At 34.7% G+C, this 72,089-nt stretch overlaps 2 protein-coding genes across 3 annotated transcripts in view; both read right to left on the bottom strand.

Annotated features, from left to right (window-relative positions):
* Window positions 1–13,111: 13,111 nt before the first annotated feature.
* PPP1R3A (protein phosphatase 1 regulatory subunit 3A) lies at window positions 13,112–51,844 on the bottom strand. 2 transcript variants are annotated; one of them, XM_065939454.1, is made up of 5 exons: window positions 51,415–51,657; window positions 51,054–51,136; window positions 18,522–18,580; window positions 18,301–18,425; window positions 13,112–16,382 (listed from the first exon to the last, which is right to left on the bottom strand). In XM_065939454.1, the coding sequence occupies exons 1-5, from the start codon at window positions 51,523–51,525 to the stop codon at window positions 14,073–14,075; spliced, it is 2,688 nt and encodes an 895-aa protein (XP_065795526.1). In that variant the 5' UTR covers window positions 51,526–51,657; the 3' UTR covers window positions 13,112–14,072. The 2 variants fall into 2 exon arrangements, with proteins under 2 accessions (XP_065795526.1, XP_065795525.1); XM_065939453.1 differs by having other exon boundaries at window positions 51,054–51,844.
* A 20,044-nt stretch (window positions 51,845–71,888) lies between these two features.
* Window positions 71,889–72,089, bottom strand: part of LOC136170314 (MLV-related proviral Env polyprotein-like) — a 1,941-nt gene continuing 1,740 nt past the window's right edge. The window contains exon 1 of the mRNA XM_065938476.1: window positions 71,889–72,089. This exon is cut by the window's right edge and continues 1,740 nt beyond it. Coding sequence (XP_065794548.1) covers window positions 71,889–72,089 — 201 coding nt within the window.

The following is a 72,089-nucleotide window of genomic DNA, read 5'->3' as shown; positions in this document are numbered from 1 at the left end:
AGTCTGTTGTTCCATATCCAGTTCTAACTGTTGCTTCTTGACCTGCATACAGACTTCTCAGGAGGCAGGTAAGATGGTCTAGTATTCCCATCTCTTGAAGAATTTTCCACAGTTTGTTGTGATCTACACAGTCAAAGGCTTTGGTGTAATCAATAAAGCAGATTTTCTCTGGAACTCTGTTGCTTTTTCAATGATCCAGTGGACGTTGGCAATTTGATCTCTGGTTTCTCTGCCTTTTCTAAATCCAGCTTGAACATCTGGAAGTTCACAGTTCATGTATTGCTGAAGCCTGGCTTGGAGAATTTTGAGCATTACTTTGCTAGCATGTGAGATGAGTGCAGTTGTGTGGTAGTTTGAACTTTCTTTTACAATGTATTCTAATTTACAATTTTGAGTTAGTTTCAGGTATACAGAATTATTTTTTGAAGAAGAAAAAATGAAAATGGCTAAGTATGAAAAAGAACAAAGTCTATATATTTAAATAAAAATCATGGTTATTAAAATGAAAAATAACTCCTATTAGACAAAGTAGAAGACACGACTACTGGATTAGATGGGTAATTCAAGAAATTCATTAAGAATACAGAGCAGAGGGAAAAGAAAAACTTAAAACAGAAACTCAAAATAACGGTAAAGATAAGTCCAAATGTATTACCTAATCAAAATACCATGAATGGCTCAAACTCCTGTGTTAAAAGACAGATTATACGTTGTATTTTTTAAGTATAACTGTAAGAAATATAAAGTGATGAGGAAAACTGCACTAATCATAAGAAATCCAGTATATCAATATTAATATCTGATGGCATATAATTTAAGGCAATTATTAATAAGAATGTCATGTACAATAATACAGGAAAAAGTCACTAAGAGATGGTAAAATTTGCATTTTATTTGCAACTGAAAGCTAAGAGTCTTAAATATTTAAAGGAAAACTAGCACAATTACAAGAAGAAATGGATAATTTCATAGTATTAGGGAATTTTAAGTAATGATTGTCAAAGCAGGCTAAATATTAGAATTCAACTATGCTGTTATTGAAGTATAATTGATTTACAGTGTTGTGTTAGATTCTGCTGTACAACACGATGAAACAGACATAAACATGTGACCATTCGTTTTAGATTCTATTACCATATAGGTCATTATAGAGTCTTGAATAGAGTTACCTGTGTTGTATAACAGGTTCTCATTACTTCCTATTTTATATATAGGTGTGTATACCTCAATCCCAATTTCCCAATGTATTCCTCCCGCCTTACGCCTTGGTAACTGTAGGTTCGTTTTATACACGTGTGACTCTATTTTTGTTTTCTAAGTAGGCTTATTTGTACCATTTTTCTAGATTCCACATATAAGCTATATTGTATGATATTTATCTCTCTCTGTCTGACTTACTTCACTCGGTGTGACATTCTCTAGGTGCACCCATATCGTTGCAAATGACATCACTTTGTTCTTTAATGGCTATGTTCCATTGTGTATGTGTACCACACATTCTTTTTTTTTAAATAATTTCTATTTATTTATTTATTTTTGGCTGTGCTGGGTCTTTGTTGTTGCGTAGGCTTTTCTCTAGTTGCAGCAAGCAGGGACTACTCTCTACTTGCGGTGGTTGGGCTTCTTACTGGGATGGCTTCTCTCGTTGCAGAACATGAGCTCTGGGGCCCGTGGGCTTCAGTAGCTGCAGCTGGTGGCCTCAGTAGTTGTGGCTCCTGGACCCTAGACCACAGGCTCGATAGATGTGACTCATGAGCTTCGTTGCTCTGCAGCATGCGGGGTCTTCCCAGAGGGTTCAATCCCGTGTCTCCTGCATTGGCGGGTGGATTCTTTACTGCTGAGCCACTAGGGAAGCCTCCACATCTTCTTCATTCATTCCTCTGTCGATAGACATTTAGACAGCTTCCATGTCTTAGCTATGGTAAATAGAGTTGCTTGAGCATGTATCTTTTCGAATTATGGCTTTCTTCAGATATATGCCCAGGAGTCGAATTACTGGATCATGTGATAGCTCTGCTTTTAGTTTTTTAAGGAACCTCCATACTGTTCTCCATACTGACTGTACGGATTTATATTTCCACCAACAGTGTAGGAGGGTTCCCTTTTCTGCACTCCCTCTCCAGTATTTATTGTTTGTAGATATTTTGATGATGTTTCCTGACTGGTATGAGGTAGTATCTCATAGTTTTTCTGGCTTGCATTTTTCTAATAATTAGTGATGTTGAGCATCTTTCAATGCTCTCAGCCATCTGTATGTCTTTTTTGGAAGATGTCTATACATACATAGTGTAGTATTAGTCACTCAGTCACGACCAACTCTTTGTGACCCCAAGGACTGTTGCCCACAAGGTTCCTCTGTCCATGGAATTCTCCAGGCAAGAATACTGGACTGGGTTGCCATTTCCTACTCCAGGGGATCTTCTTGACCCAGGGATCGAACCCAGGCCTCCTGCACTGCAGACAGATTCTTTACTGTCCGAGCCACCAGGAAAGCTCAAATATAATGTAAGTGCTATGTAAATAGTTGAAGATGGGTGGCAAATACAAGTTTTGTTTTTTGGAATTTCATGGAATTTTTTTTCAATTATTTTCCATCCTTCGGTTGAATCCATGGATATGCAGATATGAAGGGCTGACTGTATTTTCTTCTTTCCAAATATCAAATTCCAAGCAAATAGAGAATACCATATACAGTTTTAAATTAAAGTAAGTCCCCAGGTTTTTTTAAATTTGATTTGTTTTAAATTACAAAGTGCAATTAACCATGGAACTAGAGTTTTATTTTTGTTAAAACTTGATCCAAAAGTAGACTGTCATATTACTGACACTGGAGGCCTTGGAGGGCGGCTGCCTGGGGCCAGTGGCTTCTATATTTTAAAAGAATATATAAAGGCAAATTTAATTTAGAGATTTTTGTTTAATATATATAAAAACTACACTCCTATGTAGGGACCAGGAGACTTCCAGTCATATCGCTTTTTGAGTTACAGTGGAATTTGATGAAAAGGTGAGCTGCACTAATTTTGTGTTGCAGGATGGGGGAGTCGAGGGGTACTGGGGAAATGAACACATTTTCAATAGATTTCCCATATTTTTCTACATTTGCTTCTTTTTGTCCCCCTTCTATACAAGGATGGTGTTTTAAAAAATTAATGCACATTTAATTTTCTTAAAGTCATGTACATATAGATATCTGTTTAGATCTTCTGCCCTTTTATTTTTTTTTGATTGGGTTGTTTGCATTTCTGATGTTGAGCTGCATGAGATGTTTGTATATATTGGAGATTAATCCCTTGTCAGCCACTTTCTTTGCAAATATTTTCTCTTTCTGTGGGTTGTCTTTTCATTTTGTTTATGGCTTTCTTTGCTATGCAAAAGCTTTTAATTTTAATTAAATCCCATTTGTTTATTTTTGTTTTTATTCTCATTACTCTAGGAGATGGGCCAAAAAAGATTTTGTTGCCATGTATGTCACAGTGTCCTGCTTACCTGTAAGAGTTTATAGTATCCCATCTTGCATTTAGGTCTTTAATCCATTTTGAATTTATTTTTCTGTATGGTGTCAGAGAATGTTCTGATTTCATTCTTTTGCATGTAGCTGTCCAATTTACCCAGCACCACTTATTGAAGAGACTGTCTTTTCTCTATTGTATCATAGGTGCATGAGATATTTTCTGGACTTTGAATATATTTTGAACAACAGATTTATGAAACATGACCTAATAAATACATAGAGAACTCTACCCAAAAAGGAATGTGTACATAGATTAATTACACTGACAGTGTAGTAGATCACAAAGGAAACATTATCACTTCAAACAATGGCTGTCAACCACATTCTATGACAGAGGTGTAATGTAATTTGTATCAATTATAAAAGATCATAAAAAATTAAATGTCTTGTTAAATAACTCAGGTGTTAAATTACAATGGAAATTATGGGAAAGAGGAAATAGAAGGGAATTAAAATGTTTAAATATTGTATATATGTATATACATATGTTTTAAACACACATATGTTTTTAAGATATAGGTAATTATCTCAAAATCAGCTGAACATGGTTAAAAATATTTGGTTTATATGAACTTTTTTTAAGAGAAAGAATTAAAAATAAATAGGATATACATTTATCTCAAGAAAACAAGAAAAAGAAAACAGAAGTAAGTGAGTTAAAAATAACACAAACTAATTGTACGAATGACAGAATTTGGCAAGATGCATAACATAAAAGGACATATAAAACTAAATAGTGTTTTATGCATTATTGACATAATGACCAAAATATTAAACTAATAGCTAGTAGAACTAGTGAGAAGGCAATGGCACCCCACTCCAGTACTCTTGCCTGGAAAATCCCATGGATGTAGGAGCCTGGTAGGCTGCAGTCCCTGGGGTCGCGAAGAGTCAGACATGATTGAGAGACTTCACTTTCACTTTTCACTTTTAATGCATTGGAGAAGGAAATGGCAACCCACTCCAGTGTTCTTGCCTGGAGAACCCCAGGGATGGGGTCACACAGAGTAGGACAGGACTGACGTGACTTAGCTGCGGAACTAGTGAGAAACTTTGGCAAGGTAGTTGAATAAGTGACAAATAAAAATCAAGAGTTACAAAATATCAGTGATTTCCCCAAGGAAGATATAAAAGGAAAAATGGTTCATTCAAAATAGTAAAAAAAAAATCCATAAGGTATTTATGGAGTGTGGTGGTTAGTCACTCAAGTCGTGGTCTGACTCTTTGTGACTCTATGGTCTGTAGCCCTCCGGACTTCTCGGTCCATGGAATTTTCTAGACAAGAATATTGGAATGGGTTGCCATTTCTTCCTCCAAGATTTAGGAGTATATTTAATAGTAAATGTGTAATGTATTTATGGAGAATATTTTGAAATCATAATTGAAGGAACAGAAATGAATAAGAAATATATTATTCTTTTGGATGGAAAAATAATATTTTCATTTAAAAAATATTTTAAAATATCAATTCTCCTCAAATTAATGTATGTGCTGTGCTTAGTCGCTCAGTCATGTCCAACTCTTTGTGACCACATGGGCTGTAGTCTACCAGGCTCCTCTGTCTCTGTGGATACTGGATTATACTGAATACTGCGAGAATACTGCAAGAATACTGGAGTGGGTTGCCATGCCCTCCTCCAGGGGATCTTCCCAACCCAGGGATCGAACCCAGGTCTCCCACATGGCAGGCAGATTCTTTACTATCTGAGTCATCAGGGAAGCCCAAAATAATGTGTGCATTCAGTAAAATTCCATTAAAAATTAAGTTTTTCATGATACTTTGATAAGTTGATACTATAATTTATGTGGAAGAACAGCAAAGGGCAAGAGTTACAGAGTTTTAAAGAACAATGTATAGGAACTTGCCTTACCCGGTATCAGTATCTACTATAAATCTATGAAATTTGGGTCATTTAAATCTATAAAATGGAGAAAGAGGCAGAAATATATCTATAAAATATAAAAATTGGCACTTTAGAGACACATATTACAAATTCCATATTCCCACCTACCCTTCAAGAACCTACAAACATTTCCTTTACAGTGAGTCCCTCTATCTCCCTCTGCCTCCAGTTACTGGGAAACAATGGATTGCATCTAGAACGAACATCTGAATAAATTGCTCTTATCTAGGAGTTAAGAACTGAGATCCAGGGAACTCTTTACAGCTAACTTTTGGATATATATATTGAGGATGCAAGACTACCATTGGAGAATTCTATTTTAGGGACCATACATCTTGCTAGCTGTCTTGGTGATAAAGAATCCATCTGCCAATGCAGGGGACACAGGAGATGTGGGTTCAATCCCTGGGTCAGGAAGATCCCCTACAGGAGAAAATGATAACCCACTTCAGTATTCTTGCCTGGGAAATCTCATGAAAAGAGAACCTGGCGGGCTCCAGTCCATGGGGTTGCAAAGCGTTGGACACAACTTAGTGACTAAATAGCAGCAAGGACAACTATGCTAGCGTTTTGCCATTCATTAATTATGAATTTATTTTGCAGTCTTAATTTATGATAGTTGTTCTTTGGATAAGGTTCCAATGCACACCCTCTAAGCAGAAGTGAAAGAAATACTGACCTAATATCATTCACAATGCTAGCACAGCACACCTGTGTGAAGTGAGGCTAAAAGTGAAGGCTATTGTAAAGGCCAAAACTAGACGGAGTGACACTCATTCTGCTTTAAAATGTCTTTGTCTCTTATTGGCTATTTGTGATTATTTGTTTATATTTTAATTATTTTGCTGTTAAAATACTACTGTCTTGCCTCATGATTATTAAATGTCAGTAATATGTAGTTTATGTACAAAAATTTTGTTCCTCTTACAAATTATGAGCAGCACATATACTCATAATACACTTTCGAGCAACATATGCCATTAGAATTTTGAGTAACATACAATGGCTTCCACAACTTTGGCATAAGTCTCTTCCGTCCTTTTTTACTTTTACTATACTGAATGATGGAATTATCATATCCTGAGCCATCTCAGTAGGCCTTAGGTTATAGTATCAGATTCCAAAATGTTATGATTATCCAATGTCAGTAATATAAATGACTTTATTTCTAATGGATTTTGACCAGCACATTCTTTACAAAACGTCCCTACATTTTTTTTTTAATTGCCCTCTGCAATACTGAATCTGCAGAAATGTTGTTCTTCTTTACCTAGGCAGACCAGGGAATAGTATATCTGAATTATATTATACAAACCTAAGGACAGGAATTCTGCCAGTAGGTTATAGATGACATTCATATGGGAAGTTCCCCCTTTATTCTTGTGACACACAGTGAAATACACCTATTAGTAGGATATTTTCTTGGACTTTTCGGCTGACCTCATTTTTCATCCAAATCACATTGCTTTTGAAAGTGAAAGGAATGCTGGTAATAATTACACTGAGACATCAATCATAAATAAGCACTATAGCAGTCACATCAATAGGTATCCTATTGTAGTTGTTATGTAATACACCAGTTACAATGGGACATTTGGAAGGTTTAATTGTGATTTCCTTGATACCAAAAATTATAGTGGTGAAAAGATAACACATTTATGAAATATTGAGTATAAGAAGCAAAGTCCTCACAGGACAAAATAGTCCTTCTGTTCAACTTCTGTTCCCAGATCTTACCTCTACTGTTGAACTGACAACAAGATATTGCAATTATTGAACTCTTTCTTCACTATACTCAAACTAGGCAAGATTTGGGACCAGCACAAAGCTGTGGCTTGGAAGGAGGTCAATGTGTATTTTTTTTTTAGGTCATATGAATAAATTAATGAGAAGAGAATATTTTTAGGAACTTTCTTTATAAGAGCATTACAAAGATATGATCATCTGTGGGAGAGACATGGTATACTCATATCTCGCAGCATGTAATATATACTATACTAGTATAACACCATGCAGCATGATAACACATAACTACAGCTTTTAAGATAACTTGGTATATCTAAATTGAAGGAAAAACATGGTGCAATGTTCAAGAAGATCAACTCTGGGGAAAGACTGTTGGAGTCTTAATCTATGCCAGGATATGACCTTGGGAAAACTAGCCTTTGTGCATCTATTTCTATCTATAACATGGAAAAGTAACAGTACTTCTCTCATGAAGTTGTAAAACATGAATGAGTTTTTCACATAAAGAACTTAAATCAGTGCCCAATTATATTTAACACTCAAGAGTCGGCTATTATAGTGTAATAAAAATAGTCATTATAACTATTACTATCTATTATTGTTAAAAGTCAAACGTCACATGCATAGGTCAATAAAGTTACAGATATAGATGTTATACTCAAAGATTCAGGCTACAACTGATTTCTTTACTTATTCATGTAATAAAACATTAACATGCTGCACTTAAATACTAATTTAAACATGGGAGTAAGATCATGTAGGCCAAAGAATTCAAATAAGTGGAAAAAAGGCTTAAAATATGCCTGATCTCAAATACAAAGACTATGAAATAAATATGAATGACATTTATAATCTCTTATCTTATTTTTCTTTCCAATTTTCAAAGAGTAAAGATGTATTTAAAATATACCTGCTCATATCTGTGAAGATAGGAAATAAATTATCTTTTCTTTAGCTTTTATTCTTTTTCTTAGGTAGGGCTTAGAATTGTTTCATTAAACACAGAAAGTTCAGGTGCATAATGAAGAATGACAACTGAATTTTCCCAAAGATTTATGGATTAACTGTAAAGAATTACTTAATATGTAGTAGCAAATATCATTTGTAGACTGTATGTATAAAAATGGTTTAGATGTAAGATATATTCATAAATACCCTACACTAAAAATTTTTATTAACTGTACATAAAAGCTACCTACATAGAATTATTAAAAGTGGGTTATGGGTTAAGTGTTTACAAAGAGAATTTCTAACCTTGTATAGTGATTTTTTAAAACCCACTGTCTCTGTTGTTTGATATTATGTTTTATAGAGTGTATCTTTAGGGAATTTTAAATCTGCTTCCACTCAGAACCAAGCCAACTGATACATATATTGATGAATTCTACAATAGACTAGACATGTATTTGGCTTTTTAAAAAAATCTTGAGTTTAAAAAATCATCTAATGGTCTTAAGCTGCTAAATGCCTTACTACTACATTTCTAGGCCTTATACTGCTTTCCTTTAGACTCTACCTGCTAAATGGGCATAGCTTTGTGTTATTTTAATTTCATATTTAGGAACTTCTCTGATGGTCTAGTAGTTAAGACTCCACACTTCAATACAAGGAGTACAGGTTCAATCCCTGGTTGGGAAACTAAGATTTTATATACTGTGTACTATGGCCAAAAATAAATAAATAAATAAAATTAATTTCATATCTAATTATAATAGAATGAATCTGTTCAAAGAAAAGATAAACCTTTTACATATTATATTCACTACTATATCACTCTATATGATATTAGTAGACTGCTTACTAGTTTACTATCATTACTGTCATTTATTAGATCTTAGAATACGTGCATTTATGTGTGTGTATGTGTGCATGCATATGTGTGTGTGTTTGAGGTATATATAGATAATCTCATGTGCTAATCAGGCAAATGTTTCCATTTAAAAAATCCACTTACTATCTTTGCTAGTTGCTCTGTGTATCCTAAAAGTTGACATGCAGAACAGGTGTGAAATTGAGCGATCAGCCATTTTTGAAGGGCATGGCAGCAGTTGGGAGGATTGAGTTTCTTACACTTTATACCTTGTGATGTCTGTTGGTTTTTAATCTACTAAGCTTCTTTATTTGAAGACATGTCTTGTTCTATTAGTTTTCACATTAGCCAGTGAATTAGGTATTCATTACTATTCTTTTAACAAATAATCTATATAATATTTCCCATGATATAGAATGAAGGGACTGTTTCCTGCGCCAGGAAGAATTAATATAAAAAACAATTTAATTGCTAAGAGGTATGCGAGTAAAGATTTTTTTTTCCCCTTTCCCACATCCCAAATCCACTGCACGACTCTGTCTTGTAGATACATTTTCTTTGCCTTTTTCTACATTGTATTTGATGGCTTATTAATACAAAAACATTTTAGCTTTGCTAATCAGATCTCAGAATATCCTGTCCACATTTCAAGGATAGGATAGGAAAAAGACATTGCTATAATTCTATTCTATTCACAAGTATTGACTATGGATTTCTACAAGCTAGACTTTGTGAAGTGATAGGATGGAAGAAGTCACGTTCCTGTCCTAAATAATCAGGCAGTCCAGTTAGGATAATTAGTCAAATTCCTAGTGCATGCACAACAGTTAGTGTCATAAGAGGCCTGAAAATGAAGAGATACCACCAATTGAAATAGTAGACGACTTCAAAAGGATTAAAGTAGTAAGATAGAAAAATGTACAGAGTTGGGAAGGAGAAGAGGAGGAAAGATAACTGAAATCTTCTAGACAAAGAGGTGTACATGAGCAGACACAGAGGAACAGATGAACATGGCATGTTCTTGGGACAGTGTGAGTTGCTTGACTGACAGAAGACTTGAAGAAAAGACCGATGGGAATTAGGGCTGCATGGTTCAGATGAGGTAATAAGGACGATGCACTGATTCCAACCAAGACCAGTAACTTAATTAGACATTGAAGTATGCTGCAAAATCGGGTCTTGGCATCATCTCAGCCAAACAAAAATGATTTCTCTGTAATCCATTTTTTACTTACCCATGCTACTCTTTATTATCTTGAATAAAAGAATTGAATATATTAGGAAAAGACTTAGCTGATTTTTTCTTAAATTTTCATATAAAACATTGTTTCATATCTGACAAATGAAGGTAGTATGTAGGTATCTAACAAATATAGAATTGACACAAAATAAAAATACTGAACTTTTTAAAGAGTTGTTTGCTTAATAAAGTTTTAGCATAGTATAGTAATGACATTACTTATAAAACATGTTCAAAGTTAGTGAAAATTTGATTAGCTCTTGAAAGATGTTTGGGTAAAATTATGGAAATATATTTTATTAGTGACTGAATCCATTTTTAAAAGATGAAAAGTAACTTACATTTCTGTGAGTTTTATTGTGAATTATTTCTGAAATAGAAAAAAATTAGGCAAATTAAATAAATAAATAAAAGTAACTTTTTAAGCTGTTCTCTTCATGTAGGAGTACAACTGCGTAGATGTTGGAAGAGCATGTCCTGCCCTATTCTTTTCTTACCTTGTTGCAGAATCACAGTAGATCCTATTCCTCAGTTCCATGGAATCAGCTAAGACAGAACTTAATTAGCAAACCACAATCTTTATTGCCTAGATCAATTTCTGTATTCACTCTGAAAATTTTAAAGGTTTCAGAGTTCAGTAGATGAATTGATTCTGGGGGTGGCTGTTCTCCTGCCTGCATCTTCACTAGTTCTCCTGCTAGTTTTTTGTTTTGCTTTGTTTGCTTTTTTGCCAAAATTTATATGCAAAAATTGAGCCTAATAAAGAAGACAGCAGGCCTGGTAATATAAAATAATATTCCATGACTAAAAAATTACCAAGAAAGTATCATGAATGCTATCTGGAAAAAAATTTACTTATTTCCCTGTATCTACACTGGATATTTTTAAGTTTTCCACTTAACCAGAAGGTTGGTTTATGATGACATATAAAAGATGATCCTATCTCTCTTACAAAATGATGATTTTATATATATATATACACATATATATATACACACATGATATGTGTGTATATATATATATATATATATATAGCATTAAGCCAATATTCTTGAAGGTTGAGAGATGAATGTCATCTCATTGACTCATTTATTCTTACATTGAAAAGTTTGTTGAGATGTTGGTGGCTTATGTGATGTGATTTTTTAAAGATATTTGATTGTACTACCTACACCTGCTTGACTCATCAATTAATTTTTTAGAAGTTTGTTTCTAATAGTCAGAAGTCCAGCAAGATAAAAGGTGATGGTCATTACATCACATTTCTTACCCACTATAGAAACAGATATGCAATAATACACTTCTTTTTGTTTATTCTCATGACACATCCTCTTTTGGCTCTTAACCAATACTTGAGGGGACATGATGAAAGCAGCTAAGCTTATAAAGGTGATCCTTGTTATGATGGTCAGAGTCAAATCTTTATTAATCAGGAGCTGCCAGTTCTTCCTGAGATCCACTTTTCTTGTCCAACATAGTGATGTGACCAAAATGGGTTGCAAAAATCTACCTCCCCTCCACCTAGCAATAGTTTCATAGTTCTTATGATTTTATTTCCAATTCTTCACAAGTGGTCATTGGAAAATCAGTTAAACCACCGATTATTTCTTTTTTGCCTGCAGAGAAGTACACATGATGTATTTTAAGTCCTTTGAAACTTCTTTGTAGTATTGCAAGTATGCATGAGAAGGTTTAGTAAGTTAATGTTAAAGTCAAATAAAAGAGATTAAAGACGTTACATTCTTTTATGTATAAGAGAATAATTACAGTTCAGACACCTGTGTTCATAAAGTAATATAGTGTTCTTTGCATTAATAAGATATTGCATATTGACTGAAACTCTTAAAGGTAGAATGCAAAAGCCAAGTCATTCAGAACTGAAGAAATGCTAACCTTAACTTTGTTGTAATATAGACCTGTCAACAAAATTATCAAGATGGCAGTTTTAGAGATAATATTCCAAGTACGGCCTACAGTATCCCACTTGTATTTAATGAAAATATGCTTTCTCAAACAATCAAATATTTGCCCTCAGTTCTACTTCAGGATGTTGTATTTGTTCCACTAAAAAGTTAAAGTCAAGCATTCAATTTCAATGGGACTTGAGTCAATCATGCAATTAGGGGATTTGGAAACAGTTGTGTGCCTAATTAAGAAATTAAGAAAGTTATCTTAAACCTAAGAAAATTAAGGAAACTATCTCCTACCACATGAAAGTCAGTTTAAATGCTTCCTTCTCGTGTATCCTCCCACACATGCCTGTTTCTTAGGAGTGTGGGATGCTGTGTACAAGTGTTAGTCATTGAATTCACCTTTATAGGTCCATAAACAGATTACCTTTTCTCTCTGAAGATCAGTGTTACATTCTCTACGAAAGAAGTTCCTGTTAAAAAGAAATCACCCAAATGTGCTCCCTGAGTGTGACTCTCTCCCATATTTCTGACCAAGGCAAAAGCATCAGATTACTTATTGATGCCTCCTCCCTGAGGATTAGCTGTTTGGGGTATCAAAGGAAGTGCTCTATTGTGGAACAAAGCACAAGATTTTGCACATTTTAGTCATTTAGTAAATAGTTGCTGAAAATTGATTGTATAGTAATAATTTCATTATACCTATGTGACTAAAATGATTAGTTCCATTATTTCACATACTTAGCCATAGCTAATAGCAGCAACCAGTCACTGGTATATTGGATATTCATTTCTCTATCAGAAGATCTTGCCTGCCTATTTGACTTTTTAAAATTTGAGTTATCATTTAACAACTTGGTAACTATATAATGACTATCACCAATGATTAGTTTATTCTCTTAAAGCACCTTGAGGAATAATTTATTGTTTTATAGTGAGAAAAGTTAAAAATTTGCTTGAAGACAAAAAAAAATACCGAGTAGTTCATTTGTAAATCTTTTTTTAATTATTATCACTTAATGCCTTATGCTTTATAGGTACAAATTCATTCTAAAGCAATGCTTGTAGAACTTTTAATTTAAATTTCCAACTCTGAATAATAGTTGATGTCAAAGTTGTTCAACTGTGTTATACAATCTTCCTTTAAAAGAGAAAAAAATATTGCTTAAAGAAAGGCCATCCCCCAAATTTTGTAAAACTGAAAGATCATCTTTTAATTGTTTCGGTCTTTGGCAAATTTGGCTTACAAATGCCCTGACTTTGTAGGTATGCAGGAGATAAAACGTATATATGTGTATTGTTGTTCAGGTACACAATGTGTTTCTTCAACTTAAATCTACGCTTGGATGTTGTTCTTAAAAATATGAACTTAAAGTTGAAAGATTTGATTTATCAAAATGTGTTGATAAATGATACAGTGGTAAATGCAAATTTCATGGTCAATATTCAAAGACCAAAAAAAGTCCTCTGTCATTGTCCGTGTTTTATCTATTTTTAAAAACCACAGAGGGAAAAATACGCTCAGGGAAAAAAATGAAGCTTTACTGCAAAAGAAATGAATGCAAGAAATGGCACTTTAAGTAGTGAAGAGACATGAAGCATTGAAACTTCATAGCCTGCTAAGGAGCAACAGCTGTACCTAATTTCAACTTGACGTGCTTCAGATCTCATATTCATATAGGTATTTAATGATCCAAATATAATGGTCCTATATAGAATAATTACTTATATGAAGGAGCAAACTTCATACGCATTCCTTTTTAAATGATCCTTCAAGAGAAAAACTGCACTGGCTCTTTGAACAATGAATAGTCTCTTTCACCAATCCAAATGTTTGGGGCTAAATAGCTTATCTTTTAAGAGAGTAGTAATAGTGCTGAGGTTACTTCTTTTTGACAGACTCTTTTTGTCTTCCCCCTTCCCAGCATAGCCAGTACAGTGAAAAAAGTTAGAATGCCAAGCCAATCATTAAGTCATACTGATAGATGGTTACAAGAAATATCAGAAACAAAAGGAAGTAAGGTACTTTAGAGTTGATGTATTTTGAAAGCAGAGATTCACTTTGAGATTGACTTTCCTGGCCAGGGAGACTATCAGAAGCAGGGCTGTCAGATTCCTTGTCGCCTGAAGAGTACAGTGATTGACCAGAGTTTATTAATCCTTCATTTTCATGCCTTACCCCTTCTATGTTCTCAGAAGCTTCATTGATCAAAATTGTTGGCCCTAGCGGTTTCTCCACACTGCATTCTCCTTGTTTGACAATCTGGCCTATACATCTTTCCTTTGTACTATCTAATGTCACTATTCCTGAACTTTTAGAAACTTCTTCCAGTGGAGATGCAGGTTGAGAGTGCTTTTTAGTACCCTGGATTTCACTTGTTGGATTACAATTATATTCTGACTTAGAAGTAGATTGGAGCATCATGGTAGTAGTTGCACGCTCTATAGTAGTGGTCTGTTCGTGAGATGACACTGAACTTTTAGCATGGTGATTGGAAACCTGAGAGCCATTCTGAGAAGTTCTATTAGTGTCTGAGTTTAAAGAAGAATGAATGATGACATCTATATTTGTTCTCTTTGATAATTCTTGGACCTGCTCATGATCTCTATTTTCTGGAAGTATTTTTTTGTCTGTTGGTAACATTCCCAAATGTATATCTAATTTTGAGGCTGCTTTTTGATTGTCTGTAATGACCTGTGAGGATTCTTCTACAGATGTTGTATTCCCAATGACACATTTCTTCTTGTCATGTGTCTTCCCAGGATTGTATATAGCTATGGTTTCTTCCTTTTGCTTTTCATCTACATGCACATTACAAATACCTGAACATGACTCCTTTTCAAAATCATTGTCATAGATTACACCTACTGTATCTCGTTGACAAAGGGTATCATGTGAATCATCATTTCTCCCTTCATGTGGATCAAACGCTGTTTCCTTTACCTCGATGGGCCTGTCACTTCGTGCTGTCTCTTGAGGTAGCTTAGCAATTATTGCTTTTTCTCTAGCAGACATGCATTCTTGAGTACTTTCTGATGTTGTCTTAATTATATAAGCTGTACCTGCTTCTGCTTTCTCAGTAATACCATGATCAGCTAGAGAAGACAGTTCACAGCTTGCTGTTTCTTGGCAGGTAAACAATTCTTGTGTAGGATTAACTTTCAAGCTCCTTGTATCATCTCTTTTTCCCCACATGTCTTCATAATCTGCTTGTTCTTTGGACTGCTCTGTTATAGTTGTCTTACTCCCTCTTGCTCTTTCCTGACTTTCCAGAACATTCCAACTTTGTTTATGCTGTGTGTTCTTATTCTGATCTTCAGGATTAATCCAAACTGATTTTTCTTCTTCAGCTTGGATAAGGTACTTATTCCTCAAAACATTTCCATTTCTTGGTGAACCAGCTTGACCAGGCATCCCTCCTAGACTAGTGCCTTTGCTAGCCGAGAGATCACAGTCTGAGGTCGCTGACACAGTTTCTTCCAGGCTTAGATTTGTCCTTGGTGAATGAAACCTATCTGCTCTGATTGACTGGTCATGAATTGTGGTGTCTTTACTCGGCAGAGCAGTTAGGTCTCTGTTGCTGGCTCCCATCCCTTCCACACTTATTTCAGAGTGGCTCATCTTTCTTTCTTGGTCATGTAAGACTGATTGAAAACTTTTGCTTTGTTTTTCATTAACACCTAAATATATTCTTTGCTCCTCCTCACTCTTACTATTGCCATAATCTTTCTTGGAAGATCCTTTTTCTATCGATTTTCCTGAATGGAAATCCAAGCGAAAGTCATCTCTTAAACATTCCCAATCTTTTACTTCAATTTCTTTACCTTCTCTTTCAAGTTTTTTGTTAAGGTTGTCTGCCATTAGTTGGTCTGCAGAGGGACAAGACATTTGCCCTCTGCCTCTCCCTTTGGCTGGATTAGCATTATCGTCCAGTACTTCTTTGCTGCTAGCATGTAATTGTACTACTTCATCACTACTAGTATTTCCCAATGATGGCTTGATTTCTCCTGTATCTGAAGTAAATTCCTCTGAAGGTTGATAAGTATGCTCATTTCCTGAGAAATATTTTTCCTTGTGGTAAAAATCTCCCTTTAAGGATCTTTCTGCTGATGAACTTGAAGACAAAGGCCTTTTAAACAAGTCAGTGTATACATCACCATGGATTTGCTTCTTCTCTAACCTGTCAGCTTTATTTGGAAAATTGACTGTATTCTTTTCATCTCCAGAAGCAGTACTTCTTAGCAAGTGTTGGTTTATCTTAAGGGATAAAAACAACAAAAATAATGCTTTTTATTGTGTTTAAATATACAAAGCAAGTTAGATAGTTTTCATTAATTTGGCTAATGATTATCCGATAGATTTCCTTGATTCATTTCATTTGTAGATTTTGCACAAATTCTGAAAGATGAATGTTTGGGGGAGATTCTTGTAAGCTATGACTTAGGAATGAGTTTAATAAGAAAAGGGGCCAAAATTAATAACTCTCCTTCCCAGCTTCCAAATATCACATTGTATTATTCAACTATTCTTGCTTGTCATTGCACTTTCTCCTCACTTAGGATATACACATTGATAGCTCCATGCTAATCAATTAGAGAGCAGCTTCCTGGATGCCCCTTGCTGCATTTACACTTGCTGTAGGTGCCCCTATTATAGTATCTCTTATTAATATGTTTTCTGCAAAGCCTCTGCAAACTATTAATAGCAAAACGTCACTCAAAGAAAAGTGAGGGAGTTAATGTCTCTGCAAATTCTGTTTTAATGACCCTCTGCCAACTGGTACTCAAATGTATTTGAGCTCTTCAGTGATGCCAACTGTCAGGATTTAACAGTGAGATGCCTGTGTTTTTTTTTCTCCTCATAACTGACATTTGCATGATCTCAATAATTATATGCAAATCTTACGTTTTCCCCTTCTTCTCACATAAGGCTCATGTTACTTGTCAACTGCACAGCTGTCTTGTAAGCCAACGCCTGTGGGTTCCACAGATTTGGTTGTATTTCCATCTATTATAGAGCTTCATTGTTTTATGCATTAACGTCAGCATGGAGCAAATTAGCATCTAAATTACAGTTCCCTGTTCATTTATTGGACGTACAATCTCAGTAACTTCTAAACAAACTTTATATTTGCGCCTGCTCATTGTAATGAGGTGTATTGGTGATGTATGTGATTTTTCAGAGTCCTTTCATTATATTCTGTGGTTTGAAAAAAATGGCTGTGTTAACTTTCAGCTGGTGAGAATTCTCACAGTGGGTGACAACTTTGTAGTTTCTTAAAGTTGGAGCAAAGTAAATTGCATACTTTAGTGATGCAGCTTCCATATCACTACAGAAAGGGTGGAATGTGTGGGGAAAGAGATGAGCTCTATTTCTTTTCTGTTTCAGCACTGACACTTGAAGAGGCAAATGTCATTTTAATCTTCGATGATTATGAATCCATGTATCCTAATGATATGAGCTCCAACCAAATACAGTAAAGGATAAATTGCATTATGTGACTCGTTTACTCCTATTTCTTCCTTTGTGATAAAAATGCTATCTAAACCATACCCTAAAAATCCCAAATAGATTGAATGTTCATGAAGTGTGAAATTTATGATAACAAATTTAATACTAAATTGTACAGCTCTGAATTTGTTTCCTGTTTAAAAATTATGGCACAAGCTATTTTATCCTCATTTGGTAATTTAACACTTTCCAATGATATGGAACTTAAAGATTCTCACAAAGATGGAAGTAAGTTAAAGAAAAAAAAAAGCTGCTAAATGCAAGAATCAGACTTGTAGAGCTGGACAGAACCGTAACAATCATGCAGTCCAGCCCTCTCATTTTACAGACGAGTTTATGATAACTGTACAGTTGTCACAAAGATTAGAAATGCACATCAGGATAGCGCTACCTCTTCTGTAATTCCTACAAACTGTTACTCAGAGCCGCTGGTAAAGAGATAAGAAATGAATGTCATTAATTTGCCACTGCAGAGACCTGAAGTAACACACTGAAATCAAATCACCAGCCTTGTTGATGAAGCCAGAGACGCAAGGATAGAATGGGCTATGCTTTCGCATTTGCAAATTATATTAGTTGAAGCTGTTGAAAAGCAGACATTGCAGCATCTTTGAAGCATAAATGGATTCATCTTCTCTAACACCTTAGCAACCAGAATACTCACCGTCGGCTCTAATTCTTTTTCATTACGTTCATCCTGTTCCCTGTTTACATCTTTTACATTTTGATTACTGGTTTCCAAATCTTCCTTGTCCTCATGAGAACAAACAATTGTTGGGATATAGGTATCTGAAAAGTTAAGATAATTGTACCTATGTAAGATTGTTCTAGTTGTAGGCTTCAACAAAAGAAATATATTCTGTTTAAAAATTAAAGAAGTATTACCTGTAACCTTTGAATTCTCAAAGTTATTCTCATCTGATGTTACCGATGATTCTTCTTTACTGTTAAATTTACAACAAAATGTTATGCTTTTTCAGGGACTATAAATGTATAGCATTTTAATTATAGGAAATTCAAACCAGTTACAAGCTAAACAAATATTATATAACTTTTCACATTTTCTTGCATTACTTTGTATGTTTTTTCATTAAAATGATCTCTTAGAATGATGCAATAATGTATATTAGTTGTAAAAAATGTAAAAATTATTTACACAATACCATAATTCTAAATAAAATTATTTTATTCATATTAAAACACACAGCCAAAGGAAAAATATATATAAATGTAGATTATCCCATAACTGTCACTTTGAAAGTCCAAATATTTCTCTCTTGTTTTAAATGATGAAGTTTTATGAACTGACAGTCCATTGTGGTCATTAAAATTACTTTCTAATGTTCCAATTATTAATTTTTTTGTTTTCCATTTTACTCAAAACTCTTCCAGTTGAACTGACATAATGTTAACTCTCTCTCTCCAGAAAAGGAGAAAACAAACAAGCTAGATAGAAATTAAAAGGCAGCTAAATTTATACCCAGTTTAAAGACTTCATGTGTGTATTGCCAAAGGTCAGTTTCACAGCCAAGATTTTGGTCATTCATATGAAAACATATATTTTTTTTCTTTAAGATAATTCAGATTATACTTGCTTTTCTCTCATATTCTGCATACTTATTGAGAAAGACAAATACTTTTTTCTTTCAAGTGTAATCTGTTTATAGGTGTATTTGTGGAATTATAAGAATTTAGATTTGTCCACAATAGCAAGAAAATAGTTAGTGAAAAGCTCACTTTGTGTATAGTTATGTCACAAGTCAATCTGTCAGAAATGATTGAACCAATATTCACATTTTCTTGTACTGTCTCAGCTGAATTTTCTCCTACTGGCTTTTCTCAATGATTTTTCTGCAGTAAAAGAAATCTAGAGAGTTCACAATGACTGATGAATTTGAGTAATAGAACCTAGTTTCATTGCATGAACAGTGTTGATCCAGATCCCCAGAGGGCTAATTTGTGTTGACAAGTCACAAGAAAATTACAAATTCTTCCATCTTGACCATGTAAGAAGTAATTCAGCTTTGTATACATTTATGATGCTCAATTTTAGCTTTGCCAAAACTATTTGCTACCTTGCAGTGGGCCCAGAAATGAAAATAGTGTTTTTACATAGACAATTTCATTAGAAAATATTATATTACCATAAGTGATACTGTTTTAATCTATAATATATATTGTTTAATCAGGCCTATAATTATACAAAGATTCATTTTTGTGAAATCCAACTGCAAGTTGACACATTTTTTTTCTCCATGTCCAGAAAATCTATGTACTCTTAAAAATATATAAACCATTAAACAGCATTTAAGTATTCTTACTTTATCTTTCATCTGATAACAATATTGAAAATCTCCTTTGTAGAGGAAAATATCATTAAAGCTTTATGTTTTTGCCTAAACAAAATGTTATTAATCATTTTTCTTATTAAATTCTTTAGAATGCTTAAATTTTTAAAATAATTTCATCAAAAGGAAAGGAACTTGCTTTTAACTCACTGTGAGGATAAATATTTAGGTATCAAAATGGGTATTACTATTTTGATATCTTACAAAAACATGTAAAGACAGAAATATAGGAGGGAAATCTTAGATTTAAGGGTAAATACAAGAAAAAGAATCCAAAATAGATGAAACTTAAGTATTATATCAAATATTTGTTTAAAAAACTAATAGAAAATGTGTAAAACTCCTACAAGGAAAAGAATAGAATTGCATCAATAAGTATTAAAGACCTAAAAAATATTGAGAGATATACCATGTTCATAGATAGGAAAATTACAAAGACAGTATCTCCAAATTTGATCTACAAATTTACTTCTAATCAACATTTCAAAACATGTTTTCACAAAATTTGAATATATGATTCTAAAGAGAAGAATAAAGGACTAAAAATAGCTGGTCTACTTCTGAGAGATAGTAGAGGAAGCACCTCTATGTAGTTTCAATACTTCTTATGAGGATATAGGTATTAAGACAATTATATTGGCGCTGAGACAGGAAAGTGTTGAGAGCTTAGAAACAGATCCGTACATATCTAGAACTTTGGTATTTGATAAAAGTAGCATGTCAGACATCAGTGAAATAAGGGACTTCTCAGTAAATGGAGATAGGGAAAATGCCTACCCTCATGGGAAAAAAGTGAAATTAGCACAACAAATATTCAATAATCAATTCCAGGTGCATTAGGATTTTACATGTCAAAAACCTTGAGATTCTTAGTAGAATATATGAATATTTTTCAGACCTCAGAGTAGAAAATGTTTTCTTAAAGAAGGAAAAAAAAAACTATTAAAAAAAAGATTATCAGTTTAGCTCTATTAAAATTTAAAACTTCTGTTCATTGAAAGACCTCTTTATAACAGAAAAATATAACTAAACTGGGAGAAGATGCTTACATTATACAACATCAACACAAAATAAATGTCAAGAAATATAAAGAACTTCTACAATTCAATAAGAAAGCACAAACATTTCAATAGAATCAGGAGAGAGGGGCAGACATTTCACAGGAGAGAAAATGCACATAGTCAATAAACACATAAAGGATGGTCAGCATTGTTAAAAAACAGAGAAATGCAAATCAAGACCACAAGGGGATGCTATTTTATACTTACTTAATTTTTTACTTATTCAATTGATAAAATTGACCGTCAATTTTATCAGTTGATAGTTGATTGCCATCAACTACATAAAATTGAACCAATCCAAATGTTTATCAATGGAAGAGTAGACGTAAAACTTGATATTACAACAGAGAAATATATATAGCACTCAAAATTGATTTAAAATCCACAGAGACATACAGTAATATGGATAAATCTTAGCAACATATAATATTAAATGAACAGTGCTAAAACATTGCATAAGAGTAGTTTCTTTTTTATTGTGCTAAAAGCTATTGAAATAATCTAAATACATTTATCAAGGAATACATAGGATATAATTCTTATACAAGAAAGCTTGATTTTCAAGATTATGATTACATAAAAGTGAGGTGAGTCAGAGGAAAAGAATGAGGAAATGATAAGCTGTTTTGGTTTACAGATGTTTATTGTATCATTTAAAATATCTAAATTGTTAAATTCTAGTTTCAGGTAATATATTCAGACAAATGGTTTGCTCTCTGGTCTAAATTACAGGGTATGTATAGATAAAATCCCACTCCAAAACCCAAAGTATCTGTTTTATGACCAATTACATTTAAAGTTGTTTCTAAAACAACTTTAGAAAATTTGAAAATAAAGGCAAAGCACTTTATGGTTGATGATGATGATAGGCCCCAGAACTATATACATTCATGGTAGAAATGAAATATGTTAGAGAAAATTTTTAGTCTCCCCTTTATATTCTGAGTACTTTTTAAGTAATTTATTTATTTTACTTGGAGGATAATTACTTTACAGTATTGTGGTGGTTTTTGCCATACGTCGCCTTGAATCAGTCACGGATGCACATATGTCCCCCCATCCTGGACACTCCTTCCACTTCCCTCCCCACCCCATCCCTCTGGGTTGTCCCAGAGCACCAGCTTTGAGTGACCTACTTCATGCATTGAACTTACACTGGTTATCTATTTTACATGTGGTGACATACATGTTTTAATTCTATTCTCTCAAATCATCTCACTCTCACCTTCTCCCACAGACTCCAAAAGTCTGTTCTTTACATCTGTGTCTCTTTTGCTGCCTTGCATATAGGATCGTCATTACTATTTTTCTAAATTCCATATATATGTATTAATATACTGTATTGCTGTTTCTCTTTCTGACTTACTTCATTCTGTTTAATAGACTCCAGTTTCATCCCCCTCATTAGAATGGACTCAAAAGCGTTCCTTTTTATAGCTGACTAATATTCCATTATGTATATGTACCACAACTTCCTTATCCATTTGTCTGCCAATGGACGTCTAGATTGCTTCCATGTCCTAGCTATTGTAAACAGTGGTGCAGTGAACACTGGGGTACATGTGTCTCTTTCAATTCTAGTTTCCTTGGTGTGTATGCCCAGCAGTGGGATTGCTGAATCATATGGCAGTTCTATTTCATTTTTTAAGGAATCTCTGCACTGTTCTCCAAGTGGCTGTACCAGTTTGCATTCCAACAAACAGTGTAAGAGGGTTCCCTTTTCTCCACACCTTCTCCAGCATCTATTGTTTGTAGACTTTTTGAAGGCGGCCATTCTGACCAGCATGAGATGATACCTCATTGTGGTTTTGATTTGCACTTCTCTAATAATGAAAGATGATGAGCATCTTTTCATGTGTTTATTAGCCATCTGTATGTCTTCTTTGGAGAAATGTCTTTTAGTTCTTTGACCCACTTTTGATTGGATTGTTCATGTTTCTGGTATTGAACTGCATGAGCTGCTTGTATATTTTGGAGATTAATTCTTCATCAGTAGTTTCATTTGCTATTATTTTTTTTCTGTTCTGAAGGCTGCCTTTTCACCTTGCTTATAGTTTCCTTCATTGTGCAAGAGATTTTAAGTTTAATTAGGTCCCATTTGTTTATTGTTGTTTTTATTTTCATTACTTTGGGAAATGAGTCATAGAGGATCTTGCTGTGATTTATGTCAGAGAGTGTTCTGCCTATGTTTTCCTATAAGAGTTTTATAGTTTCTGGTCTTACATTTAGATTTTTAATACATTTGAGTTTATTTTTGTGTACAGTGCTAGAAAATGTTATAGTTTCAATCTTTTACACATGGTTGACCAGTTTTCCCAGCACCACTTGTTATAGAGATTTTCTTTTCCCTGAGTCCTTTTTGAGCAGGGGAGTTTCTTACGGCTCTTCCGAGTGGTTAACAGTGTATGACATTGTGCTCAATAAATGCACAGTGTCCTTTCTACTCTTCCTTTCTGTGTACCTCTTACCAGCATTATCATAACATTGTTCTTCTTTTCTTCCCTCATTAAAAGTTAGTGTCATAAAAATTCTACTAAAGCATGTGTATTTTTGTGTCTTTTAATGTTTGAAGTACCTCCCCCCTCCAAAGTTAAAAGGCAAAGTTTTTAACTATGGGCTTAAATAATTAAACAAAAAAAAATTAAATCTAGTATAAATTTAGAAATTAAAAAGTCAAAAAGATATGTCATTTGTGGAGGGATACTTCATTACTAGCATACCTTAAGTATATACTATAGTCAGTCATTAGTATTATTTAATCATAAGACAGGTCATTGTTGAGCACCCACTCTATGCCATAAGTTCTAATTAGTCAGCTGGCTGATTTTTGATGTCTTCCAGGCTGGGTAATCAGCTTCTCGGGTGCTCAAGTAGACACTTTTCAGCCTTCCTTTCTACTCTCGGGTATGTGTGCCTGAACAGTGCATCAGTAGGTTATGCCTAGTTTCCTGGCTTTTATTTAAGTCAGTTCATAGTGAAAAAGAGCAGAAATTCAAATTCAAACTGGATTCAAATCTGTCTTTCCTGTTACTTACCAATTACTAAGTCACTTACTAGCCATGCAACCTCCAGAAGCCTTAACCTCAACACAACACTAAACCTCTCTGTGTCTCATTTTGCTCCAGTTGTTGCCTAGTCCTTATACACAGGGCAATTATTTAACATAATTCTCAATATGTGGAAATGTCTAATAAATCTATTATTATTATTATCGCTATTGCTATTATCATTATTAGTGACATGTAGTAAATACCATGCTAATCATTAGTTCTCCACTGCTGCAGTAACCAATTCCCATGCTTCTCCTTTTACTTGCAATTATCTATATATATATTTTTAAGGTTTACTCCATTCTCTCATGTCTTTAATCCACAAGTTACCTTTTCTCCCACAAGTTACTTTCAAGTGTAAAACTGGCAGCCCATGATAACATACTTGATTAGTTTTTTAAAAAATATACCTTTACTATCAGAGGGCCACCCTCCAAAGAAAGATCACTAGATCATCAATGAAAGTACCTTTCTATTTAAAAATGTCTTCACCAAATACAGTTTGCATGGGAATGCTAATTCACACTTTCTGCTATTACCGAATTGATTTATTCAGTGTCAGAATCTGTGCACCCTGTTAATATTCCTGCAGTTTCTAGGTTTGTGGCACTTAGGCTTTTAGAGTTATGGTTAATTTTAACACTGCCAAAATGTAGTAGTTTTAGTATAAGTAGTAATATCATTTTTCCTGAGTTTCTGTAATGCTATTGTGCTAAAAGCTCATATATCTCTTAAAATATGAGTGAAACCTGTTCCACACAATCTGTCTAATGTGATGGAATTACCCAACCAGTCAAGGTAAATATCAGGATTAGGTTGTAGGTAGTAGAAGTGTAACTCTGTTCCAAGAGGAATCAAAAAGTTGGCATAAAAAAAGGATCATTTCCAAAATGAGTCATGAATGTTGCATTTGTGTCTCTTTAACAACTCTTCTTGAAAGTACTCAGCACTGACTAAAGATAACCAACTTGGAATTCTTAGGCATCACCTCTTGTTCTGATAAGCAGCTAAAAAGTCAATATTGAACTCCTCAAAAAGTATGTTAAGTCTGCCCTCTTTGTTCAAAGCTGCTGCTCTCATTTGATTTCCTTTACCTTCCTTCCCTAAAGGAAGAAAGGAAAATAAATGGACAGAGAGCTTTTAAGTTAGAAATAATATGTGCCTCATTTAAGAGTTTTTAAAATACACTTAAGAAGAAATGTTTTAGTATTAGAATTGGCATTGCTAAGTGGATACTTAAATTGAAAAGGTTTTCCTGAAATAAATAATTATGCATTATATGTTGTTTATTTTCATAATCTTATTGTGATAGTTCTCTAAAAATGAACTTTCTTGTGTTCTGACATTTACAGCCATTTATGATTTGGAGGAGGGAGGAGAGCAGAAACTTGTACTTAATGAGAGGTGAAGTTAATAATACGTTAATCAACTACAGTATCTAATCCTTTGGTGTTACAACACCAATAGTCTTCTTTAGATCAGGAATAAAACTGAAAACAGAAAAGAAATATTTGATCAAAGGAAAGACAATTAGAGCAATAAATGTCTAATTGTGAACAAAAGTGTCTAAGGAAAAAAAGGTTAAAGGCACAATGCCAGAAGGAGTTCAGGATGAAAACATGCATTAAATTCAGTTCCTTGACGATGATGCTGGAAAGGAAAACAAAGTGAAGACAGTTCTGCATCAATAAAGGATTGAATGAAGCAAAAATAATCTCAAAGAGAAAACATAAACATTTTTAAGTGACTTTGTATTTCCTTAAGATGCTGAACTTGGGGACTAATAATTAATATGCTGGAGAACATGGTTTTTGTGGGCGTCACATTCCTTATCTTCAAAGTGAAAGCTCCGGATTAGATTAGGGATATCAAATACAATACTCTCATGCTGGCCTCCCTCTCTAGCATCCATGGCAAACACTGATAACAGATCAAGGGGTTTCCTTGCTGAGTCCAGGTTGAGCCTAGTGACCGTTCTCTATGCAGCCTGGCAGCCACTACCTATCAACTCCTTTATTGTTCAAAATAGAGAAAATTTGCCTTTCTCAGTTTTGATATTAAATAGGATACTTTCTGCTTTAAGATTACATATTTATATAACTAATAGTATCCCATAAATATGATTTTGAAATATGATTTGGAAGTTTTTTAAATTTGTTGTCAAAAGACATATAAATGCTAGAAGGAGCAATAGAAATAACCATTGACACTGCAATACAAAGATAAATTCTCAATTAAATCTTATAGTGAGCATTTCAAATTTAATACCTACAGAAATCCTACCACTACAACTTGTCAACTAGTCTTGTATTATTTATAATGAAGATTATACAATAATTTGTTCCCCCATTATTTTACTATGTCCAGATAAAACTTCTCAAATAATGAAAAAACATTACCAATATCTACAAGTGATTGGGATGAGCAAATATATTGGATAACACATATGATATAAGTTAATTTATTACTTTTAAAATGTAAGCATAAACCATGACAAACCATAAGACCTTTGAGTAAACTCTCGTGAATTGCTTAAGTATTCAGGTAACTAAGTATATACTACCACATTAGTGACCAGATGGTTTTATTGAGTCACTTTCCTGTTTTCTATAAAGCTGAATTGATATGTTCCCAAAAATCTTCTTTATTTCTTTTACTAAATTTAGCACATTGCCTATTGCCTCAGTCCTTGATCTTGAAAACATACTGACAATGATGGTGCCATGCCTTCTTGATGCAAGAAATTTCAATAGCAGAGAAAGAGCAACTGAAAAACATAACCTGAAAAAAAAAAAAAAAAAAAAACAAAAAACATAACCTGTTGAAGAATTCTTTGGTAAGTTTCTTTTCCAAAGTTGCTTCATTTCCTAATTCTGTCTTCTGCCAAGGATTGCTATTTTCAAATCTGCTTTGTCATGTCAAAGTGGTGGGTACTATTTTTTCTTGCTCACCCCATCCCACAGGGATTAGAGAGAAAAAAATTATTTGGATTTAATTCTGTGATCAAATCTGGGCATCATGTGCAATTTTGTAGAGATGAGATCTCCTTAGAGTATCTTCAAAAGGAATACCAAAATGTGAGAATCTAGTCTGTATTTAAGTCAAATCTTGAAAGTTCACATGTGAACAACAAAAACATTGTAGGTTGCTTTGGGAGCAATGCAATTACAACCAGAATCCATGAATTTTAAATGGAAAAAAATAATTATAGGTAAACCTGGCCCAAGGGACTATTCTGCCACAGTCTGCCAATTGTATTCTAGCAAGAGAGAAATATAAATGTTTTTAAGTGATGGAGGAAAAATTAAAGAATGTACATCAGAGAGATATCAGAAAAAAATTTTAACTTTATTGGGTCTAAAGTCCTTATTTTCCTCAGCTCTTAATGGAAGTAATTGTCACCCATGGAATGACAAAAAATTAGTGATTGTCCAGTTGAGACTCTTCCTACTTTAGAATTCTGACATTCTGATTCCCCATGTTCCCCTACAAAGTGATTTCTAAGAACTTTATACTTCATCCACCTTTCAAATATTATCAGAGAATTATTACTATCTGCTTTTTCCTAAGGATACTAATTCTCAGGCTTTATTTATTACTGATTTGTTTGTGGTTGTGTAAAAAGTCATTATCACAGAGTCATGACTGTGAGCCAACTAATTGCAATTAAGGAAATCCTGATTAAACCTGTTTTCTCTGTGAAATCTACATATAAGTATCACGAAGATACTTGGTTTGTTCAGTACTGAGCTTTGACATCCAAGCTCTACAGAACTTGTGTTACATATTGTTTTGAAAACTGTTTTAAGAAAAAGACAATTTAAAATGTAAATTGATATTCCCAGTGTGTATGTGGAAGGATTGTATTTGGAAGGGCTGTGAGCAGGAAGGCAAACAAAGGAACATGTGACTTCCAGACTATGAAATCAAATCTTTCGGAAGTGACACCTCACCTCCAAGGATCTGTTGCTGAAGTTAGGGTGGCAGCCACTCCCCTGAGCATCTGTGCCCTGTATTGTTTCCCAAGATAGTATTGTTTGCATGTGGTTGCTCTTTTCTTTTTAATGGGGGGCAAAGTGCCAAGCTTCTACAACTCTCCCCCAGCCTTTGTCCCAGTCCTGTCTCTTGAGAGTTTCAAGCATATATCAATACCTTTCCCTTTATCTATAGAGTAAATCAGGTGAAATGATGTGTAATTCAATATAAGTACTAGGAGAGCAGTTCTACAGTATTTCATATAGGAGATTATACCTTTTGTGTTTGTAAAAAATTCACCAGATATCTTAAATATAATAATTCAGTTCAGTTCAGTCACTCAGTCATGTATGACTCTTTGCAACTCCATAGACTGCAGCACTCTAGGCTTCTCTGTCCATCACCAACTTCCAGAGCATGCTGAAACTCATGTCCATTAAGTCACTGATGCCGATCAACCATCTCATCCTCTGCCGTTCCCTTCTCCTCCTACCTTCAATCTTTCCCAGCATGAAGGTCTTTTCCAATGAGTCACTTCTTCGCATCAGGTGGCCAAAGTATTGGAGCTTCAGCTTCCGTATCAATCCTTCCAATGAATATTCAGGACTGATTTCCTTTAGGATTGACTAGTTGGATCTCCTTGCAGTCCAAGGGACTCTCGAGAGTCTTCTCTAACACCACAGTTCAAAAGCATCAATTCTTCAGCATTCAGCTTTATTTATGGTCCAACTCGCGCATCCATACATGACCACTGGAAAACCATAGCTTTCACTAGACAGACTTTTGTCAGCAAAGTAATGTCTCTGCTTTTTAATATACTGTCGAGGTTGGTCATAGCTTTTCTTCCAAGAAGCAAGTGTCTTTTAATTTCATGGCTGCAATCACCATCTGCGGTGATTTTGGAGCCCAAGAAAGTAAATTCTGTCACTGTTTCCATTGTTTCTCCATCTGTTTGCCGTGAAGTGATGGGACCGAATGCCATGATCTTAGTGTTCTGAATGTTGAGCTTTAGGCCAACTTTTTCACTCTCCTCTTTCACTTTCATCAAGAGGCTCTTTAGTTCTTCTTCACTTTCTGCCATAAGAGTGGTGTTATCTGCATATCTGAGGTTATTGATATTTCTCCTGGCAGTCTTGATTCCAGCTTGTGCTTCATCCGGCCCGGCATTTCACATATAATAATATAATAATTAGGACCAACAAAAGCCAGGGCAAGCCAAATCAAGTTAGAAATATTAAAGTACTGCCTTCCCATGATTGCTTTCAGCTAAATGTTAAATTTAAAAGTTATGAAATCATTTTTTTTAAATCCTAGGACCATTTATTTATTGTCCTGCTTTTTCTCTTAGTTTAAAATTCATTTATATTTTTAAATTCTATATCTTAGCAGTTTCTGTTTTTAGTTTTATGGTTTTAGTAAGTGTTTAGTAATCTTTATAATATGAAATCCATTGAAATTCATTTCCATTTTCAAGAAATTCAGTTTCACAAACATTTTTAAACTAGCTATTCTACTTATGCTAATCATAGCATAAATTGATATATCAGGGAAAAGAGAAATATGATAAATTAGATTGGATGGTTTGTGTTAAAATCCAAATAATAATGCTATTATCAAGCTGGATTTGTATGTAACTGTTTTTGAAAAGTTTTATAGGCAGACTCAGAAAGTCTTAACGTATTATTTCTAAATTTAATGCTTTTGTGAACTTACATCACATTAAAATCATCTTAATGCACCTTTTTGTCAATTCTTCACAATAGTATTTATTACAAAAGGAAGGGAGGAGAAGGTACATTTAAAATCAAATGAAAAAGAACTCAATGGAAGCCTATGAGGCTACCTGTTGATGAGCCTGTAAGGGAGTCATTAATATGCGGATCATTGACATGATGGGCCGTAATGACTCCTCCAGGGACGCTCAGTCTATTGTGTCAGAGACTAGTTAGGGATTCATTAACATGAAGACTCGTGACTTCTTAATACGCAAATTATTAATGCAATGCACTGAGGCATGCTCACAAATGTCCACATCTTCTGTTATAGGTTTGCTTTGCCAGTCCTTCACCCACACCTTTTGTGAACTAGTTTTTTCTTTCTTTTGTCCTCTGTTGCAGATTTTTTCACAAAAGATTCTACTCTCCTGTGGAATCTACCACTTCACTTTTAAAGACTCCCTCCCCTTCAACCCACATTTCTTTGATTTAAGGCAGGTTTATATAAACAAACCAGTTGAACATTTTGACCAAATCAATCAAAATTCAACACAAAATCTGATTTGATATTTTTCTGTAATATCAAATTGGTCTTTGGCCAAAGGCAGAACAATGTGAACAAAACACTTGCTTTTAAAAAGTAAAACTCTGAAACAAATAGTGTAGCCAACAGTTGAATAATTTACTCTAAAGGTGGGTGGGGAAAGAGTAGTGGAGTAGAAAAAAGAAAAAGAGAGCAGACAAAGGCCATGAAAGAGGACACAAGAAAGAAGAGTGCAATTAAGTAAGCCGAGTAAGTGTTTGTGCCAGTGTAACACATGAGTGAGGAAATAGATTTGAACTGCTCAGTGTCTGGCATACGGCAAGCAATCAGTAAGTATTAGCTATTATTATATCAACACTTTACACTTTGCAAAAAGACAAAATTAATGTCTGCATTCCCTGTTGAAACAATAAGAAAAATGTTATAGAGTGAAAGCTGTTCAGTTCTTGAATTAACATACTATGAAGAAGGGAATTAAACTTATATTCCTTATTCCCACAACAGAATTAGCTATAGAAGTCATGGAAAGGTATTCGAGTATCTTTTAAAGCTTATACACATACCATGTATGGGAAATACAGTTTTTCTTCTGGGACTTTATATGCTAACCTATATTCATTTTCTTCTCATTTTATTCTGCTGCTGCTGCTGCTAAGTCGCTTCAGTCGTGTCCGACTCTGCGCGACCCCATAGACAGAAGCCTACCAGACTCCCCCATCCCTGGTATTCTCCAGGCAAGAACACTGGAGTGGGTTGCCATTTCCTTCTCTATTTTATTCTAGACTTATCTAAAAAACAAAACAAGCTTTTAGTATTATTTCTCTACTAAATTTTAGGAAAAATAGACCCTTATTTCTAAACTTATAAACTCTAAATTCTGCAGTGCAGCTCAGAAATCAAGATCTGTTTATCATAAAATATTTCTATCTCTACACAAAATTAGTAATATATTTTTTAAGGTGACAGCTTTATTGAAATAAAATTTACCTACCACAAAATCCACCCATTTTGAATGTTTAATTCAGATCTGTTCAATTTACAGAATTGTGCAGTTACCACCCTAATCTAATTTTAGAACATTTCCAGAACCCCCCAAAAGGATGTGACTGTTAGAATCACTCTTCCCTAGTCCTAGGCAACCACTAATCTTATTTCTGTCTTAATATATTTGCCTGTTCTGCACTTTTCATACTAAAGAGAATCATGCAGTATGTGTTTTTTGCATATTCCCTGTTTTATGGAGGAAAATGTTTTTGAGGTTCATCAGTGTTACAGGATGTATCAATACTTCATTTTTACTGGTGAATAGTATTCCATTGTATAGATACACTGACTTTATTTATGCATTCACCAGGTGATGGGTATTTGAGTTGTTTCCACCTTTTGGCTCTTGTAGACAGTGCTTCTGTGAATATTTACGTAATGTTTGGATGGACATGTGTCTTCATTTCCCCTGGTTAGATACCTAGAAGTGAAATGGCTGGGTTTATGATAATCCTATAATTTCAGTTTCTCCACATTCTCACCAACACTTACTATTATCTCTCTTATTGATTGTTGTCACTATAGTGGGTGTAAAGTGGCATCTCATTGTGGTTTTGATTTGCATTTTCATAGTAACTGGGTTTCCCCTGTGGCTCAGCTGGTAAAGAATCCACCTACAATATGGGAGACCTGGGTTTGATCCCTGGGTTGAGAAGATTCCCTGGAGAAGAGAAAGGTTACCCACTCCAGTGTTCTGGCCTGGAGAATTCCGTGGACTACAGTCCATAGGGTCGCAAAGAGCAGGACACGACTGAGTGACTTTCACTTCACTTACTTCATAGTAGCTAATGATATTGAGTTCTTTTTCATGCTCTTTGTTGTTGTTGTTCAATTGCTAAGTTGTGTTCAACTCTTTTGTTACGCCATAGACTGCAGCTTATTGATCATTAATATATCTTCTCCAGATAAATACCTATTTAAATCCTTTGCTAATTTTCAGATTAGACTGTCTTTTTAGTATTGATCTATGAGTTCTTTTGAGTAAGACACTTATTAGATACATGATTTGTAAGTGTTTTCTCCTGTTTTCACTGTCCTGACTGTGTCCTTTGGAGTGCAGAGTGCTTAACTTAGATAATGTCCAAGCAGTAGAACTTTTAAATTAGCTTTAAGATCTTAACTTGCCAATATGCTACATAGAATCTATTTGATTAAAATTCTTTAAATAGGAAGCAATATGATTTTTAAAATAAACAATTTCTATAAGTGTAGTTATCACATGCAATTATCTACATCTCATATTCTTGTTCATGTTAATTTCAATACTGTGATGCTAGAAAACATACACCAGTTATTGGTCCTAGCTAATTTCTATACTGGAGTAGATGTAAGCAGATTCAGAGATGATGCAAACAAACCTACAGATTCAAGAAAAGAAATCCAACTGATTTAAGAGGCTTAGAGTACAAACACTGTATTATTTCTCTGGTACCTTTCACTGGAGGAGATGGAGTAGGCAGGAGGAGCTCATCTGTGCCAAGATGGCTCTCCCAGTTGAAAGCTTTTGGATCCCTGATTAAGTAAAGTGATATACATTACCAGCGAGTCCTGAGAAGATGAAGTGTGAAGGGCTCACTGAGATAGTCTGCAATTAGAAGGGCGGTATGATGTTTGGGAAGGACAAGATGAGAGCCAATATGAACTAAAGGACAAGGAACAGATGACTGGAGAAGTTGGGACACAGGCTGGGGTTGATGAAGGTGTCAGACACAAGAGCTAAATCCTGCAGCGATGCAGTTATGCTGCCAAAGATGGGGATCTCTGCCACACTTTTAACATGACAGCATAAGACTTTACACTTAACATTCTGAAGAATACAGCTATCGAGTGGCTTTAAAAGAATTCTGTCCTTCTACGCTATTATAACTTAGATTGGAAATCAGGCTAAGTTAGATTAATGTTGGACAAAATTTAATGTTTATTCATTCAACAAATAGTTAACTTGTGCTAGGCATCATGCCAGATCATGCTAGAAATTAACCCACTAGCACAAACAGATTGAATCAACTCTGCCTTCACAGAGCTTACTGTCTGAAGAATGATAAATGAAAACTGGCCATTTAAAATCACAGCTGTACCTTTCAGGATTGGGGAAGTATGGAATCCTATAGAAGAAAATACAGTTAACCATTGAACAACACAGGTTTGAACTGCATGAGTCCATTTATATGCCAACTTTTTTTTCAATAGTAAATACTATAGTACTGCCTGAACTGCAGTTAGTTAACTCTGATGATGCAGAACTATGGATACAGAGGAACTGAGTGTATGTAAGGCCAACTATAAGTTATACTCAGATTTTCAACTACAAAGAGGGTCAGCACCCCTGATATCGTCATTGTATTAAGATCCATAACAGGGTTCATACAGGATCCATACAGGGTCAACTGTAATAAGATCCATAACTCAAGCTCAGGGAAGACAATAGCAACTGTGCATGTGCATGGGCTTGCAAAGAGATCAGACTGAAAGAAGATCATATCCTTTAATAAGATCATATCCTCTAATTACATACCATATTTAGAAGTTTGATTTTTACAAATTGTAAAATATACACTTTTCAAAAAGTAAATACTTTCTGAAAGCTTATTTCATTCTAAATGGAAATTAACTTTACCATGCTATTTAATGAGTCTTTTTTCTCTTTCCCAAGTCCTCACGAATGATAGGACAAAATTTCTTTAATAAACGCCCTATTTGTAAATCTTACCCTTTGGTATCTTAATTCCCATAGTCCTTAATGTTGCTGTTAATGCTTAAAAATTCCCCCATGCCATATGTGCAACAGAATTATTTTATTTGCTAATTTTTTCTTTGTTTAATAGTGTTACTCTTTTGGTGGATATTGAGACTAAGTGATTTTCCATAAATTTTTAAAAGTTACAACTCAAAATACCTGTGTTTCATCTTTTGTTTATACTGTTCACAACTCATTGCAAATCAGAATCAGCTGAGGAGCTTTTTAAAAATCTGTGACTGCAACCCAACCCCAACCAATGAAATTGTGGTCATATAGGAGAATCTGGGTGGGAGTGCCTTAGTTTTCCCCTTCCAATGTGCACCCAAGCTTAAGAAACACTGTTTTACACTACTGTTCTACACTGGTTTTTACTATCAAAGTATGGATAGTGAGAAAATATATCCTTCAGTAACAATACTCTGCTATTAAGATGGACAGGGAGACCTGGCATGCTGCAGCACATGGGGTCGCAAAGAGTCAGATACGATTGAGCAACTGATCTGAACTGAAGATTTTCTGTGGGGTGGGAGGAGGAGAAGGTATACATAACCAAGCAGGTTAGCATTAATGTAAATTTTAGAGATTTTACTTCTACTCCTGTTAGGTCTATAAAACAATTTATATTCATCACGGGGATTATCAATTTATACATCAATCAATTTAAATTTACTGATTTTTTTTAACTGAAAGGGAATCTAGATGCTATTTAGGGTAAGAAACATTAATCTTCTCTACCCTAACAACTGTATTGTTGATTATAAAATTGATGGTGTTTATTGAGACTTAAACCTGGGATGGTAAAATGTCTTCCAATTGCACTATGTGGCAATTGCCCCAACAACTATTGTAAATGCAAGGACAATAAACTGCATTGCTAAGGACACTAGTTGGTTAGATCCCATAAAAGAGACAATTAGTCTTGAGATGAAAATGGTAGTGATGAGGTGACAGTTATGAAAAAAAAAACAAAACAGAATATGCAATGTAATGACTTAAATATATCTGTAGATAATACTGATAGTTTAATGTGCTTGGAGTTTATAATATGTAAAATAATGTTTTATATAAAAAGATCAAAACTGCATACATTCAGGTCTTCTTTTTTCCTCATTTGCTACAAAAGTGAAGTGACCTGCAAGATTACATTTACTGTCTTTCCAAATCATCAATGTAAAATGGTTTGCTTAATTTATATGTATATGGCATTGATTTTATGAAGAATATGTTCTTCTTACAGATAACAATTTACATAAACTTATTCAATATTACAATACTCATAATCTATTGTTGGGGCTTCCCTGGTAGCTCAGCTGGTAAAGAATCTACCTGCAATGCAGGAGACCCTGGTTCAATTCCTGGGTCAGGAAGTTTCCCTGGAGAAGGGATAGCCTACCCACTGCAGTATTCTTGGGCTTCTCTGGCAGCTCAGGAGGTAAAAAATCTGCCTGTAATGTGGAAGACCTGGGGTTCAATCCCTAGGTTGGGAAGATCCCCTGGAGGAGGGCATGGCAACCCACTCCACTATTCTTGCCTAGAGAAACCTGGCGGGCTACAGTCCCTGGGGTTGCAAAGAGTTGGACATGACTGAGTGATTAAATACAGCACAGCACAGTCAATTGTTAGGATAATTGGAACATTTTGAAAATAAAATCATGATAGGTACAATAACACAACTGCACCTTCACCAAGACAAAATTGCAACTCAGTCCTTCAGTAGCAAAGATGGATCTAAAAGATAGGATACAGAGATTTGGACAGCTAGAGAAAGCAGAAAGGGACCCTAAAAGAGTTGATGCCAAAGATAAACTGCCAATGATGTGTTTTCATCTGTACCTATGCTGTACTCCCTCCTTCCCTCAGAGTCCTTGTGAGTAGTGATGGATCCTGTGGGAAATAAGCCCAAGAATGTATCGGGGACCTGAGGAGCATGAAAACCTAATGCAAACAGAAGGGGAGATCTTGAACTTCCTTAGAATATTTGCAGTGGCTGCTTTGTTCAGCATGGAACTCTCGCTCCCCAGATTTCTTCATGACTGACCCTCTTCAACTCTCTGATCGCTTGTCATCTTCTCAATGAAGTAGTCTTTATTTCTTATTCTTCTTGTTCTCCTCTGCTCTTTATATTCTCAATTGCATATATCATCTTTCAAGATTATTAATATTTATGTTTATTACCTATTAGTTTTCCTTCCATTAGAATGTAAGCTACATGAGGACAGGGATTGTCATTTTTTTTCCATTGATGTATCTCTAGTACTCAGAACAGTCCCTGGCACATAGTAGGTATTCAATAAATATTTGTTGAATGTATGAAGATCATTTATTCTAGTTACTAATCTTTTTTTACTCCCTCTTAATATACAAGCTGAAAAGCGTAATACTTTGATCATTTTTTTTCATCTGAACCAAGATCAATACCCTCTCAACCTTGGTATTATAGAAAAACTATGTTGGTGTAATTTCCACATATTCATCCAAGAGGATAAAGACTGAAATACATGGAATAACCTTTTTCATGAAATTAAAACATAAACGTTAGATTTTGAAGGAAGAATTTGGGTTAAAAAACAATTATAGCAGTAAATTTCCCCTATAGCAGTAATTTTCCCCTAAGTATCACCAGAATAGTAAAATCAGCCATGAAATAGTGTAGAAATGTCTAATAATTAGTAGCATAATACATATATGTTTATTTACATTAAAGATGATCTATAGCAGAATTCAATTATTGATATTAAAAATGAGAAAGGATAAAACCTATGTTTTAAACATTCCATACATATAAAACAGTAATAAACAGTTATGAATGTAGAAAGTCTATGTCCCTTCTTATGGACAGTGACCTAGTTCATGCTTTTCTCTCCACTTTTCTCTGATTTATTCTGCATGCGCTTTCCGAATTGATATAGCTAAAATAATACTTTGTCCCTGAGCCTCTAAATTCAAAATCGTTGGTCTAACAAGACTGTGCAATTCTTTCTCAACCTTGTTCTTCAAGTTTGACTCACAATTCTTTCCATTCCAGGCAGTCAAATTGACTAACAAAACCACCTACTTATCTATTTGCTGCTGTGTCCACAAGTGTTTTTTATTCTGTGTAAACAGTCTCCTAACTCTTCTCTACCTACCCACGTCTTACCATTCAAGATCAAGTTCAATTCCTCTGTGATACGGTTTCTAATCAGTGCAGCCAACAGGGTATCATTCCTCTAGTGCTTATGTTCATATCTCCTATGATCTCCTCTGTGTCATTCCATTTGGCACATACAGTGTTGATAGCTAACTTCTAATGTTCATAAATATTATCTGTTAGCCAAATTAATGCTTGAAAATAGAAGCTAACTAGAAGAAAACAAGGGCTCCATAATTTCTTTGTGATTAATTGGCTTATTGGAGCACAGGGATTTAGAGACCTTAATTTGTTTTGTGCAACCTTAAGTTGTTTTGTGAAACAACTTAAATCACAAAACTTAAATCACAAGACAACTTTTCATCTTATGTATTTCCTGAACTTGATCAAACAAATCCCTTGTTGCCTAAATTTCTTATGTAAATGGAGTGGGCCTTATTGATTACAATATATGTATAAAAGTGATGTATATCACTTTTATATCACTTTGTATAAAAATAATGTATAAAAGTGATCTAGTGGGAAATAATTTTATATCACTTAAGAAATGAAAGACATTTAAAACATGCATTCCTTAAGTTTATATAATTAGGTATTTCTAAACAAAAGAACAAGCTAACATGTTAAAGTAGTAAAATATCATAAATTTAAAGCTGTTGATGGGCTACAGTCCATGAATAAGATGAGAGTCCCACTTGGTTTTGTAGACAAGTTCTAATAAATGTTATAGATGCTCAGATAAAAACTGAAAGAATGAAAGCAAATTGGTCCAGAATTACCGTAAGTGGTCAAGAGATTCTCCAGAAATTGAAGAATAACACGGGAAAAAAAAAGACTCTTATAATCACACCAACATAATTTTGAGGGTTTTTGAAAAATTAATTTCCTCAGAGGTTACAATTAGTCACAGACAAGTATATTCTGTTGTACTGAGAAAGAATACCCCTCCAGACTGCTCAATCAATAGCTAAGCTATCCCCCAGAATTGTTCAATTCGGTCTCACAAATGTCATTTTCAGTAGGAACCCATCCACACTTGCATACTGAAAGTTAATTGGACAACAAATGTAAATAATAAAACTTTAATTTTCAGCATTTCATTAAAACACTTCTTATGAGAAAATGAAATATAACTACTTACAAATACCATGCATTACCTACTTCAATAATACATTTATACTTTGGATGGAAACTTCAGGTTTAATACAGTAAAGCTCTTTAGAATATTAGGAAAATTATAGTAAAACTCTTAGGAAAACTATGAGATGACAGTTGAGGATAGTGATGTCAGAGATCATTAATATATTATTATACATGGGGCTTATTATTATTTTGCCATATAAAATATGTAATTATTTATGCTAATTTCCTAAAAATATGCTAATTCTTATATCATAAAGAGAAAAATACTATAATTAAAAATTGAAAGCATTATAATATAGTGATAACTACTATTTCCATATGAGCTTGTTATTTTCACAAAAAATTTTAAATGTACTTTATATTGTGCAAAAATCAGTAATTAGCTACACATCAGAAAGCTCCCATTGCTTATGGTTTTCAATGATAGATCCTTTTGCCTACAAGAATCAATGCAACTGGACTATTATATAATTTACAAAAATATGGGAAATCTTCATATTATTCCTATAACTTTTCTTTAAGTGTAAAATATATAAAGTAATTTTTTAAAGTACTCAACAGAATGTAGCAGATTCATTATTCTACCTTTAGGTAGGTTTTAAGGTTAACCATTTACATACACTGAATTATTTCTCTTTAATTGCTTTTGTTTTTGTGGTTTTGTATAAACAAAGACGAAGAATCTGCAGTCTCAGGACAGGGAGGACATGGTTTAGGTGTTTAGGTTTAGGTACACAGGAGGAATCTGGTAGAGTCAAAAGGCCCAGTCAAAGAAAGTCATTCAGGTAAAGAAAAGGAGACAGAACAACAGCCAGATCGGAATCCACAGTTGTCAGAATCAGTGAGTGCAGCAAGCAGCAGCGGTAGAACTAACATGAATAATCAGTATTGGCCATGGTCCTGGCAAAAAGAAAGAATGAATGACTCAGTTCTGATCAGTGGACATACAGTATCTGTTTTTGGTCTTTTGTTACTCAACCAGTTGAATTTTTCTATTTTCCCACTGGTCTGGATTGTGGCATGTGTGTCTGTGTTTTAAGTTGCTTCAGTCATGTCTGAGTTTTTGCAACCCTATGGTATGAAGGAAGCCAAAAGCTGACCAATGGATATTTATTTGGGATATTAAGATTACTTGACATTACAGAATAGTAACACTGTAGTGACTCAGTGGGCTTCCCTGATGACTCTGTGGGTAAAGAATCTGCCTGCATTGCAGGAGGCACAGGAGACAGCTTTGATCCCTGTGTCAGGAAGATCCCTTAGAGGAGGGCATGGCAACCCACTTCAGCGTTCTTGCCTAGAGAATCCCATGGACTGAGGGTCCAGGCAGACTACAGTCCAAAGGGTCCCAAAGAAAATGAGTCAGCTCTTTAGAAGACAAGAAAGAAGGGAAGACTGAATGATCCTTTAGTATCCTATAGTAGACTATATTAACTTATTTTTCAATTTGATCTTTCTTGGATATCCTGGTACCTGAAAGTAAATTTAGACTGGCTACAAGATGTTAATATGGGTGATATGTTCAATTCTAAATTAAATTTTGAGTCAATTTAGGCAACAAATATGCAAGTATTCAGAGATAAAGTTCCCTCTTATCTGTTGTTTTTATAATAGGTAAATATGGTTTTTGTATACTTTATTCTTTATTTTAAAAATAATGTTTATTTTTAATCAAATGCACAATCATTACTTATGTGGCAATGGGATAGAATATGAGTGCAGAATTAATAGAAGTTGGCAAAAGAGAAATCACTTCATCACTTCTTATGTTGGCAATTCTTATTTGCATGACTAGAATGATGTCTATGATTTTAAACAAAATATAGAATAAAAGAAGAGGGGTTAGAATTGAAGGAGAAATGTAACTTTGATTTTGGACATAGGGGAATTATTTTGCCACCTGGGTATCCAGATGGAGATGACCAGAAGGCCCCGGAGTTTTAAAGATTGTGAAACCAATAAAACCACTCATCATTAATGTTATAATAAGCATAATTCATTCCTTAATTATTCCTTCATTACTCAGAATGAACACTTTAGGATTTTGCCAGACTTTATGGTTATCAGGCTTAATCAATATTTTTCTTAGAGCTTTTCCACATGAAACCCTTTGTTAGTCACAGTGGGGAGTAATGCTTAAGCTAATATATCATCACTGACCTTAAGGACCTTGCAGTCCGATCGGGAAGATGGTACACACATAAACGTGTCTGAAACTTGTGAAAGTGCAGGGAGAGCCCACTGCTGTCAGGTAGTCTTGACAACACTGTGGCTAAACATATAGAAAGGGGTATATGACAGAAGTCCTCTTCCTTAAAATAAAAATGTTGATAAACAGTAAAGTTTCACTGAATGTTAATTTCTTTGCCTATAAATTGCCTCAGATGCAAACATGGCAACATCAACCCATTTATTTAAGGAGTTGTTTTATTATGCATCATGGGAGTAGCTACTCTATGGGAAAATATTGCCAGAAATGCCGGTAGTTTTAAGGAAGCTTGTCAAAGCCATGAAAGAGCAAAAGGAAGTTACCTGGCTTGAATAAGTCACCATAGGAGTAGTCCTGAACTACATGAGTTTTACGATACTTGTAAATAAATGCCTTGAATATCTGTATAACTGGCATGATCTCAAACTTAACTTGGTTTGCCAAAGTTAGCTTTGAATGAGGTATTATTACTAATACAAACAGCATAAAATACTGGAAAATTACTATCTTTGTGAAAAGTGAAAAGCTCATGTGTACATATATATGTACTTTCCACCATAAAAGCAATGCATCAAGGATGACTTGAACGCAGGTGGGCAAAATTGCTTAATCTTTCTCCCATGTTAGAAGTTCAGCACAGATATTGAAGACAAATATGAAGGAAGCTCAAGAATTTCATGCTGAAGTGATTATTTTATTTATTCATTTTATGTATATATTGACTTGTTTAGAATTTTTGAAACCCAGGTGGTGCTAGTGGTAAAGAATCCTCCTGCCAATGCAGGAGACATAAGAGATGCAGGTTCGATCCTTGGGTTGGGAAGATTCCGTGGAGGAAGGCATGACAACCTACTCCAGTATTCTTGCCTGGAGAATTCTATGGACAGAGGAACCTGAGGGGTTACAGTCCATAGGATCACAAAGAGTCTGACATGACTGAAACGACTTAGCACACACATGTTTAATTTAATAAATACATTATCAACTAGATTGACTATATCAATACTCTGTACATATTAATTCCTTCAAACAATACCTTTTAGTTAAAATTGTAACACACTCTTGGAGAGAGTAGCGTGGAAACATATATACTACCATATGTAAAATATATAACCAGTGGGAATTTGCTATATTACTCAGGGAACTCAAACTGGAGCTCTGTGACAACTAGAGGGGTGGGATGTGGTGGGAGGTGAGAGCGAGGTTCAAGACAGTGGGGACATATGTAAACCTATAGCTGACTCATGGTGATGTATGGCAGAAACCAACACAACATTGCAGAGCAGTTACCCTTCAATTAAAAATCATATATGGGGAAAAACTGTACACACATGCAGACACAGAATCAACAACTTTAACATATATTCAAATGACTTCTGTTTGTAGACACAGTACCAGCCTTTCTACAAAATGATACTTAAATTGAATCATTTACATTTTATCACTGATACTTAAGATAGCTTAAATTTCAGTTGATCAGTATTACATTTGATTTTTATAAATCTATTCGAACTTTCTTTTCAATGTACTCATAAAATTATATTATTGGATGAAATTGTATTAAAAATTGGATTTCTAGAAAATAGTAACGATTATTCAAAATTGTTCACTATTTGTCTAAGAGAGCTTCAACAAATCTAATACAGCTAACTTTATATGCAGGATTGAGGAATAAATGGAGTGATCTTCTAAAGTACTTTTAATTTTGTAATTTAGTAAAATAAAGTCTATTTCCTTCTCTGAATTCAACAAGAGTTCAATAATCAGGACTCAAAGGTAAAGAGGGTAGGATTGAGAGTGCTTTTTAGCTATCCTACTAATCCATTCAGCTTCCCCTGATAGCCGTGGTTCTGGCAGTTCATAGTCCTTATAATAGTCCAATCATTCACTGCTTGGTGATGATCTTTTTCTTCTCTGACTTTTGCATTGAAACACTACAAACTAGCTTATTAGTTTAATAATTAGGAACTCGAGGGGAGATCTAAATTTATTGAGCTTATTTGACATAGCAAATAGAAGTCAGTCACATAAACAGTGTAATTCTAACTTTAAGTATAAGGATAGGAATTCCAACATTTAGTTGAATTGAGAATTTCAATTTCAATTGAGAATCAGCATTAAAAATGACAAGATTAAAGACATAGAACAACAGGAATGACTACATGAAAGATATAGGATTTCCTGATAGAATACTTTACTAAAGAATACAATCTCTCGGGAGATGTTTAAGAAGAGAATATTATAAGCATTATGCTTGGGTAGTTTTCAGAATAATTTTACCTGAAAGCAAAGGATAGAATTAGATGGCCTCTCCTACAATACAATTCAAGGAAGACTGTTCAGATCAAGTGTTGTATTAGCATTGGGAAAAATGATTATAATTTCATTTATACTAAAACACAATAGTCTTATATACATACTCAAGATTATATCTGAGGATCATATTTTTTTTTTTCTGCTTGTGCCTGAATGTAATTTTAAAATCTGGTGAGAATTTTCTATTGGTAAAATACTCAAGATATTTAAGTAGTAACAATATATTATTTTAAGATTAATCACCTGGAGGAGATCTTATTAAAAAGCAAAAATACTGTTTTATTTCCTATATGGCTTATGAATCTGAAAGTTACCCAAGCAGTTCTATGTAATTTGTAATTGTGTGAAGATGTCTGTCATAATTTTTAAAAGTGAAAATCAGTTTGGAGTTTTTCTTATAACTTCATCATTAGTAGGTTAGCTTTGTATCATGCTTTAATTCTGTAAAATAAGCAGAGTATCATCAGTGTTAAATGGGTTATAAAATCTGTTTCACATAATTAGTAAAAGCATCTAGAGTTTGGCATGCTTTGTAGATTTAAAGCTTGGGGATATTTTGATCTTTTTTACTTCGCAAATTTCAAAAGGGGTGAATGAAATCCAAATCCACAGCTGCACACAGGACAAATCATTGTCTTACGATGTTTGAATTGCATTTCTAGTTGTAACTTGAATAGCACTGCTATGCAACACAGACAGACAGTTTTCAGAGTAACTATAAGGGGAGGGAACAGTGAAATTTCTTAAGACAGGTTTTTTTAATGAACAGTTGGTCTCTGTTACTAAACAGTGCTGTGTAACAGTCCAATGTGCCAATTTATTTCTATTTGTCATAAAATCTTTAAACAGCAGGATGGTCTGATTAAGGTTTCAGAACCAGTTATTATTTATATGAGAGTGAAAGTGTTAGTTGCTCAGTCGTGTCCGACTCTTTGCGACCCCATGAACCATAGCCCTCCAGATCCCTCCATTCATGGAATTCTCCAGGGAAGAATACTGGAGTGGGTTGCCATGTCCTTCTCCACAGGATTTTCCCAACCCAGGGATTGAAACTGAGTCTCCCAATTGCAGGCAGGCTCTTAAGTGTCTGAGCCACCAGGGAAGTCCAAAACGTTTCCAGTGCCTTCCCACTGGGGAATCGAACCCTGGTCTCCAGCATGACCGGGGGGTAGGGGGGGTGTGGGGGGGGGGGATACTCACCACTATACTAACAGGAAATTCCAGTATTATTTATATGATAGATAATAATACTACCGTGCCAGTTACCCAAGAAAAGTTATAAAAGCAGCAGAATAAAAACCTGAAAAGATTTGAGAGTTATGTCCTGAGGAGCCTTTTCTTTTTATACAGTGGTGGGGTACAGAAAATGCTTTAAAAGCAGAGGAATGATTAAAATTCAAAGGTGTATAATATATCTTCTTAGAGGAAAAAATTATATCAAATTAAATTTCACTCTCTATTCATGTATATACACAGAGATGATAAGATGAAACTGTGTATAGCCGACTCAGTTTTCAGTCCAAAAGAACCATCTTAAGAAGAAATACCTTAAGGAAAAAACATGTTGTAGTTCATTAAAAAAATACCTAGTTTCTGGTTGATGTTCCAAAATTTTTTTGTAGCCCAGAAGTTTCTGGAATTTGGGAATCATTTTCCCCCCATAGTAGCAATGCTATAAAATATTAGTTTCCCTAGTTAGTGCCCCAAAACTTATTGAAAAATCCATAATTCTAAAACTGTGTGTGTGTTAGTTACTCTGTCATGCCTGACTCTTTGTGACCCCATGAACTGTAGCCCACCAGGCTCCTCTGTCAATGAGGTTCTCCTGGCAAGATTACTGGAGTAGGTAGCCATTTCCTTCTCCAGGGGAACTTTCCCACCCAGGGATTGAACCTGAGTCTCCTGCAACTGCAGAATTCTTTACCAACTGAGCTACAAAACTATGGATTTGTACTAACCTGGGTCTAGGTAGCAGGAATGGTATTGAGGGGGAAAAAACATTTCTCCATTAATTTTGGTCATAGGGCTAGCCATATACAAGATTTTAAAATATGGAATTTATCACCAATATCATTTTGAGTATCTACAAAGTGTCAGCAACTGGGATAGATGTTTATATGTGTTAGCTAATGAGTTTTTCATAGCAACTCTGCCAAGTAGAAATTATATCCCTATTTTATATCTGAATAAAATGGATACAAAGTATAATTTATCCAAGTTCATACAGCTACTAATTAGTAAGAATGAAAGCCCAAATATGCCCTACTTTGCTGCTTAGACTGTTTCCAGTATGCCTTATTGTTTTTGGAATCCTTCTTCCCTCCCAAATATACACACATACTCCAGACCCCCTGGGTCCGCCTGCTTCTGTGGAGCTCTTACCACAACTCTGTACTCAAATCTGCCTGTACCCCATAGTGCTCTCTGCTCTAAAATTATCCATTTCCATTGTCTTAATCCAAACTCAAAGCCCATTTGTGCAGTTGACTTTAATTTGCTATAAGGTAGGTATAGTCCCTTCCGTCCTGGAGGTGTCTGCATTTAAGAAGAGGAGTTTTGTGTGTCTGTATTATGTAAATGTTCATACACATATAAACACACATACACCTATATCTGTATGATCTTTAAAGTCTGACAACGTAGTGGGCAATCAGGCCCACTTCAGGTGTCTGCCCTTGGGGTAACTGCCCTTACACTATTCCTGTTGGCCTGTTGAGGTGAAACCTTGGAACAAAGACAGGAGTCACAGTCAGCAGAACTGGAAGAAGGTAAAAAAATCTGTGTCCCACTTCACAATCATCTTTTGCCTGGAGCTTTATTGGCCCTGTGTTCTTGGCCCCCGCTCCATTTTTACAGGCTGCAGATGGGCTTCAGGTGGGAAGTTAGGCGCCTAGAGATCTCAGAGGATCCATTTGAGGCCTGGCATCTATAGTGATTCCCTTCAGCTAGGGCTTGAGAGAAACTCTTGAGTGATGAGACCCTCTTCTCTCAGAAAATGTACAAAACTACTCTAGGGAAAGTCAAGGCTTATAGGAGTATGGATTTCCCAAAAGACCAGGAAGCCACAAAGCCCTGGTAGATCTCCAAGGAAACTCTAAGCTAGTTGGCTCCTTGTTGTCAACCAGCTGGCAGTTTCCAAACAGTCCTCTTGACGGGTCCTATGCAGCTGTGTTTAATGTTTCCATGTGGCCTTGCCAGAGGTCCCTCCCTTAAACAGACCAGGCTTCCACAATTAGTCAGGACTCAAAACAGGTTAGTTATGGGATATATTAAGTCCTAAAGGCATCATGGGGCTATTTACACTTCTTTGGACTATTTCCAGGACTCCAGATTATACTGTAAGTGTAAATTAAGGAAGTCTCACAATGCTATAGCTCTGACTGGAGCATGCAATGTGAGCATATATTAGGCACCATTTTCCAATGTTTTTCTTGGCTTCATTTTAACAATTTACCACCCTGAAAGATAAACTTTCTGTAATCTTCAAGTCATACTTTAGAAAACCTCTCTCTCATTCCCATTCTTGAATGTGCCTGTTTCTATTATTCCTCAGGTACAGAAACTGAAGAGTGATCTTTTTTTTTTTTCCTTTGGCATTGAAATCTTTCAGGAATTTATTTGCATTCACCTGGCCAAGTTATAAATACCATCCAACACCTATATCATGCCATTTCATTACTTAAAATAATAAATTGGTTTCACTTAATAAAATACAAGACCATATGAAGTCAGTCCGTGTACCCAACAGTTGGGAACATTTAGCAGCTGTTGGTAGGAAAAGGATATGCTGAAAAGGTCAGTCCCCTGGCCAGTACTCAAGATCAGTTATTGATCACAGATTTGAGAAAACTCAAAATGCAATGTAAGTGGTTCTTATTTTTCATCTGTGGCTTCCCTTGTTTTACCAGAAGAATCTGAGTTTGAAAAAAAAAAAAGAATCTGAGCTTGGCTTTCATGTTCTCTCCCCTCACCCCCTCTGCTCTCAGCCCGTGTGAGGACTGTTTCCTTGGGGCCTCTGGTCTTCACTGAGTCATGCTTCCAACCTTGTACCTAACAACACAGTACCTGACACACAGGCCCTTAATAAACACTTATGGAATGAATTTTGAAACCCTAACAAGAAGACTATGATGTCAGAAGAAATAACACACGTCCAAGAACCAAGAAATGAGCTGAACACATTTTGATAATAATGATGGCAATTATATTTGAGTTTTGATGGCTATATATGTGCCCAACACTTTACTAGAAGCTTTAAAAATATAATCTCATTTTATGTTAACTTAATCATCGCAAGACTGGACAAGTGCCATTGCCCCATTTTACATATAAATAAATAGCGGCTTTGAGAAGTAAAATAATATGTCCGTAGCCACATAGTTATTAAGTGAATATTAACTGGGATAAATATGTGTGTCTGTTCTATCCCACAATCAAGCCTTTTTTAACCCTTTTGATCTAGTCCTCAATTTTTTAATTTATTAAACATGAAAATTTTAATAATCATTAAGATCTTTTCCAACTTTAAGATGTTCCGGAAATCAGGTAACACACATCTCAAGAAAACTGACAATTCAGTGGGTTTCCCTTGTTGATTAAAATCCTGAAAAAAACAAAGAAAATTGCTCTCCAAAACGGAAATTTCAGAAACTCTGAAAAGAAAGAAAAGAGAAACTTTTGGACAGTTTGGGCCCCTCTAGGGTTTTTCAGATCCACCTAAAGCTTGAGTTAGCCTTGGCTTTTTACAGGAGTTATTATTTTCTGATAACTTACTATGTGCCATACACTAGGCCAAAACTTTATATGTATTATTTTATGGAAATCTCTAACAATCTCTATGAGATTGTACCACTGTTATTCACAATTAACAGAAGGAGTATGAGTTTAACTTGCAGAAGGTCACACAGCTAGCATGTGGTGCAGCTTAGACTCAAACCCAGATATATTTATCTCTGAAACCCAAATTCTAACTTTGAAGGTATATTGCTTCTGTGTGTTATTTTTAGTTTATTTATCTAATATATCTAATATTACTTCTGTCAATGTTATTTCTTTTGGTCACTTATTTTGAAATAATCTCCATGGGACGTAGATCAGCATTCTGCTTAGTTTGTTTGCTAACACATACTCCAGTACTACATCTGTGGTGACACTTATCAAGTATCTCATGATGCATGCCTTTCAGTGCAATTAAATACCTCTGGGTCACTCTCGGTCACATGCTTATGAGTTACAAATTCTCTCCACCCCCCAACTAGCTATTTCTTTGTATCCAAAGGGGATAAATTAATAAGAATAAAGAAAAACCAAAAACAAAAAATCAGACAACCACATCAATGTGGAGGTTTGCAAACTCTGACCTGAAAAAATCTTCCATAGAGAAAACATCATGCCTAGGGTGACTGACATAACAGAAATCCTATCTCACTAAGTGTATTCCCATAGTTCATTCTGTACCTGTTAGAAGGGATTCTTGACGCTTTTAGAAGATACAATCTCTGAGACCCTGATAGCAAATTAACTTTGGAATCAAGAGGAATTCACGTTAGTTGCTACTCTCTACGTTAAGACAGACTTATTTTCAGTCTAACTCTGACTTGTATTACATACTATTATTAATCTACCTATATATATGAAGTAAAAATTCACATATATTTCTCTTCTGCATTTATCTTCTCAAAGAAGTGACCTCTAAATTAAATTACAAAATTCTGTAACTTTTGAAGGGAGGAAGATATTTTAGAAGCTGTAACTTTTTCGATCAAATCAGTGTTAGTGAATTTTTGCTTTAGCCGAGTACACATTTTGTAAAGGAACACTAATAAGATGTGCTATTTTTCCCTAACCAAATTCTTCACAATGAAATCCAACTGCAATATTCATTTAGAAATTTGATAATGCTCTCTTGTGTGAGTTTTAGGAATATTTGAAACCCCATTGCATATAAATTATATCATGGAAAAGCTGTATAAATATTCTATTATGGCACATGCTGTTCTAAGGATCTGTCAGGATTTCCTTTATACACTCCATTTTGAGTGGTATATAAATCAGATGTAAAAATTCATGTTGGACTGAAACTTAGCACAAAAGGCCTTCTCCAGAGGCAAATGCATTTTTTTTTCAAAATGTGGTTTGAATTATGTTGGTCATTTTTAAGTTATAGAAGTGCAGAAAATGTATTTGTGGTTTTGAAGGAGAGAGATTTTTTCCATTTTTATAACTCATTAGGAAACTTTACAGGCCTTTAGACCATTTTGTGGTTTAGTTCTTCTCAAGTTTTTCCCCAAAGCAATATTAAAACTTGAATGGTGTCCGCTATGAACCTAACAATTACTGTTCTGAATATAAATGTGGGTATGGATATATATCCAGTTATACTTATCTTAGACTAGGAGAAGTTTCAATAATATCAAGACTAGCGTAGATTAGGTCTAGCAGTTATCTATGTTTGTTCTTATTTTCAAGTCAAGTTTGGTCTATCAAAGGAATCCTCTATCTTTACCATAGTTCAGCTTGTAATGCTTATAATTTTAAACTGTGTTTCTAACTTGCAGAAAAATCCAGAGTTAAATACTCCTTCTTTTATGAGATCTTTGACAATACGGCTTTGCCTTTTTTAAATTTTGCTTTCCTCTAATATATAGACCAAGTTGCAGCCTGTAATTTATCCACTGATGATGATCTTATTTGTAAAGTATTTAATATGTGTATGTTTATGACAAATTAGTTTATTAAATCGTGTTGAACATATTTTGTCTACATAGCTAACATGTTGCTGAGTAATCTAATAAATGTAAATTATTTTAGCACACAGATTATGATTTTATTATTTCTCAATAGCATCAGTTAAAACCTAAGAAAGTTTATTTGGACTAAGAAAGATAGCATAACTCACAAAGTCGGGTAAACCAATCTTTAAATTACTTTAAAGGATAATGAAAACAGAAATATTTTATATGATTGAATTGCTTCACTTACATTATATTTAGTTCATTAATGCATTAGAATAGCACATTTAGTGGATCAAGGCATTAAAGCATGAGCAATTAAAAATTTTCCAATGTAATTCTTTTTATTTTTATTTAAGTCCACTTAGAATCTAGATGTCTTGATTCCTAACACAGTTCCCTTTTCATCATATTACACTATTTCTGGTGCAGTTACTAGAATCTTTGGGTCTAATGACAGTTAGGATGGACCATGCAGAAAATAATCAAGCTTTTGCCTGTGGCTGATACAGCAATGTGATTTTCCTTTGGGACACTCTGAGGAGCAGAAGACATCCATCTCCTCCTAGATGTTTTATCTACTCAACTACTGTCATGGAAATGAGCCAACTCTACAACAGACAGAACTGAATACCCATTTATTTTTATTTTATTTTTTTACATTAACAAGAGAGCAAGGTTACTAATGAAGGGTCATATCCCAAATCTCTAATCTATAAAGCTAATATCCTTATTTCTACTTGGGTCATTTTTTATTCTGCTCCATTTACTTTTACTAAATTATACTACTTTGTGTTCTATAATGTTACATTTGGTTATAATTATAATTTTTATAGATAATTCATATACCACTCATATACTACTTTATCTTAGCTTATCACTAAAATCATCATAGCTCTTAAAATGTAACTAAGTATGTATCACTCCAGAAATCCCTATACAACTAAATGTCATTGAAAAGTTTGAGGGGAAGTCTATGAATTTCTGAGCACTAGGTACATATTGAAACACAGTTTTATGCTCGTCAGAAATGTTTTTAAGTACAGCAAAAGTATTGAAACACTAAACATAAATATACTTTAAATGGCAAAATAAGCAGTTTTACATGTTAAGAATCTAGATTCCATGGTTTAAATTTTAGCAATTTATAGCTCATTAGGTAGGAAATATACATATTTCACTCCCCCTGTTATCAGTTACCTTATACCCATATTTTCCTTACATCTGGAGGAGAGATGACACAGTGCTATTATTCAAATATCACTGACCTTGTTAAAGCCTAGCACCATTGCTTTATACATAACAAGACTATATTTTTAAAAAGCATGACTATTTCTTAGTAGTGAAATAGAGAATGACTTTTAAAAACTTTAAAAATTATGAAAAGTAATGATGTAAGATATATCCTCACCTTGATTTTACCTTTAAGCAGCCTTTTATTTGTCTATTAGGAACATCTTCCTGTAGTTTTTCAGGCTCCGGCTCTTGTTCTTTCTTTTGACAAACCAATACATAATTTGTGCCATTATTATTTGACCAAAATGTACCAACAGAAGTTTCATAACGTATACAAAATTCAACTTTACTGCCATCTTTTTGATAAGGAGGAACCAATGTTATCTTAAAGGAGAACTGATCAGTTTCACCATCACATGAATTTGGAATATATTCTGCTAATATATCATAATATGTCTGCCAGTCATCTAAGGACATTCTCACATATACTAACTTCTCAAAAGAAATATTCAAAACTCGAATAATGCCCTTCATACTTGTAGATCCAGGAGGATACTCGGTTGATTCCAGTATCGCTTTCTGTACTTGAAGTTGTTGCATAAGATCTTCTTTTGAAGAAGGCAAGACAAATTGTGGAGATAAAACATATTCTTCTGTGTGGAAAACGTCCTTCCTTAAGTCAAAATCAATTGAACCACTCGGTAATTCCCAGGAATCAAACTCTTTAACAGACACAAGATTGAATCCGAAGGTGTCAGCAAATGAAACTCTTCTTGCACCTGATGGTGGAGAGTCCAGGTAAATGTCTTCAGATGAATCAGAACCTCGTCTGCTAGGTTGTGGGGAGAAGCCAGGTCTGAAGGTAGCTTTAACTTCTTCATCTTCAGAAAGAGAATCAGATAAACTAGGAACTTCTAAAAAGTTATCTTTGCTAATCTGACTAGGTTCTTCAGAAGGCTCCATTGGGCTCTCTGATATCAAATAAGGGAGAACTGTACAACTAGTAGAGGCTGATATTTGAGACACTGAGGCTTAAAATAAGTATAAGGTTACAGTTGACATTGCAAAAAGGAGTCAGCTCTATAAATAGGTCCGATGGCGTGTAAACTATGCTTGCTTGCCTCCAAAGGCCTTTAATATGATAGCATCCACATTAACTCTCAGCAGCATGTTTCAGATTTAACTCTTAATTTTTAAAATTGCGTGTTTATGAGTTCTAAAGAGACATCTTAAATCATTTTCTGCTGTGTTTGAAAATCTGAAACTTTAGAATAAAAATGTTACTTTAACCTGTTGATATTAAAAATTAAAAATTGAACCATTTATTTTAAAAGAGAATAAAAATAGTATCACAATACTAAATATGTAGTTTGAGTTCGATCCATCCATTGAAGAAGGCAAAGGAAGGCAGGAGAGAATAAGAACATTTATAGAACTGGAAAGATCCAGTGTTTAATAATAATGATAGCCATCATTGATTGTGGACTTATATATAATGTGAATTCTAAATGGTTAAATAAGATGCTGGGAGTTCTGAGGAAAGAAACAAGATTTAGATGGAGAAGGTATCATTTGAAAGAAATCATGAAGGGTAGGTAGGACATAGACATGTAGGGTTAGAATGAGGTAGATTTTCCAGATGGAAGAAATAGTGTAAGTCAAGGTGTAAGACAAATAATTAGTCAAATCTGTTATTTTAAACATTAGCAAGTTTCTTTTAATTAAGTCATGGAGAAATATAAACAAGTAATAAGTTAATGATTTGAGATATAAGTAGGCAATGATAAACCTGGTCCAGGAATAAAATATTTATGTAGAATAAAATGTTTGGCAAAATACCATTTATGCTCACAAAGCAGAAGTTAATACCATGACATATTGGGATTCTATGTGAATATTAGAGCGTGAGCAGCCTGTTTAGGCTCTCATATTTTTGTATTAATGTAAAATCTATTTTGTAGATAAACCTCTAAAAATGTAAACATACATATGCTTTGACCTAGAAAATGCTCCAGCTACAAATTTGCTCTATCAGTAAGGGATAAGACTGCAAAGATGAATGTAAATGTATGTTCATAATAGGACTGATTATTTTAGAGGCTATATAAATATCCACCAACAGGGAACTTGATAAATAATGTTACACCCATTCAATAGAATATTTTACAGTCGTTAAAAAGGATAGAGTACCAATTTATGTGTTGATGTGGAAAAACAACCAAAATAACTTCTAAGTGAAGAAAAGAAAGTGTGCACAAATACGTACATAGAAAATTCCTGGAAAGACACAAAAGAAACTACTAGTAGCAGTTATCTCTAACCACAGAGGTTGAAGGTTTTAAGTGAAAAGGACTCATTCATTTCACTATATGGTGTCTGTACTATTTGAAATATTAGCCATGACCAAGGTTTTCTTTCAATGTATTTTCAACTCAAATAATTTGTGAGAGGTGATTATTTTTTAAGAGAACTCAATAGCATACTTTCTTAAATTTAAACTTTATAAATAATTATGACTTGCTGAATAACTTGAATTGTGTACAGTAGTAAATTAAGGAATTATTTTGCAAGATTAAAAATAAGTGTTGTTTAGGATAAGGAAATGAAAACTACTTTAGGCTTTATCACATAGCTAGAATGGGTGATGACCACATCGATTGTTCAAGAATGGAGAATTGTAGAAATGATATAATAATGTACTGAAGTAGTTTAACTATTCAGGGATGATAAGCAGAGACATGGAGATAAAACCCCTGGGTTTGTACTCTGACTGTGATACTTACTAGCTGGGTAACCTTCAGAACATTGCTTAAAATTTCTTACCCTAAGTTTCTCTGATTGCTAAAATGTAGTGTTAACAATTAAATGAGATGCTTACTAAATAAATATTTATTTAATATATTGCTAAATAAATAGCTATATATGTTTGTGAAAGGTTGATTTCTGAGATACACTAATAGTTAGATCAGCTAGTTAGGTGGATAGGATAGATAGAAATAGATAGATTGCAAAGAATCTACATATGTAATAACTAATGGTTTGTAATTTGTTTTATTTTTGTCTTTTTCAAAGGCTATATTATAGAACACTTAGCTTTGGAATATAAAATAGGTATACATTAGGAAATGGTCCTGTTTTTTGAGTTAAAATCTCCTTTTCTTAACTCCTCTTTCCACAGAGCACTACACCCTAGATTTGTAGTAATTGCTGCCTATCTTTTGGAGTTTATAACCTTCGCATAATTATAGATGGTTGACATGTTCCCCTTAGTCACTGCTTAGATAAAGCAGAGTGATTTCCTCTTTTTAATCTCTTCTTATAGGTCAATCCTTCAGCGCTTTTTATCATTTTGTTACTCTTCTATGAATCCTTCCAGCTTGCCTATATTACTCTGGTAATGAGCTGCCCCTAGTTGAATGTAGTAGCACAGATCAAGTGTCTCTGGGGCATAGAGAAAGCTCTATCAGTTTCAGAACTTATGCTTTGGTGTTTGTATCAGTTAAAATTCACATCTCCTTATTTTTTTCCATATCAGGCCAACATCTCATTTTCTTATATTCACTGCTACCTCAATTTTAATAATATGAATTTTATATTTTTCCTCAATTTCTTAAGTATACTGCTTTTATCAGCTATGACTATTTATTTATTTAATCAAATTGCAGTTCAAGTTTCCATACATCTTACTTCTTTTGTCTTAACCAAAGATTTTCAAAGGTACCTTTAACATAAAAGACTGTTTCAATCAGGATCCCTATAAATAGGAAATATAGATGTCATGCACAAAATCTGATAATTCCAGGAGGGCTTATTTACAAGCATCTATTTAAAAGTGTAAATGCAGAAAATCCACAAGAGTTTGTGCACTAACTGGGGCCAATTGCATCAGAACTACTACAGCTTTTCTCAAGGAATGAGAAAAGGGGCCAAGTATCAAAACTTTAAAGCACAGAGTGCCATAAACTATTCACCAGGCTGAAGGGGATCAGTGACCTTTAGTCAAGGGACACAGTCAGCTGAAGATGAGCAGGAGTGATCTATGGGCAAAAACACACTGAATTCACTTTTATCCTTTCGTACAGTATCCTACCGGTTACCCGTTGGCCAAAGGCTGTGGGTACTATTACAGTTCATTTTGGTCAGTCTCCCAGAGCACAGAGCAGGATGGAAAAGAGTGAAAAAAGTGGTGCATGAATTTGGAAGAGCAAACAAAAGATAATGGAGATTAAAAGTTTTGTATTTACTTATCTTTATGAGCTTATGCACTATGTTTAAGCATATGTGTGTGTGTGTATATTTTCTGAATATTCCATCTCAATGCCAACTGAGTTTATATTACTTGATCTTCTATTATCACAGCAAAAAATAAGTTCAAGTATCTAAGATCTGTAGGCTCTGATACAGTGCAAGTCACCTAAGAAATACTGATCTTATCCACAGATGACTAAAAAAGAAATAGTCTTTTTTGAGATTAATTATAATATTGCATTTGTTTCCCTTGTTAGCATAGGTCTTTGTCTGCAACTTAAACTCAAGTAACATTTTGTCAAAAGAGAATCTGGAACAATGATTATTCACAGGTGAAAGTGAGTCAAAGTAAAGTCGCACAGTTGTATCTGACTCTTTGCGACCCCATGGACTATACAGTCCATGGAATTCTCCAGGCCAGAATACTGGAGTGGATAGCACTTCCCTTCTCCAGGGGATCTTCCCAACCCAGGGACCAAACCCAGGTCTCCTCTATTGCAGGTGGATTCTTTACCAGCTGAGCCACAAGGGAAGCCGATTGATAAATAGCAAAAATCCCTGAGTGAGATGCTCAAACTACATAGGCTCAGGTGCACTGTCAGATCTACTGAATGATAGCTTCCAGGTTGCTGGTGCCCCACAAGTGGTTCTGGTTTGCAGAATGGTTATAATGAATAATCCACCAGTTTGTTGGCCTTAGGGTCAAGGACTTAGGTTCTAGTTACAGTTGTATCTGCTGCTGCTGCTAAGAGTTGTAGCTATCATCCCGCAATTATCACATCTTTTTTTTTTTTCTTATGCGGAGTCTACAAAATACTTTTACAAAAAAATGGCAAAAGTTTAGGTGAGTTATAGAGAAGCAGGACGCTAAGGCACTTAACAGCCTTCTGGGCTATTCCTTCATTTTCACATAAGACAACTGAAATCAAGAACAATGAAGGGCCCCAACATTTGGTAACAGTGCTGGGACTTAAACTCAGATGTCTCTGCTTTCAGTGCAGTATTCTCCATAGCATGCCATCCATACACCAACTTTTAGTTTTATAATGCATAATTAACAAATTAATCATTCTTTGAAAGATAGTCATTAAAATTCATTTGTTCTAGATTTAGTTTACTTTTTTAATCAATTAACTTTTGTGAACTTTCCTTTTTCCATTTGATGAAAGATCTCCCAAGATGTCCAAATAATTTTTCTTTGTGATGGTCTCTCAACCTTTTTTAACCCATGTTCCTTTGGTAAATATAATAACTTACACTGTTTTATTTCTCTCCCTCAGACTTTGTTATACTCCTATTTGGGAATTACTGGTCTCTGTTATAAAAATGAATTATATAATCTCTTTAGAGCTAATATGGGTATTTATTATTTTAAAGGACTGTTAAAGGGTTCTACTTCAAACATACTTTAAGGATTAAGCCATGCCCTCCTCCAGGGAATCAAATCTGCATCTCTTATGTCTCCTGCATTGGCAGATGGGTTCTTCAACACTACCACCACCTGGGAAGCCTAGTGACAAGTCTATATAAAGAATAAAAATGATATATATTATAATTGTTATTCTTGGTGATGATAATATTGCAGTATTGTTGATCATATTGACATACCTCTATTTGACAGATAATACAACTGTGGGATTTGAGAACAGTGTCTAGAGACACACTTTATATGCTTATATCCTGCTTCTATTTATTAGCTGAGGGGCTTTAGGTAATTACTTAGCCTTTCTATGCTTTTATTTTCTGCAGCTATACAATAGCAATACTAATAGTTCCTACCTCCAAAATTGTTACAAGGATCAAATGAGCTAATAAATTGAAAGCTTATGAAGAAATAAAAACGTACAATTATGGTGGTTTTAAAATTCACAAGGAAAAAGATCACTTGAAATTTCGTCATCTAAATTATGTAATGGGGGCTTCCCTGGTAGCTCAGTCGGTAGCTCCTGCAGTGCAGGATACCTGGGTTCGACCCCTGGGTCAGAAAGATCCCTTGGAGAGGAAATGGCAACCCACTCCAGTATTCTTGCCTGGAAAATCCTATGGACAGAGGAACCTGGTGGGCTACAGTCCATGGGATCGCAAGAGTTGGACAGGACTTAGTGACTAAACCACCACCACCAAATTATGTGACATGATAGAAGCGTTAGCTAGCACTTTGGTGGTAATCATATTTCAAAATATAAATTTATGAACTCAACATGTTGTACACTTTAAACTGGAACAATTATCTAATAATCTTAAGGGTGCATGCAGTCACTCCATTGGGTTCGACTATTTGTGATCCCGTGGACTGCAGCCCGCCAGGCTCCTCTGTACATGGGATATCTCAGGCAAGAGTACTCGAGGGGCTTACCATTTCCTTCTCCGGGGGATCTTACCAACCCAGGGATCAAACCACACTTCCTGAGTCTCCTGCATTTGTAGGTGAATTCCTTACCACTGAGGTACCTGGGAAGCCCCAAACTGGGACAATATTATATGTCAATTATATTGCACTAATTTTTTTAAAAAATTCAATCATCTAGTATAGTCACTGTGCAATTTTCTTCATGAAAGAAATTCTTCATAGGAAGAATTATTCATCTTGTGTACCATTGTATTTCCATATATTCCATATTATACAAAATGGGTGTGTGCATGGATGGATAGATAGATGAATAGATGGGTGGATGGGTGGATGCGTGGTAAGCAGAATGAAGGACTTGGACATAAGCCATCATCTTCCTGGAATTCAAATATCCTTTTTATTGCTAATTCTGTACTTCTGCAATATAGTAAAGTCAATATTTATAATGTAAAATCCTGAAGTAACTTTTAAATTATTTTAAAAAGTAATTATTCATCTGTTGAATATGTGGCAGTTCTCCATCTGCCAAAATAATTTGTTAAGCAGAATACTCTATTCTTTGTTCAGGCTAAATGTTTTCCATAGTAAAGAAAATGTAAAGATCAATGCATGCTATTGGGAAAACATAAGAAAGAATTGTATTGGTTTCAGATTCACTTCCTACTTCATTATTTTAGAGGCATAAATACATTTTCTTTGCATCGAGTCACCATAGATTCAGACCACTAGAAGACTTTTGCCTTCTCCTCCACTTCATACTAGTCCTTCCTTATTGTTACAGAATTAAATAAATTGTTTAAGATAGAATGAAACAACATAAGACATGGAAGGATATAAAATTCAGTTTTGGAAAGTTAAGTTTCTGAGATTTTACCATGAGATCCTACATAAACAAGCATGTAGGTACTACAGTCTTTTCCAAACTACTTACAGAGTATAGTTGTAATATATGTGACTTACTTTTTTATGTCTTATGTCATTTGAGTTACTATAGGCAAAAATTCAACATTAACTATGGGTTTCTCTCAAAGTTTCAAAGAGGTATATACTTTATGCAATATTTGGCACAATTTTGGCTGATGATAAATAATGCTTCTTCAATAATTTAAAGAATCTCAAACTGAACATATCATGCAGAGTAGGATACCTACTACTGTTTAATATTGTAACAAAGCCAACAACACTGCCAGTATTTGTCTCAACTATACATTATTTTACTTAACCAGACCAGGACCTGTGATACATGTTACACTACTGGATAGGTAGGTGGAAGGCAAAGGATCTGAAAATTCTCTAAAATTACATGTTAAATTTATTCATGTCTAAATTTTACTGTGTTGACTATATACAATTTTTATTTCAAGTCCTGAACCAAAAAATTTAAGAATTTTTGATACCTGCGAATAATTATTTGACAACCAAGAGGAGTTGGTCCTGTGAATTAAAAGTAGAATAATTGCAAGTCTCTTTCTCATACACCTGATGTTCATCCAAAACTGAATCAAAAGCCTTTATAAGAAATCTCTTTGTTATGGAATATGAAAAATTCATGATGATGTTTATATCAAAACATACACACATTATGTGTATCTCATCTGACTATTTAGGTGAGCAATAAATAGAACTTGCTTAATTTTTCATAAGGCATTCTTGGTACAGTGACTATAGTTGACATCATTCTAAATTTTCCCATGGCAAATCATCTTTTACCAATAGAGTAGTCAACTGTCACTGGATTATTTTAGGTTTTTCTTAAAATATATATATAAAAAAAATCGAGGCATAATCTATGGTTTAACTCAGTCTCTTAATAATATATATGTATATACACATATATTAAATTATATAACAAAATATTGTTAAACTTATAAGGAAGTGAGAAATATATTTTTTAAGTGGAGTTGACTTGATAGTTTAAATGATTTTCTCACTGATAAACAGTTGTTTGGCAAATTGTCTGGTATCACCCACTTGGGAGGTTGTGTTTCTTCACTGGAAGGTTGACATTATTTTGTCTTAGAATTGGAAAGCTCCTTGGAGATCATTTTATCCAAACCCCACCCTTTGAAAATCCCTTTTAAGATTTTTAAATAGGAATGCTTCTGTCTTTACCTTGTATAAATCCAATGACAGCAAACTCACTGCTTCCTGAGGCATCACATTCCACTTGAAAAAAATTAATAAAAGCTCTATTATTTTGTGCTATAGTTTAATTTACATTAGTTTTTGTGTTTATAAGAACTTACCGCCTTAACCAAAGTCTTCTGTATCAACTGAAGCAAAACTTTTAAACTATTACATTTATACTAAAATTTCACAAATCATTAACGTACAGCTCACTGAATTTTTCCCAAAGTGATCTTAGCCATTTAACCAACTACTTCGAAAAATGGATTACCAACTCCAGCAAGAAATCCTCATACCCACTCTCAAAAGCTGTATTTAAATGTAGCCACTATCTTGACTTCCATCACCGCTGATTAATTTTTCTTGTTTTTAAGCTTAATTTTTCTGAAACTAAACTCTGATCTAGTTTCTTTTGCTTAATATAATATTTGTGAGATTCATCCATTCTCTTTGATGTATCCTCTTCTATTTTACGAAAAGGTCATGACTTACTATTCATTCTACTGTTGAAAGACCTTTGGTTTGTTAATGTATGAACCCTAAAGACAGTTTAGGAACATATATTCTAAACTTGTATATGTATATTCTAAACATTCATCTTTAATAGGTACTACCAAGCAGTTTATCAAAGTGGTGGGACAAATATACACTCCAAATAACAATGTATGAGGCCCTGAGTTACTTCGAGTTCTTGCAGGCCCATGGTACTGTCAATAGTTTTATTTGTCACACTGGTCATTATGAAATGGTATCTTACTTTTATTTCTTGATGTCTAATAAAGTTAAGCATCTTCTCACCTTTTGAGCATATGCATGTCTTATTTTGTGAAGTGACTATTCAAACCAGATAAACAGATCGATCAATAAAGTGATATATAAACATTAATGTTTTTCCCAGAAGTACATGTATGCATGTCTGTATGTATATTATTTCTCCCATTATGTGACCTGTCCTGTTACTCTTAATGGTGTCTTTCAATGAATGGAATTTAAGAAGTAGAATTTGTTTGTTAGTCCTTCAGGTAAATTCTTTGTGATTTATCTTCCACATTTAAATCTACAGTCTATCTGGCATTGATTTATGGATATAATATGAGGTAGGATAATCAAGATTTATTTTTGTGGCATAAAAACATCCAGCGTGTGCAGCATAAACTATGGAAAGATTGCTCTTTCTCTCTACATGTGCTTAGTTGCTCCATGGTGTCCAACTCTTTGCAACCCCATTTAAACTTTAGAATAAGTTTGTTCATTTCTACAAAAAACAAATTCTGCTAGGATTTTATTTGGCATGCATTGAGCCCATAGATTATTTGAATAGATTTTAAAAAGGAATGACATTTTTACAATACTGAGATTTCCAGTCTGCAATCATGGTATGGTCTATGGTTTTAGCCCTTTTAAAGTTTCTCTCAATTATACTTGGTAGTTTTCAGTGAGGAACTCTTTCATATGTGTTACTAGATCCATTTGTTTATATTTAATTTTTGTGCTAGTGCATATACTGTCATTCTAAATGTTTCATTTTCTATTTTTTCATTTTTATTTTCTAGTTTTCCTTTTATTGCTATATAGAAATGCAATCGACTTTGGTAAGCTGACCTTGTAACTAGTGATCTTACTAAATTCATTTGTTACTTGTAGTAATTTATTTAGGTTATTTTGTGCTTTTTGTGTAAAGTAGCATGTTACCTGTGAATAGTGGGAGTTTATTTCTTGGTTTCTCATCTTTTTATCTTTTGCTTTCTTGATTTATTGCACCAGCAAAAAAATATCTCACACAATGTTCAGTAGTAGTGGCTGTAACGAGCATTCTTAATCCTTATCTGTGTTGTAAAGTTTACAATATTTCACCATCGAGTGAAATTCAATCTTGGTCAAACTGGATATCCACATGCAGAAGAATTAAGCTGGACCTTGGCTCCCAATAAACAAAAATTAATTCAGAAACTAAGCAAAGACTTACATTTTTAAGAGTTTGGACTGGAAAACTTTTTCACCAAAGCATAGACATAAAACTTAGTGAGCTTGGATTAGACAATAGTTTCTTAGACATGACACCAAAAGGACAAATGACAAAAGAAAAAAATAAACTAGACAGCATAAAATTAAAAAGTTTTTTGCTCCAGAAGACACTTTCAAAAAAAAAGAAAGACTAACTACAGAATGAGAGAAAATATTTGCATAAACGTACAAATAACTCATATGAAAAATACACAAAGAGCCTTTACAACTCAGTAAAAGGACAGATAGCCCCATTCAAACATCAGCAAAGGATTTGAATAGGCATTTCTCCAAAGAAAATATATTAAAAGCTAATAAGTACATGAAAATATTCTCAGCCTCATTAGTAATTAAGGAAATGTGAATCAAAACCACAATGTGATACCACTTCATACCTACAAGGATGGCAATAATCAAAAAGCAGACAATAACAAGTGTTGTTGAGGGTTTGGAGAAATACATATTCTCATGCATTTCTTGTGGGAATGTAAAATGTTATGGCCACTTTGGAGAACAGCTTGGCAGTTTCTCAAATGGTTAAATATGAGTTGCCATATTAACCAGCAATTTTACTCCTAGGTATATACCCAAGAGAAATGAAATCATCTATCTACAGAAAAGCTTATACACAATAGCCCAAAATTGAAAAAAAAAAATGTTTATCAGCAGATGAATGGCTAAACAGTGATATTTCAGTGAAATGTGGTATATACAATGAAATGCCATTCAACAATAGAAAAAAATGAAGCACATATTACAGTACAGATCAACCTTGAAAGCATTATGCTAAGAGGAAGAAGGCAGACACAAAAGACCACATATAGCATGATTCCATTTTTATGAAATGCTCAAAATAGGCAAATCCATTGAGAGAGAAAATAGATTAGTGGTTGTCAGAAGCTGAGGCTAAGAGAATTGGGAAGTGATTGCCCATAGGTAATGGATTTCTTATAGCAATGATGAAAATATTATATAATAGTGATGTGCATATCTGTGAAAATACTAAAAACCCACTGTATCATATCTTTGAAGAGTGAATATTAAGATGTGTGAATTTTGTCTCAATTTTTAAGATTCAATTCTCTGGTAAAATTTTCCATCTTGCACTATTTTCACAGCAATTTTAAAATCCATGTCTGATATCCATTTTTCTTTCTCATAGGCCTTGGTAGAATAATTAGTGTGCCATAAATATGGTATCATAACAAAAAAGGAAGTTAATTTTACTGTCTTTTAAATATATCAATTCTCTCTCAATGTATAATTTTGTGAAAATAAAAATAAGGTAATTTGTTGCTTTAAATTTGTGTAAAATATTACATTTTAAAGTACAATATTCATTAGATGTTATCACTTTTATTTTATTCTATGTCTGTTTGTGTGACTTTCCTTTAAAGACAGTAACTTATAAGGCTGAGTTTGTACTTAACAACCATAGAAGATGAAGAGTTGTAATTATCATATCTTTTTTCATTAAAGATGTTAACTCTCAGTCTTCCTATTTCCCAGCCCCAAATCCCATCAATTCATCTAAAAAACACACACCTACATATACTCTCAAACCACACTGAAATAGCCCAATAGAACACAAGAAGTTCCTATGGCCCTAAAGTGTAAAGGGGTGGGGATGGGAAGGATCTGATACTACCCTTTTTATACTTCTGTAATTTAAACTTATCTTAATTTATTAATTCCCTCAGAAAGGTTAAATATAAATTATTTCTCATCCTCAGCTTCCATGGAATGAGAATGTGATTCCTAGTTATATTCTCTCATTAAAACAAAATTCCACTATCATAAAACAATTGGTTGATCTCCAAAGTCCTTTTTAATTTTCTGATTCTGACTCTATGCCCCATGAAATTTATTGCAGTGTGCTTAAATTTGTATATTGAAATTTGCCTATTTGTTCATTGTGTGTTTACATGCGTGTGCTGGGACAGGCACTGTTGACTGACCCTCCTAAAACGTCTATTTCATAAGATTCACTTCAGTAGATATTTCTCGGTACTCTGTGCCTAGTCCCTCAGTTATGTCCGACTCTTTGTGACCCCATGGAGTGTCACCTGCCAGGCTTCTCTGTCCATGGGATTCTCCAGGCAAGAATACTGGAGTGGGTTACCACGCCCTCCTCCAGGAGATCGTCACAACCCAGGGATCGAACCCAGGTCTCCCACATTGCAGGCAGATTTGTTACCATCTGAGCCACCAGGGAAGCCCACTGATAGTCTAACCTTATGAAAGCGTGAGTAAGAATGTTCCCTTGCCTTCAGGGAGACCCAAATTTATCACAGAAAATGTAGCTTAACTTCTCCATTGTGAATTTAGACAAACATTTTGTAGGCAGTGATTAGAATTCATCCTTTTAATTCTTTAAAAGTTAATCAGCCTGTGACTTCCTCCTAATTGTTAAAATCTTAGTCCATAGCTTTCCACACATTATTTAGGTAAGTCACCTGCATCGAATATGCATCAGGTTGAAGTACCCTGGGTTGCTGTGGTGAATGGTGTTTCACTCATATCAGGAAATCTGCATGCCCAAGAAGCAGACCATGAAGATAATATCATAGTTGTTACTAAATTCAGATCAGACAGTATTATGAGCTCGTTTCCTTTACTTGCATAGTATTATAGGATTGGCCCAAAACTTCAGTTTAATTGTCTCAGTCATTTCCACATATGATGAAGTGAGAGCTAGCTATTGAAGGGCTAGAAAAGCATTTATATAGTATCACGTCTCCCCCAGCTCTAAGTACACAGCCTTCCCAGCAGGTGTTTGTGTACTAGAACATAATTAAGTTAGAAGGGCTTCTAGAGACATTTTGATCCTCTGCTTCAATTAATTGTGAAAAGAAGCAGGTCTGTAGGAAAGAGGGATTTCCCCCTCCTTTTCTGAGGGCACTGGGAGCACAGGCACAGCCAGCACTTGGCTGGCTGGCTCACGAATCAGTGCTCTTTCCCCTCAAACTTACTAAGTAGGTCTTGTTTAATAATTAAGAGAATTGCTTGAAATGGGTCTCTGTGCCCTTCCTGAAGGTATCCTCCTGATCAGTAGCAGCTGAACCCTTCTTTTCTAGACAATTTTACTGTATCTGTACAGAAGACAGGAATGGTCTATAAAATGCAACTCTGAGAATCAATCAAGTCCCCTTAATGGAAGTGGCATCTATCCTCTTAATCAAAGTAAACCACACTGGGATAATTATCATATTCCATGACAATGAGAAAATCCAAAGATGATTCCACAAGTGATAAAGGTTTTCTACAACAGTGATATGTCATTTTTCTGCTTATCCCCACTTGGAGGTTATTTTTCCACTGCCTATCTGGAGTCTAAAAGAGAGTGCTTTTTATCTTTCTGAAAGAACCCTTTAAAAAGAGTCAACAATAAACATATGCTAAAGTATTAATCCCGCTGGAAAAAGAAGTGGCAACCTACTCCAGTATTCTTGCCTGGAAAATTACATGGACAGAGGAGCCTGGCTAGCTACAGTTCATGGGGTCTCAAAGAGTCAGACATGACTGACTGACTGAGCACGCAAGGGATTAATCAGTCATTATAGACAGCCTCATATATATGAAGCTATTTACCATGCTTACTGATGTAAGAGGCCCTAGGGGATAAATTTGCATCATGTGTTATATAGACTTCTCAAAAGAAAAAAAAAGAAACTTTAAAGAACAGTAGAGTACAAAAGAAAACAGTATGAATCCATGGACAAGTATACTAACATTAGATCATTTTCAAGTATAATTTTAAATATAATATAAAGGCAGAAGGGGCTTCCCTGATAGCTCAGTTGATAAAGAATACGCCTGCAATGAGGGAGACCTGGGTTCCATCCCTGGGTTGGGAGAAGGGAAAGGCTCCCCATTCCAATATTCTGGCCTAGAGAATTCCATGGACTGTATAGTCCATAGGGTCGCAAAGAGTTGGATACTACTGAGCGACTTTCACTTTCACTTTTCCCTTTCATAAAGGCATAAGGGAAACGATCCATTAAAAACTGATATTATGGCGTTAGAATTGTTAAAAGAGATGTGATAAATACATACTGCCACTACTTCCACCTGGTTGTAAAAAATTTAAATTTAGGGCTAGCCTATTTCCTTTCCCCAGGAGACTAATCAAAATTTAAATTGGGGGTGGGAGGTTTACAAGGTTTCTGATCCAGATCTTTCCCAGACATGAAGAGAAGTGTGAATAAAAATGTCTTAGCCTGCTTGGAAGGTAATATTTTCTTCCACCCTTAAACAACTGAAATTATAATCACTATGCAAAAAATAAGGTCTAACCATCTTATATTGTAGCATTATAGGCTAAGTCTTCTTAACATAGGTGAAGTGAAAATTGCATATAAATAAAGTTCATTGCCCAGTCTAAAATTCAGAGGTGGCATAGCAATCTCTGTTTCCAAGTCTCAAATTACTACAATCAGCATACATGGCCTGTGGCCTGACACTGTAAATTCCAAAAAGGAAATCAAAATACAAAGTCATTTTAATCCACTCTATGTGTCTAAGTGTCACTCACTCACCCTCTACTGAAAGTTGAGGAGTTTGGAAGCCAGGCAGGTGAATAAACTTTCCATACCATCCCTACGAGCTTTTGTCTAAATTATCTGGCTACACAAAAGATCAGCTTGAAACTTATTGCTCACCTCTTATCTATTCAGTGATTTGATGGAACAGCAAGGAATATCGTTAAAGACAATGAGGCATCAACTCCTTTAATTATTCTCTCTTAAGAATCTGCCATTTCAGACCATCTATTTCAGATTTGGAATCGTGACATTTTAACCTCTTCTTGATTAAAGGTTTCTATCTCCATCTCAAATAATGCTTGCTTATATGTGGTTTCTCACAAATGGCTTAACCTTTCTGCATCTCAGTTTCATCCGTTATAAAATAGAGATAATTACGGTGGGTTCTATTTGCCCAGCATGTGGAAGGCATGCTCCATGCCAGGACTCCCTCTAAGGTCTTCATATAGAGTTTGAAATATGTCCTAAGAACAAAGACAGGACTGAAAATAGGTTGGGGACTAAAAACATGGCAGGGCTCAAGGCAGAGGAGAGTTTAGTGTTGATGTTCTAGAGTCCTTAGGTAACTTTCTGCTATTTGGACCTTTAATTCATTTACCTAAAAAAATTATAGAAATACCTTGTGCAACTTTACAGCTAGTATAGCTTAAATTTTTCATCAAGCTTACAAGTCATATAGCACTTTTCTTTTTAACAGTTATAAAAACACAAAGTTGAGAACTAATGTGATTTTAGTTTTCAAAGTTATATTTTGCAAGGGAGATAAAAGATGTGGGATACTGATATTTTAATAATGAAGTGAATTATTATCCCATGATTTCTCCTTTAAGGATGAAAATAGCCTCCATTTGCAGAAGTGTTTGTATTAATTTTTCAGTAATTTTAAATTTGAATGGCATTTATGTTTTTATTTTTTAATTATAGATTTTTTGTCTTGTCATTGAAAAATGTTTTTAGACAATCAGCTCCATAAATAATTAGTAATTAGTGGTTTTAGTCTATATTGGTGAGTATTTTTGCACTATTTCTCACATAATATAGATAATAACTATTAATAAATTCAATAACTATAACATATCCTTGAAGCAACATTTTAATTCCTTATATTCAGTTCAGTTCAGTCTCTCAGTCGTGTCCAAATCTGTGCGACCCCATAGACGGCATCCCAGGCTCCGCCGTCCCTGGGATTCTCCAAGCAAGAACACTGGAGTGGGTTGTCATTTCCTTCTCCAATGCATGAAAGTGAAAAGTGAAAGTGAAGTCGCTCAGTTGTGTCTGACTCTTCACAACCCCATGGACTGCAGCCTACCAGGCTCCATCCATGGGATTTCCCAGGCAAGAGTACTGGAGTGGGTTGCCATTGCCTTCTCCACCAGGCTTCCCTGTCCATCACCAATTCCTAGAGCTTATTCAAACTCATGTCCTTAGAATCAGTGATGCCTTGTATTAGAACTATGTACAACTGTTGCTAGTAACATACTATCAAAATATGATCCATAATCAGATATTAATCCAGTGCTATTGATAAACTCCAGGATTTTTTGGCCACAGTATTTACTATAGGCAAAATGTTGGCAGAAGTGAAGTGTCCCTTTTGTGACTCTCTTTAGTTGACTAGAAAGACTGGTTAATTTAAAAATGAATGTACTTAAACCAAAATATTTTCACAAGATAGTATCTACTTGCTTTAGATAAAACAGCTAGGCCAAGGCAAAACAGGAGACATTGATTCTTTGTCAATAGATTATGACTTTATTTCTCTTTCAATAAGTGGCAAAATGGAGTGTTCTCATTCATTTTATATGAAGGATGTTGAAGTAGAAAGTTGTTCACTAAATTATTATTAATTTTCCTATTATTTTTAATAGACTTAGAAAATCAGATCCTAATAGAATTTTGACAAGAAGAAACTATTTGCCAATAAATAAATCCTAGCGTATGAAGTAAATTTATTCTTTAGTTTGGTTGATGAGACAAAATCCTAATATCTTTAAATTTCCTTCTATATACACTAGTTCTTTGTGACAATATACATGTAAAGTTTATATGGCTATGAGTTTTGTAATATAAGAAAAATGGATAAACTCTGTATAAGTCTCAGCTCTTTGAAGACATATTTTCACATTGTCAGTCTTATACCATTCCCTGAACACTTGAAGAATCTGCACATTTACTGAGTTAATTCAAATTTTAAAATCAAAATTTGGCAAGTTAGTTCAGTGTAATTGAAACTTTCCTAAACTTCTATTTATTTGATAACAGTTCTGTGAAATCTGGGCTTCCTTTGTGGCTCAGCTGGTTAAGAATCCGCCTGCAAAGCAGGAGACCTGGGTTTGATCCCTGGGTTGGGAAGATCCCCTAGAGAAGGGAAAAGCTACCCACTCCAGTATTCTGGCCTAGAGAATTCCATGGACTGTATAGTCCATGGGGTGGCAAAGAGTCAGACATGACTGAGTGACTTTCACTATGACATCTAGATTTGATTTGTTTTTTATTCCTCAAGCAGCCTATAACATGTTTTCTTTTCTTCCCCTTCTAAAATGTTAGATTTCCAGCAGACAAGTAAGGGTTAAAGATTTAATTGATATCTTGAATCTGTCAAGAACCACTCACTCACTTGGACTTCCGAGCCTCTTGGTCCTATTTTGAGAATGGCCTGCTCCATATAAGCCATAATACAGTTTGTAAATTGTCCAACTTAGCTGTTCAGCTGCTGTAGTCTAAAGTTTAAAAATATGTAAGTGGGTCAGTTCTAAAATTAATTCAGCCTAACTTTGCCTGAAAACACTAAGAATATTACCCATCACAAGAGCCAAAATATTGCCCCCAAGCAGACAGCAACCATCCTTAGGGAACGACTGCCCAGAATGATGGCTCCATGACATGCTCCCTCTACTCCTATCCCTCTTGATTACAACCTAGGGTGCTCTGATCCTGCTTTTTAGACAAGAATGAAGTCAGTTTTGGCTGACATGTAAATGAAAAACAGGCTGATCAAATGAAGCACGAATGATAACAGTCATAGCTAACATTTACTGAGCACTTATAACTTACCAGACATGCTCGTTTAATATTGTAACAATTCAAGAGAGGCATTATTATTATTATGCCTATTTTACAGATTTAAAAACTAGGTTTGGATAAGAGATATAACTGGAAGAAAAGTCTCAAAAGTCTGTGTCCTTAATCACCACATTATACTGCATTTTGTATGTATAACTTTCTTTTGTGTTATTTTTCATTCACTAATAAAAAAATTTATTTTATTTTATTTTATTCAATAAAAAAATCTATTTATTTATTTTAATTGGAAGCTAATTACTTTACAATATTGTAGTAGTTTTTGCCATACTTTGACATGAATCAGCCACGGGTGTACGTGTGTCCCCCATCCTGAACCCCCCTCCCACCTCCCTGCCTTCCCATCCCTCAGGGTTGTCCCACTGCGCTGGCTTTGAGTGCCCTATATCATGCATCGAACTTGGACTGGGGATCTGTTTCACATATGGTAATATATATGTTTCAATGCTATTCTCTCAAATCATCTCACCCTTGCCTTCTCCTACAGACTCCAAAAGTCTGTTCTTTATATCTGTGTCTTAAAATGTGTCAGTCACCATGCTAAGGATTAGGGATATAATGATAAGGTTCCTGTCTTCAGTTAATATATTAATAGACTGAATGTGTTCCTCCCAGACATGCGTGCTAAGTCAGTTCAGTCATGTCTGACTCTTTGTGACCCTGTGAACTGTAGCTCTCTGGACTTCTCTGTCCACAGGTTTTCCCAGGCAAGAATACTGGAGTGGGTTGCCATTCCCTTCTCTCAGAGATCTTCCTGACCCAGGGACAGAACTCAGGTCTCCTATATTGCAGGCAGATTCTTTACTGTCTGAACCACAAGGGAAGATGTGTTCCCCCAACCCCCCGCCAAATGACTATGTTGAAGCCCTATTGTTTAGTGCGATTGTATTTAGATGAGAGCCCCACCCTTATGACCTCATTTAATCTTTTTTTTTAAATATAAATTTACTTATTTTAATTGGAGGCTAATTACTTTACAATATTGTAGTGGTTTTAAGAGAAGTTGCTCAGTCATGTCTGACTCTTTGCAACCCGACCCCATGGACTGCAGCCTACCAGTTTCCTCTGTCTATGGGATTTTCCAGGCAAGAGCACTGAAGTGGGCTGCTATTTCCTTCTCCTTAAAGTCCACATCTTCAATGTTGTTGTTCAATCACTAAGTTGTTTTTGACTCTTTGCAACCCCATAGATTGCCTGGCATTGGAGATAGGATCTTTAAGGAGCTAATTAAGGTTAAATGAGGTCAAAATGGTGGGGCCCTCACCCAAAATGACTAGTGTCCTCATAAGTAGAGGAAGAGACACCAGAGAAGCCCATACACCAAGAAAAGTTCATTTGAAAATACAGTGAGAATTAACCAAAGAGAGATGTCTCACCAGATACCAATTCTGCTAACACCTTGATCTTGGACTTCTAGGCTCTAGAACTATACAAAAGTAAATTTCTGTTCCTGAAGCCACCCAGTTTGTGGTACTCTGTAGAGCAACCTTGAAGACTAGTACAAAGACAGATATATATATATAGAATTTGCTATTAAAGATATGAAAAGAATAGATGTACAATTAAATATTTGGGAAGAATAAATTTCATTTTTTCTAATAAATATATGAAGTGGGTTACAAAATTTAATTTCTAGAGAGCATACAATTTCTTTACTTTTTATGTAGCTGATCTGGTCTTCTTTAAGAGGTCCCTCCTCTGGTTTATTCAGAGAAGCTTATCTAAAACTTAATCCAGTAGGACAATTGAAATAATATATTGGGTAATATTCAGAAAGTGCAGGAAACTATCATGTCTATCAGATTCCTTACTCTTGTTCTGCCTCCCAGTTTCCTCTCCAACAGGGCATCTGGGTATGGGGTTAGGGTGACAGGGGTGGAAAGTTCCTTTGGTGAAGTAGTCTGGCTCTGCCAGCCTTCTGGTTGTGTTCCTTGAGTGCCTAGTTTCTGGATGCTCTGTGGTCCTCCTGTGCTGAGAGGTGAATAAGAAAACTGTGAACCTTTTTTTTTGGCCTCTATGATGTGTAGGTTTCTCCCCTAGTGGGTTCAGCCTCACTTTTGCTCATATTGCTGCTATAAACAGTAAGCTTGTAAGACCCAAACGTCAGGTCTCTGTTCCGGAGAGGAGCTCCCGCGACTCAATAAACAGTCCAGCAGATGCAATATGCAAGAGGCTTTATTGTCGGTTTGCACAAGCCGGGCGACTCTAGTCTCCTCGGAGGCAGAGTCGCACCGTATAGCAGTGTAAGCTGACTTTTATAAGCAGAAGTCACATTGTCAGCACATCCAGTACAGTGAATGAATAACATAATGTACACCGTTAGCACATCCAGTACAGTGAATGAATAACATAATGTACACCGTTAGCACATCCAGTACAGTGAATGAGTAACATAAAAGTAACATAATGTGTATCATATGGGGTCATCTTATCTGTGAGTACAGGTGCTTGACGTCAGTTGGTTCCGGAAAACAGCAGGCTTGTTTGTGCAGTTATTGGGAAACCTATAGACGTTCCGTTTACATTTCTCTATCCTTATTTTGCAAACGGAAAATTCTGCGCAAGTGGAAAATTTACACAGGCCAGGGAATTTCATGGTGTTTTTCAGATTCTTTCATTCCCCCCTTTTCTTTGTCATTAGTTTTAATCTTAAAACTCAGGGCTCTTGTTGTTTTAACATTTGATATTGTTGGGTGAGCACTAGTGCTTGGACCACCGATAGCCTATTTTTGATGAACTGTAATAAGCGGTTTAAAATGCAAGGCCCGAAAGTAAGCAAAAGCAAGAGTATAAAAAGGGGTCCTATAAGAGTAGAGACTAGGGTAGTTATCCAGGGGGACCTGTTGAACCATCCCTC

This window comes from Muntiacus reevesi, chromosome 6 (assembly GCF_963930625.1).
Source record: "Muntiacus reevesi chromosome 6, mMunRee1.1, whole genome shotgun sequence".
In the NCBI taxonomy this organism is placed as follows: Eukaryota; Metazoa; Chordata; class Mammalia; order Artiodactyla; family Cervidae; genus Muntiacus; species Muntiacus reevesi.
Note: the sequence above shows the minus strand (reverse complement) of the source record. Positions and strands in the feature narration are given on the sequence as shown.

Coding starts and splice junctions, on each gene's coding strand:
- PPP1R3A (XM_065939453.1), bottom strand. CDS start 51,841: ATGGAGCCTTCTGAAGAACCTAGTCAGATTAGCAAAGATAACTTTTTA. Junction 18,581..51,053: donor TGCTTAAAGGTAAAATCAAG/GTGAGGATATAT, acceptor TAAATTTAACAG/TAAAGAAGAATCATCGGTAA. Junction 18,426..18,521: donor TGAGAATTCAAAGGTTACAG/GTAATACTTCTT, acceptor TTAACTTTTCAG/ATACCTATATCCCAACAATT.